This window comes from Pinus tabuliformis, chromosome 6 (genome assembly GCF_031772625.1).
Source record: "Pinus tabuliformis cultivar Carrire ecotype Pingquan chromosome 6, CPIR1, whole genome shotgun sequence".
Taxonomy (NCBI): Eukaryota; Viridiplantae; Streptophyta; class Pinopsida; order Pinales; family Pinaceae; genus Pinus; species Pinus tabuliformis.
This window is the reverse complement of record NC_142292.1, coordinates 589,697,768-589,769,856: the sequence shown is the minus strand read 5'-3', so window position 1 is coordinate 589,769,856 and position 72,089 is coordinate 589,697,768. Positions and strand designations below refer to the sequence as shown.

At 37.1% G+C, this 72,089-nt stretch overlaps 1 pseudogene; it reads left to right on the top strand.

Moving 5' to 3' along the window:
• The first annotated feature begins 26,775 nt into the window (after positions 1-26,775).
• Positions 26,776-27,455, top strand: LOC149259939 (protein neprosin-like; annotated as a pseudogene).
• The last annotated feature ends 44,634 nt before the right edge of the window (positions 27,456-72,089 follow it).

Genomic DNA, 72,089 nt, shown 5'->3' with positions numbered 1-72,089 from the left:
CTTAAATATCATGGTTGGTAAAAATTTATTGTCAGGTTTGAAATCCTACAATCTTGATCTTTGTGATAATTGTATATATGGTAGACAAAGAAGAGTTTCATTCCTTAGAGGTGGCCATGACAGAAAGAAAAATGTGTTAGAATTTGTACACTCAGATGTGTTTGGGCCTATTAACATCAAACCATTAGGAGGAGCATGATATTCTGTAACATTTATAGATGATGCATCCAGGAAGGTTTGGGTATATCCTATGAAAAGTAAAAGTGAAGTGTTTGGAACATTTCAAAAATTCCATGTTGCTATTGAGAGAGACACTAACAAATTGCTTAAGTGTTTAAAAACAGATAATGGTGGAGAATATTGCTCAAATTCATTTAAGGAATATTGTAACAGGTTTGGCATAAAGCATGAGAAGACTATGCCTAGTACTCCTCAAAAAAATGGTGTCGCAGAAAGGATGAATCACACCATTATGGAAAAGGTACAAAGTATGTTGTCCAATTCCAGTTTGGAGAAGAATTTTTGGGCTTAGGACCACTTGCTACCTCATAAATAGATCTCCAACTACAGCCTTGGATGGCGGTATCCCTAAAGAAGTTTGGACTGGTAAGAATTTGAATTATTCTCACTTGAAAATCTCTGGATGTGAAGCATTCATACATATTCCCAAAGAAAATAGAACTAAGCTAGATGATAATTCTATGAAATGCATTTTTTTGGGATATGAAGATGAATATTTTGGTTATTGTCTATGAGATCCATTCAAACATAAAATTATTAGAAGCAAGGATGTTATATTTAATGAGTCAGAAATGTTCAAGAGGATTGTAGGTGACTTGGAGGTCAAGAAGGTTATTGACAGGTTTGAAGAGCAGCAGGAAAGCATCCCACCAATGCAATAAAATGAACAGAAAATTCAGGAAATCAAGAACAACAAGTGGAAAATGATGAACAACATGAAGAAGGAATCTTGCAGGAACCTTTACAGGAGATTCAACTTGATAATGCACCACAACAGTTGGTTCACAGATCTTCTAGGCCTCATAAGCCTTCACAAAGGTATCCTCCTTCAAACTATATTTTATTGACTGATGAAGGTGAACCTAATTGTTTTCAAGAATCTTGTAATGTTGATCACAGTAAAGAATGGAAGAAAGCAATGGAAGAAGAAATGAACTCTTTGCAAGAAAATAAAACTTGGGAGTTGGTAAACCTCCCAGAAGGTAGAAATGCTTTACAAAATAAATGGGTGTACAGGATTAAGCATGAAGGTGACGAAAAGAAGGAGAGGTATAAAGCAAGGCTGGTGGTGAAAGGTTTTTCCCAAAAAGAAGGTCTTGACTTCACTAAAATTTTCTCACCTGTTGTTAAAATGTCTTCCATTAGAGTCATTCTTGGTCTAGTTGCTACTTTAGACCTAGAATGTGAACAGTTAGATGTAAAAATTGCATTCCTTCATGGTAAATTGGAGGAATAAATTTATATGGACCAACCAGAAGGCTTCATAGAAAAAGGCAAAGAAGGCCTTGTTTGTAGGTTGAAGAAGAGTCTCTATGGTTTGAAACATGCACCTTGACAATGGTACAAGAAATTTGATTCATTCATGTTGGAACATGGTTTTTAGAGGCTGGAAGCTGACCATTGTGTCTATGTCAAGAGATATGATCAAGGAAAGTATATCATATTATTGTTATAGGTGGATGACATGTTGATTGTTCGGCATGATAAGAATAAGATCAATAGGTTGAAGAAAGATTTGGGTAGAAAATTTGCAATGAAGGATTTGGTACCAGCACAATAGATATTGGGCATGCGGATTATGCGTAATAGGAAAAACAAAAGGTTGTGGCTGTCACAACAAAAATATATCAAGAAGGTGCTTGACAGGTTTAATATGAAGGATGCCAAGCCAGTTGGTACACCCCTTGCAGCCCACTTCAATATGAGTACTGAATTATGTCCTAGTGATGACAAGGAGAGAGAAGACATGAGCAAGATTCCTTATGCTTTAGAAGTTGGCAGTTTGATGTATGCCATGGTATGCACATGACCAGACATTGCATATTCAGTGGGAGTAGTGAGTAGGTTCCTTGCCAATCTAGGCAAAAAACATTGCCGAGCAGTAAAATGGATTTTGAGGTATCTCAAGGGTACTAGTCATTATCGTTTATGTTTGGTCATGATGAGATTGTGCTTGAAGGATTTACAGATGTGGATATGGATGGAGATATGGATACCAGAAAGTCCACTACAGGTTATTTGTATACATTTGTAGGTGCAGTAGTATCTTGGGTGTCAAGGCTACAAAGAATAGTAGCCTTCTCTACAACAGAAGCAGAGTACATAGCTGCGACAGAAGCTTGTAAAGAGATGTTGCGGATGCAGCGATTCCTAGGAGAGATAGGAATAAAGCAGGACAAGTATGTGTTATATTGTGATAGTCAGAGTGCCACTCACTTGGCGAAAAACCCAGAATTTCATTCAAAAACCAAGCACATTGACTTAAGGTACCATCGGATCCAGCATGTGTTGGAGGAAGAACAGTTATCCTTAGAAAAGATCCATATAGATAAGAACCCTGCTGATATGCCCACTAAGATTCTACCATGAAATAAACATGAGCTATGTAGAAGCATGGTAGGACTTGGTGTGACTTGATGACTCTTATTTGGCTTCAAGTGGGAGAATGTTAAGTGTGAAGCCAAATTCACACAGGATTCTAAATCCTTCTAGATCAGATCTTTCTAGATCTCTAGGATTCTAGATCTTTCTAAATCACCATTAGTTTCTAGATCATTCTAGATCTCCATCTAAATCACATACAGGATTCTAGATCCTTCTTCTCCCTCTATAAATTTGTAGTTTCTCTAGCCAAGGAAAGCAAGCCAAGGCCCAAGCCTGTTATGTAATGTAAAGTAATTTCTGTTCTCCAATGATTGTTTTATCTATTCCATTATTTTTGACTAAGTAATATTTTTGTTTCTCCATTTGTCTATCTCTGTGAATTATTCTTTGCTTCTGTTGTCTAAGTCTCTGAGTATAAATCTATCGTGTGTTATGTATGCTATGATCTAATAGGAGAAAACAAACATCAAAGCCTCGAACTTAGTGTCCTGGCCGAGCCCATGGACAAATATTTTTCTTTGCATCGGATCCTTGTCAGCAAGTTTTCAAATATTTTCTAGAAGTTGTGGGTCTTTCTTACCGTCCTCAGAGATGATGTCCATTAGTTTCTCCTTGCTGAAAGGCTCTAGTAGCTTCTTCAAGTATTCTTCATCTTCCTCGATTTTGGATTCGTTGCTACCATCGGCTTTAGAAAACCCTTGGTAACTCATAAATACCCTTAATAACATCCTCCTCACTGCCATCATGAATCAATATCTATTTCACTTTATTCATGCATAAACTAGATGCATCTCCAAATGATCTAATGAGATCTTTGATGTACCTCCATTCCCCCACTGATGCTTCCCCACCAAGTAGCAAATTGTCGACAAACATTAAATGCAAGATGAAAATGTTCCTGGATACACTAACCCCTTTGATAAATTTATTATCCTTTGCCACTCTCATTTTCTGCTAAAGTAATCGATAACTAAGAGGAAGAGCATAGGATATAGGGCACATCCCTATCTAATTCTTTTATGAGCATTGGAAAATTGAGTGGGTGGAACATTAATAATGAAAACAAAATTAATATATTTGGAGCTTCCCAGTATCCGTTTAATGTTGATAAGAGACATACAAGATTTTGTGAGGACCAGGAAGAGGAATTCCCAGTCTATGTAATCATAACATTTGCATAAATCTACCTCTAGAAGGCAAGATATTTGCTTCCATGATTCTATAGAGTGCATCATCTCCTGAGTAATACTAATTTCATCTTGGATTTGTCAACATTCTAAGAACCTAAACTATTCCTCTGTAATATGTTTCGACAACACCGACTTTAACCTGTTTGCAATCAATTTGGATATCATTTTGTAAACCTAATTGCATAGAGATATGGGGCAGTAGCTAGCAAAGGTTCTTGGTTCCCTCCTTTTGGTATTAATGCTATGAATGTAGAATTTATGTCCCTTGAAATGAACCCATGTATATTATATTCTTCCGCATCCACCAATAGATATGTAATCATCAATTCGATGAAGTGTAAAAAATCTCAACAACCCCCCCCCCCCACACCCATGTGACCCTAGTCTCTTCTCTTTTTCACATTCCTTCAAAATCTTCATCGGTTCCTCTCGCATGAACGACTTTTCTAAATTGTCATTATCCTCTGGTGAAAACATGATTGGAATATCTTCAATGTATGCCATTTGTGAATGGAAATATGCTTCATGTACCGAAAATCATGCTTTAAAATGATTGTATGCCACCTATTCTATAGTTCTCTGTGTCCTGAAAATATTTCGTGAATCATTTTTCATCCTATGAATGGTTATCCATTTCCTTGCATTGAAATGGGCATGGAAAAATATGGAATTTTTATCTCTAGCCTTAATCCATATTGCCCCACTTTTCATGTGAGTGTCTTCTTCCCATGAGCATAGAATATCTCTACTCTTTCCATCCAATTCAATAATCATGTGATAGTAATCCTTGGAGAAGAATAGAGAGTCCAAAGGATCATTAAAATAGCTTAATCATATGTCCATCTCCCTAAGACTAAAATTTCCACCCTCCTCCTTCCTCCAAATTATTGAAAAATGAAATTAACTCAGACAAATATATAAAGCACATAAAATAAACTAGACACAAAATGTTGGCGGAAAAGGCTTCAGCCTCATGGCTTCCTCAGGTACTCTCCCTCATTAAAAATAATTGAATGTAGTTTTACAAATAAATATATGAGAGACAATGTTCTCAAGATAGTGCGTGCTATCTTAGACACCTTTGGTTGAGATAATTTCTCACCAGACACACACCAATATAGGAGTTACCTAAACTAACTCCTATCTTAGAGGAACAACACAAGAGTTAGGCACAAATTCCTAACTTGGAATATTTTATTTATTTATTTATTTTTGGATTTATTATTGCATTATGAGAGAGGCTAACATTCCCCCCTTCAATGATAAATCCAAAATAAGAACTAGGAACCATCTTCCAAGTTCTCATGTTGATCCTCAAAAACATTTCCTGAAAAAAAACCGCCAAATCTACATGCTGAAGAAACTACACTATGAAGAGACTGAGTCAGCTGCATGACTGATTCATCTAGGAAGGATGCTTTACAACTCCATCATGTGCCAAGCTGCAAAAGGATCCAACTATTCTTTACTTGAAAACAACATCCGATGTCCACTGACACAATTTTATGAATGCCCACTGGCATATTTTCTCATGATGATCGCCCACTGGCTGAAGATGTCAAAAAACAACTCAATGTTTCTTTTGTTATGATGAAAGCTTCTCATTGCTACTTTGGCTATCTATCACCCATTAGAAAATTTGCTGATGGTCACTGCTGATGAAAAGTTCTCACTGGCTAATGAAGATGCCCACTAGCTGCTTTGCTGATGTTGTTGAGACTTTCAGTCTGACAACCACTTGTCAATTTCATTGACATTTCCCCCCTTTGTTAGCTAAAACAAGAGACAATCTTATCCAAAAAAATTTGAACTCCCCCCCTTTAGGTGTAGGATAGTTTCATTGTTGTACTCCCTCATTCAACTGCATGAGAGTACCATCATCGGTTCACTACTGGCTGTAGTATGTGTGATTGTAGTCGATTGTAGAACTGAGACAATCTTTTGACTATGGACAACCATTCCCAACAATTGATCCGTTCATAATGTATCTTCAATCTAGCTGATTTTTGTTTGGTGCAACATTTTTCTGAGGAATGATTGATCTTGCCACAATGGCGACAAGGATGGAGATCAAAACACTGATATTCCATATGACATGTTCTTTGACAATGAGAACATTTCAGTTGGACTTCAACTTTAGGTTGTGTGAAATTTTGTTTGTCTACAACTATCTCAAAACCAGTTGAGGTGAGTTGTGCCAGAAATCCTACACTGAAAAACTTAATTAGCTTGGAATGATCTAGGATATGTAAGTTGGTGTCATCAGTGACATATCCGAGGCCTCGTCGATTCTTGTTATTTTGAATTTCTTCCTAGGGCTTGATAATGGGTTTGGAAGAAATTTTAACTGGAGCAACTTCGACATTTGAAGCTGTTGGAATGAATGACTTATCATCTGAATGGTTCAAGGACTTGAAAGTATCACTCTTTTCTTGCAATTCATTCCTTTGAAGTTCCGACATGAGTTGAAGAAACTCAATGGTTTCATGTGTTTTTCATAGATGCCATGAAAGATGACCAAGAGTTTCTTTGCTGATGTTCACCATGTCTTCATCACTGGAGATGTCAAGCTTCCTTGCCGTAGATGTCATGTTTTAAACTGTTTCATTTGATTTTGTTACTTGCATGATAGCTCACTTGCTAGAGTTGTAGAACTCACTGAAACTCTAGAATTCACGCTCGCTTGTTGACGATTGTGTTTGCATGAATGCTCACTTGCCTTACTTGATGACTTCACGCTCACTTGAAGGAATAACCATGCTCGCTTGATGTCAATCTCAACTTGCTTGATTGGTGTTAGAGTTGAACTTGTTTGGTTGCTTTGATGGTTGCTGCAATGAACTTCACTCTAGCTTGCTTGAAGGCTTGAACTTTGTACTCTTTTGACGCAAATTGCTTGAATGAATACTCATGCTCGCTTACAGGGGATTTGAATTGGTTGCTTGTTTTCTTTAGAGTTAAAAGGTGTGCATTCACTTGATTCTGCTTAAAGGAAGGGTGTCGAACATTGTCGAAAATTCACCCAAAAAATGCTTAATGATTTAATGACTCACTGCAACGAATTCAATTTGACTCAATTCAAGACTTGGTTGTCGGCTTCAATCAAGAATGCACCCTTACAATTCAATGTAATTTGAGTTTGATTACAAGTTCAATAAGGTTAGTGTAGACTGTGCTCTAAAACGTTGAAGTTTACAGATTCATTAACTTGATTGTAGTGATGTAGACTTTGCTTTGAAATGCTGGAGTTTGCAGATTCATGAACTTGATTGTATTGACTGAATTTGTTTGTTGAGGTAGAATGCCGATGTTCAAAACTTTGATTATTTTTTGTAGTGATGCACATGCATGTGTTGAGCTTAATTATCCTTCCTTGTAGCTATTTCGTTACAGGTGTTGTGCTTGCTGGCATTGTATTTTATGTGTGCATGAAATGAGATCATTTATGTGTCAAAACTAGACACAAATCAAAGAGCAACAACATGAAGCATGCACCATCATCAACACACTCTTCGTGTACCTAAGATCCCCTTATTCAATTTCGGGCGGATCTAGGATACAATCACCAAAAAAATGATATGTTTTTATTAATGACTGGAGTGAATCATTTTTCAACTTTTGAAGTAATGAGAATGTCAAGCTCACAAATGCTTGAAGCAACTTGTATTCAAAAATTACCCGCACTGACTCAATCTCTCAAAATCTCTCTCAAAATAAAATATTACTTTGGACTACATGATTGATTTTTCTCTAAAAAAGAATTCACTTATCACTCCAAATGCAAAAATATTTATAACTCCAAAAATTACAAAATATACTCCTTATTTCTCCATTACAAATAAATAATTTTATCCACTCCTTATCTCTCCTAAAAATTACTCATTTAAAAAATATACTTTTATTATTCCACTCACTTATCACTCAAAATAAAAACACACCTTATCACTCCAATAATTTCTTTTAAACTCCCATTGAATAAAATTTTATGAAATTCTTTTAAAAAGGTGAACTAAAATGTGAATGGAGTCACTTTAAAAATGAGCATATCTCCTTTAAAAATTTCAAAGCAAACTTAAAAAAAAAATGTATTTTGAGAAGTCACGTAAAACAACATATGGTGAAGTCTAGCTTGCATCGTACCTTGCAGAAAGAGATCGAGCTACAGGCCACGCACAGTTTGCCCGCAAAATTTTTATCATTCACACAGCTTCATTGCTCCAGATTAGAATTTTTTAATTCTCCATAGCTTTACTCCACAAATACTCATTACAATACTACGATATCATCCTTGCACAAGTATGCTCATGCACAAGACTTCTCCAACCTATAATTTCCACGCACAAATCTCAATGTTGCTTCAACTTGTTCGTCATAGTTCCAAGCTACAATAATATTACTGCACAAAATTCCCACACAGGTGACTCCAGAGAGGTTGATATACGCTCAAAATCCTCCAGAATTACAAGGCCCCTAAAATGGCTTATATTGTCTGGCCGAATAAAATCCTTTTATCTTTTGTCAATTAGGTTCGCAATCCTCTGAGAGATCTAGGTTTTTGTTCTCCTTTATTCCTCCTGATAAAAAATCATGGGTGTTGAATGTGCATTTCAGCAGTTGCAATGCCAGCTACTATATCCACCATAACCTCTGTATGTTTTGCTTGACGATTGGGCATCCAAATTCTGAATGTGTTTTCTTTTAGACAATTGGCTTTAACCAAAGATAGAGATTAATTTTCCCATGGAATTGTTTCAAATTTTCTTAAAGGAGGAAATGGAAAACTTCAACAGGGAAAATATTCAATTGTGTGTGATTGGAGACCTTTCTAGATTATCAAATTCGTTATAGAAAGCAATTGCAGAAGCAGAACATGAGGAATTGGAGATGGGTTTCCAAGAAAATAGACACAAGGTGTAGAAATCTTTTAAAAATTCCCAAATCACAACAATACCCTCAAACCTTAACTTAACGAGGTCACACTTCTTCAAATATGCTTCCACTGCTACATGTGAAAGAATATTCAATGGCTAACCAAATTTTATTTAGTTTGTAATACATCGCATTCATTTCTACACAAAAATACTCCACCATACATATGCATCTCTTTGTCATTATACAGTACTCTCTCACGACCGAAACACTCAAGTGTACCACTAGATTCAGCTCTCCTCCTCAACAACAAGCCATCCTCAATGCCAAGCTCTTTCCATGCTCAATGATCAATGCTACGATAGCTTCACAGATCTTCATGCTGATAGGCTCACATAGGCCCTAAGAACCAAAAAAGCTCTGATACCACATATTGAAAAATGAAATTAACTCAGACAAATATATAAAGCACATAAAATAAACCAGACACGAAATATTGGTGGAAAAGGCTTCAACCTCATGGCTTCCTCAACAATTCTCTCTCTCATTAAAGATAATTGAATGTAGTGTTACAAATAAATAGATGAGAGGTAGTGTTATTAAGATAGTACGTGTAAACTAACTCCTATCTTAGAGGAACAACCTGAGAGTTAGGCACAAAATCCTAACTTGGAATATTTAATTTATTTATTTATTTTTGTATTTATTATTGTTTTATGAGAGAGGCTAACATCAATCCATTCCCAAGTGGCGATTTTCAACTCTCTTAGCTTTCAACTAATGGATGACATATGGTTGATAGGAGGAGGATGTAAAGGGCGAGACCAAATTTACTAGAGTAGGTCACTAAATTCCTCCATTTTCATTCATTTCATGTTGAATTTGAAGGGGTGTGATCTTTTATGTTCCTAACCTTCTCATGAAAGCATGATAGCTAGGTGACCAGAGATAAATGAAGGAATAATATGTGATTTGAGATTAGACATCTGGTTGGCCATGTTCTATTTAACCAGAAACCTATCCTATCTCTTAGATATACCCTCATCTCCAGTCCTCCCATTGTGCCATGTGGGACCAAGACGGTCTGGCATTATGTCCACCAGGGCATAATCCTCCATCATCCCTTCGAAATGAATAACCATACTGTTAATCCTAGATTTATGTCGCCATATATCTTCCCTCCATGTCATGAAATTTAGATCTCTTACGAGCATCAAGGAGCTTAATTGAAGGATGTCAGATTGAGAAACTTGGTCCCAAAGATTTTGCATCCCAAGTATGGAGCATATGTATTGGTGTTAGGGATCCTTTTGTAGTTTTAGGACATGTGCCTAGTTGTAATTATCCCTATGCACAATATCAATTACTACAACTCAATAACCACAAGATCTCAATCATAGGATCCCACATCACCCCCATTCCACCAGATAAACCATTGGCATGCGTAGCCACAACATGTCATGCAGGAGACACAGATAACATGGCCTCCCATGCCTTACTTTTGCATACCATAGTTTTTTGAAAAAGGATAATAGAGGTTTTATGAACCTGAACAATTCCTTTGAGGGAGCGCATTTTGGGGGTTGCTCCCAATCCTATGATATTGATAGAAATAATGATCATGGAGGAACCACCTGAATGGGTGACTCCCCTCTAAGGAACCAAACTCCATCACAGTCAAATATCGACACATTCCCTATGGTGTATTGAGAGTCTATATGAAACTAGTCAATGGAAGAACCCACCTGATTGGCACAACCCATATCAATCTTGTTGCAAACTAAAACATTTTTATATTTTGGATGTTTCTTATTTCTATGAGTGAAATTATTATAAGACTGACCTCCATCATCCATATGGGAATGAGAAAAGGATATTTTAATTGATAAAGGATCCAATAACGCTGAAGAGGATAGGAAAGCCTCTAGTTTCTTGTGAGTAGATAAGGGTCCTGGTGTCGAGATTGTATCTAGAGGCCTGAAAGGATTCAAAATATTAGCAATTGGCTTGACTGAGTTGAGAGATGCAACAACACTAGGAAGGGTAAAGGATGGGTTCTGAGATCCCATTGGTGGTCAGGCATGACAGGCCCTACGGACAATATTCAATGGCCATAATCAGAGGCTAGAATGGTGCACCTGTTCTGGGCATCAATGGACAAGAAGGGAAATCAAACACAAAATATAGTTGATTTGAGGGAGTAACGACCTCATGATTTTTGGGCGCATATAAGGTGTCTTTTAGAACCCATAAATGCCTCACATTAATTATCAACCTAGGTAAGTCTTTTTGTTTCAAGGGTGTACACAATATGTGCAAGTGATGGAAATCAATGAATCTATAGAGAGTAATGCTTTAAAACAACCAAATGATTTTAATACAAGAGTAAACAGATCAAACCATAAATATCAAGCTTGTAACATCAAGGAAATTAACCTATTCAATCATCAAAACTCAATCTTAATAAAAAACAAAACTCAATATTAATCAAAAAGTTCTAATTGAAATTACATTAACCATGTGCACTGTAGTGATAACAGAGCTCTTTCAGCTGAATCTAAACTTTTGCATAAAAGTAATACACCTAAAATAACAATTTGGATTTCAATTAACAAGAAATGATTCTTATCTAATAATTAAGTCAATCTGTGACATAAATAAATGAAGCCAATGAATAGAAATAAGAATTAATGGACTGAATACATAAACTCAACACTAGTGAAAGTAAGTCAATCGTAAACCTAAAAAAAAAAAAAAAAAAACTTGTGGTAAAAGAAAGGTAAAACTATAAAATAGGAAACAACAGTGAAATCCACTAGTGACTGGGCCCAAGCGCGCCAGTGATTACAGCTTGATTACTTCATAATATTACGGATGAACAACAACACGAATTATATATTATTCATAAAATCCAGATGTCGTTATAGTACGTTGTATCCTTCAAAATCTTGCTATGTATATTAAAATTACAACTAAAGTAAAAAGGGGAAAGTTAAGTCCCTCTATTCTATTTGTTTTTCCTCTCTTCTAGTCAAAGAGGAAAAGAGATAAATGTGATTCCTCAACATCAGAAGATCCTGAGGAATTCAGAACTAAATTCTATTATCAGACAATCTTCCATCCTGCGTTGATCCTCTTGATTCGATTCTCAATTTGATCACACAAGATGTGCTCTTTCTCCCTATTTAGCCTTTGTTGTTTAATAGTTTGAACAACAGTTGTTCCATTCGCTAATTTCTACATAAATAGAAACGAAAATTAGTTTTGACAGCCAAATCCCATCAAAAGTAGTTTCGTTCACTTTCTATCGAAATTCTATCAAAACCTTATTACATCATGGCACAGATGCATAAAAAGGAGGAAAAAGATAGTGTACTCAACAGTAAATTTATACCTGTTGCACGACCCAACAATGATCAATATCCAGGGGGCATACCGAAGAGGCTGGATGGTCATCCAATGAATTTTTACCAAGAAATCATTATAATCCTCCATAACAAAACCAGATTTTTTATTCCCTATATAATTTATCTTTCATTCTAGGGATGAATCGAGATATCGAATTACCTGGTTGGTTCGAACCAATGATGCCACTTGACCAATTGCCATATTTTCATATCCTCATGCATTATAGCGAACCATGACCTCCACGAGACCAAAAATCCTTATGATGGGAGAATATCTTGCTGCAGCTAGAAACAAGATGCTCAATATCATGCTAATGAAGACACCAATAGGGAACGCCCCAGTAGTTGATGTGCAACTTGAATGTATGACTACTCCATTATATCTCAAGTTTGATAGTCAACCCTTTGCCCATATCAACCTCAATCAAAACCCAAACCATGCGCTTGTCAAGCTACCCGAGGAATCCTTCATCCCAATAATAAAAATTCCCTATGCGGTTAGCTATGTCCATGATAGAAAACATGTTCCATAACTCGAGTGGGAGCCCCATAAATTTTTCCCACACAAAATTCCTCTTAGGAACCTCATTTAAGGGTCAAACCCCTCCTTCCCTTTTTGCAATGTGAAAATTTTCTCCCCTTAAACCATGGCACCTTCATAATGTTTTCTGCATCCTCATGGCTCAAGAAGTGAAAAACTATCCACCCATTGAATAAAATGCTCACCTTTGGCCTGTATTTCAGTGCTAGTATCCACCTTTCCTCCACCCATTTCTTGATTTGTTCCCCTGTCATTTGTATGTGTAACAACCTGCCTAACAAGGCCCTAAGACACAACCTCTCTACAATATCCCAATAAGAGTCTGCTCCCAACACTGAAGGCAGCTCACCTCATCTTGCATTTACCAGAAACTTAACGGGCTTATGTTTCCACCCCCTTATAGCAGTTTTTGTTGGGAAATTTCCTTTATGTGTTAGGAGAACATCCACTACAGCAACCGACATAGAATTTTTATTCTCGGTTAATCTATGCATCTGAGAAATTTTTTCAAATACCTCCCTCTTAGTTTGCAACATGATTTAAATAAGGCTTTTGGGCATTGGTGATGGGGATCATTGCATGCCTTCCAATTTTCCTTCATCCACGTGCTTCCCTATCGTCATCAAGTCACCAATCACCTGGTCTGAGAAATAGATCGGTAGACCATGTAGGATTAGCAACCGTGATGCGTATTACCCAATACCAATGAAAAAATTCACTCCATATCGTGGGATTCAAAAATCCAATCTTGATCCGACCAGTGCCAACGATCTCTTTAGCGGTAGGAAAGGTACCATGCAAGTAACCAAAGGCCAACAACTAGATAATTCATTCAGCATATCTCCCAATCCGTTGAAGGCGTTATCTCGAATTTATCAAAATTCGTATGGTAGATGGTTGTAGTAAGCCCCACCCTAGTACCCACCCAAGAATAAATGTGAAATTCTAAATAGGTCCATCGCTAGAGTCAAATATAATAACCTAAAGTACTATCACCTATGGCTTCAGTCCGCAAATCATAAAGTGTCAATCCTACAAACTCGCCGCATTATTATCGATGCATAAACACATCCAACCATTGATCTAATCCTGTATCAATGAAAATATAATTGCATCCTTCACTCCAGTGTGTAGCTACATGGCTTGATATGAACACAACAAACCAATAACAGAATAGGAAGAAAGATAAAGCATTTGATACTTCCGTCATCATATCAAGTATAAGCAACCGAACAATAAACTATCGTTGGGTATCAGGACATAAGTTTGATCCATCCTTATCAACCTTCCCTGAAACACATGAAATAAGACCCCTTATCCTAGGATATAAACCCTATTTAAGGGATAAATGATTAATCCAAGATATCCGTAATAGTCACACCATTAAGCATCCTTGAACTGTATGTCTGTTATGAAATATATCTAGGTAATCTTGCTTCTTCCCAACGCAAAATGTCCTTCTTATATTAGGTGGAGAATATATGGAAGAGAACGTTCAACAACATATGTTATAACTATATACAATGGTAATGGATTTAGGTAGAGATAAACAAACAAAAATCCGGATGAGATCATAGTCTAGAGAATGCTTCTCTCAAAGGCATAACCAACAACTTAGAGAAAAAGACAAAAGACCTACCATGGTATAAGTTTACATGTCACACCACCAGATATCCTGACATCATAACCGAAGATAGATCCTCCTATAGCAGAAAAAATGCTTGCAAAAATCACATAGATTGTTACTCAACCATGGTATTGTTGTGCTCTTTAGTGTCATGTACTATACTTGACATTACACTTTTCCTTGACCATACCTATACTGTGCTCATGTAACAAAAAGATATGAAAAATGTTTGAGAAATTTTTAGTCATAGGGATCACTCAAAGTTATGAAGAATAAGATTTAATAACAATAATAGCCTACAAAGGAAACCTTCTTACAATGACATTCCATAACATTTCACGGAGCAAGGCATATTTCAAGATTCCACACATCCAAATTCCATAGGGATTTTTCTTTTCATTTTTCCTTTTTCTATTTTTGTCTCTTCTTTAGTTTCATTTGTGTTTTATTGTTTTGAGCTTCAGAATTCCTTGGAATAATTTGAATACTTTTATAATTCAAAATGGTATAGTTATGCTTCTTCATTATATCATTATGTTTTTGAATGTCTGAACTAATTTGTTTGATATTGCTTGCTTGCAGTTTCTAAATATTTCAATTATGTAGTTAGTCGCTTATTGGGCTCACATCTTTCTCACATATTTATTGTCATTTAAGGTTAGGGCCTAGGAAGAAGGATTATGGAGGCTTTAAAAGTTTTCTTTGGATATATTTTACGGAATTGATGTGTTCTGTATAATAACAGTTTTCCACAACTCTAAGGTGGCATGGGCCTTATTTTCAATTGAAATCTTTGGATTTATTGTGAATTCCATCTTTGATTTTCCATCATAAATCGTCAAAGAATAATGGAAGGACTGATCTTTAATTTTACATCATAAATCATCAGAGAATAATGGAAGTACTGAGAAAATTCTTAAAAATAATGAAAATACTGGGAAAATTCCTAAAAACCGTGGAAGAACTTAATTTTTTTTTAAAATACAAACTCTTCCTTCTTCCTCACAACTCATTCTTCCCACTGATGTCATCTAATGTAACGGTATCATTTATTTTTTCATATCCAATTGTTTATGTCTCCATGAAGGTCAATTTCTTTCCCTAAAGATATTTTGTCATCATGTTTTTTTGTGTTCGGAACATGAAGCAATACTTTATACCTTACTAAAATAGCATGTGTCCCTCACTCACAGAGTCCTTAACTTCGTACAAATAGGTGATTCTTATATCATTTCATATGTTTGTGACTATGCACAACTCACCTCATCTGCATTATTCAGACCTTCATCTGCATCATTGGGACCTTGGTCAGATTTGTGGGGGAGTGGTCTACCAAGTCGATAGAATTCCCTTTGGGTTTTTCATAGTCTTATTGCTGGTGGGTCTACTCGAGCCAATCTCCTTCACTCACCATGGCTTATCAATCTTCGTCGCCCAAATGTTGTGTTTGCCTCACCACTCGTATGATATGATGTTTTCTACTAGCTTCCTATTCGGTTGAGGCCTCCACTCCCTGACTCCATTGTTGTCTCCCAATATCTCATCTGCCATCATCCATACCATGCCATGATACATGGAATTCAATTTGAAATTTGAAGTAGTGGCAAGATCTCATCATTTTTCATGGGTTCATTTATTTAAATTATTTTAACCCAAACCAATTTCAATGAAAAGATACGTTACCAGATCAACACTGAGGGGGTTTGTCAATGTTTACAAGGTTGTTTTGGTTCAACCTTGTAATGTAACAAGTTTGTACAAAAAAAATTATTGTACCGATGACTATAAACATGCATTTGACTAAAGAATTCTTGTGAGTGAGGCAAAGTGGGAGGAAAGTGAAGATGAGAAGGAGGAATTTCCTACCTCTTTCTTTCGTGGTCTAACCCAATTTATTCTTCTTGAGTTCTTAAGATGGAAAAATATTATGGTCCTATTGATGGTGTTGGACCCATCAACATTCAGGGGATTAACCCGGTATGAAGTCCCAACTAAAGCTCACAACGTTTTGTGTGGGAGTCCCATTGAGTATGATGGCCCGATTTCCATTGTCTTAACGATTTGCATAAACTCTTGCATGTCAGCATAAGAAAGTGGTTTGCTTTGTCTTCGGGAAGTGAGGTTCGTGTTCTTGGTAAGTGTAAGTGTACTTGTGTCAATGTTTCTTTCACTGTGAGGGGAAGAGGGTCAAGGTGAGTTTCAGGTTGAAATGGATTAGTCCCAACTCTGCTAGGAACAAAAAACATGAAAGGACATACACAACTTTCGGCAGAGCAGTCCACTCAGATGCGGTTGTCACAACATACAAGGTAAGATAACATGTATAGCACTCTCGGATCAGTCTAAACGAGTGCAATGGTTGTTACAACAAGGTTCATGTGAAAGGTTTATCTGATGTTTGAAAGAACAGGCGACACAGATGGGACAAGATTAACAACATATACAAGACATTTCCATTAATAGATGACGTATTACAACAAATGAATCAGTTCAAATGTAGAAGAGAGGTTAAAGCAACATGCATTACAAATGTTAGAGATCAATCTTACAACAAATACAATACATGTGTGAAAACATGCTTATAGCCTGTTAACAGGCTTCTAAATTAAGCAAAAGTTCCAAGACACATCGTTACACCATAAATCACTAATCCCGTCAGTGAGGCGTTGGAGCCACTACTTACTCCTCAAAGAAAATATTACAGACTCTCTTGGCTATGTGGGAGGATTTGAGGTAAAAAAATTCCTTTCTATGTAGAAATAAGGTTGCATTTATAGCAAAGGCATGATTGTTCAACTTCCATGACTTTTCGACTTACATGACTCTTTGTTCACAAGTGGGCCTCTTGGACTTCCACGTTACATCACATTGATTGACAACATAGCCCATAGTGGAGATGTGGGTGACATGACTCATGACATGAATCAACATGACTTGACATGAGAGTGTTGGTACATTGTTGCTGCTGGAGTGCATGTTGAGTTATAGTGCTTCTAGGTGATGGATGCATTCATGATGTATCACAGCTTCACCTCTGCAAGGTGAAGTGCATGGAGTCCTAGATGGTCCTTAGTTCGCTTGATGAATATTTAGCATGTTTTTCCTTTCTTGCATTTTTGAAGGTTTGACAGGCTCATCTGTTCTCGAAGGTGCATGTTCGTCGCATTTGTCTGCTTCACATGCTTCATTTGTTCATCCATTCATGAACTTGTCCTTTTGCATGTGCTCCCTTCATTCATCCGGTTCGTCATCTTGCCATGTTTGTTCGTGTACCTATACCTGTAGTCACTCATGATGAGACAACATGAAATCCAAAAACATCCTAGTCTACTATGACACATGATCATTTCGGGTACTTGTGACTAGGAGAGGCAACAAAGTTGTGAAGCGGGGTGATGGCTTCGAGCACTACTGATGAAAACTACTGAAGAGTCACTAAGGGATGGAGAGGGAATCTGAGACCATAGTGACTACCTGCGAGGTTTGGCTAGAATGGAAGGAAAAATATAGCAAATTTTGGGAGGGACAGTCCAGGCTGCAGGAAGGCAAGGCAGTCTATGCATTTATTAGAACAAACAGTCAACGGGGTCTAGATAGCCAGATTTGCATAATTTTCTAGAGGAGCGGGTTGGGCTTTATGATGGGTAACTTGGTAGGGATTGCTTAGTTTTCTTAGGGAAATTCCTGGGAGACTGGCAGCCAGAATTGCACAATTCTCGGAGGGAACTTGAAATTTGATGTTGGGGTCACTGGCAGCTAGAACTGCACAATTCCTAGAGGGAACTTCCAGTTGGATGTTGCGGTCACTGGTAGCCAGAATTGTGAAATTCCCAGAGGGAAATTCTAGTTGGCTGCTCAGTCACTGGCACCAGAAACTACTCAAGTCCTAGAGGGAATTGGCAGTTTCTATCTAGGAGCTGCTAGTAGGGAAATGCACCAAGGCTAGGAGGTCTGCCTACTGATCATCTTTGTGCAATTTCTTAGCTGAGCTGATTGATGGGTAGTGAAGGTCTGCTCATGAATATTGTGTAATTCCTGATATGAGCAACAAGTCAACTGTCCAGATGACTGATTGGGAAAACTGTGCATTTTTCTGAAGAAGATAGGGATGGTCATGTGGTGTCTTTCCAGCCTGTCTGTGCAATTTCCTTAGTTAGTTGATTGACTAATTTTAGTGGCCCTTGTGAAAATTTTGAAAGGAGTCAGTCTGAGGTAATTGCTAGGTCTGACTATCCGGGTGGCTAGCATGAGAGTTGATTACATTCCTTGGGGTAGCACAACTTGAATAGGCTAGCTTGGTGCTTCTACGCTGTTATGGTTGACAGTCAATCAAGTTGACAAGGGGGTGATGGTCTAGTTGTCAAAGTGGAATTTGGTCATCATAACTTCATCGAAATGACTAAGTGTGTGAGCAATTGAAAGATGCATAGGTGATCATACGAACAAACAATCACTTGACTTGACGATGAAATGATCCAAACCGTCTAGACACACATGTTCAACATGACTAACCGATGGTGTAAGTGGCAAGCATGACACTCGTGATTGACTGTTCATGATCAAGATGATGCTTGCGCGACAGTGAATGTGACTCCATGTGTGAGTGTTACATATGCTTTCATAGTGAACACAAAAAGCACATACAAAGCGAAGACTTTGTGCATAACCGGAAAATTGTCGTAACCATGACTTAGACATTAGCATGCAGAGACTTGAATGCAATGAGAAAGCAAGGTGGATGTAAATACTCACACGAGCTCATCGAGTGAACCTGAGTGTGTGCAGTCATCAAGTGAAACTCTTCAAGGGAGGCTCCAAAATTGGTGCAGGTCAAAATTTTGTAAGCTGGTTATAATCGCTACAAAAGTTGGTGATACACTAGTAGAACTCTAGCTTCTCTGTTTTGGTCCATTGTTAGGACAAGGCCTTGGTCTTTTAGGGAGTATTGAATCACTATGAAAGTTAGTTCCTTTTCCTCATATACCCCATGGACATACATGGTTCACCCTTTTCCAACTCAATCAAACACAGTCAAAAGTTCAGCTTAGATCTCAGTGTTTCGAACCAGGAAGGGTAGTTTAGCTCTCAAGTTGAAGATTTTTAGAGTATAAATTTTCATCTCTGGTGTTGCTCTGCTGCCAGCAAGACTGGACAATACACTAACAGAGTCACGCAGGAACACACACATTACTCCACTACCAGCGAGCCTGGTCAGTACCTTGTTGGAGTTTCATGCTTCACCTCTCTACGCGGGAAGACTTTCTCTTCTTTCGCCTTTGTATTTTTCAAGAGAAATGTGCATAGGCACTTATTTAGTTTTGGGGCGGAAGAGGTATCCCAACTTATTGGGAGTAGAAGAGGTCTTTCCTTCATCGAAGCATGTAAGACCTCTGACATAGGTTTGATCATTTAGATTCTCACCATATCCATTTCTACTAGTTGGATGAGCTTAAACACACAGAGTAGAAGGCTGAGTATAGGCATGGGGTTTCCTAGTGTGGACACAGGTTCACGGTTGGATCAAAACTTCCCTTGCAGACATTTCATATTTTCTGTCAAGACTTCATCTGCTGAAGGTTACAACCAAGCACAGAGAAGGTGGACAGAACATCGTCCAAGTGCTGCAATGTCTTAAGTCTCTTCAAATTTCAGCCACATACTCTATTCAAAAGCTAAAATGTAATAGTTGGTAGCACTTATTTCCGGAAAAAAAATAGTAATATACCAAACAAACAAAACAAACATAAACAAAAATAGTAAGAAAAGCAAGCAAAGCAAAAAGAAGCAGAAGTAAAAGTGAAAGAAAAGCGAGTAAGCAAACACACAAGCAAGCAAACAAAAAAACATGCAAAGAAAGAAAGCAAACAAGCATGCAAGCAAGAAAACTAAAAGAAAACACTAATCCTACTCCTACGCTAATGGTGCATGGGCCTGATCAAGTAAATTTATATTTCCAATGCAGGCATTGGTGCATTGGTTAACCCATGTTGGTGAAGGATTGGTCCATGAGCAACCCAGTTGTGCGAACCAGCAAATGTGAAATATACAACAATGAAAACAAACACACTCCAAACTTACAAGCATCCATAGAACAAAAAAGAGAGAAAGCGCATGTCATGCACTCTGTGGACTTGCCATGGTGTTGTGCTACAGCGCATGTAGATGTTGAGTGTATGCATTCCCTTAACTGTGATATGAAAGCAAACATGAGAAAGGTAGACCACTTGTGTTGCACAAATGTGCTTGCTGTGTAAGATTCCTCCGATGCATGAGCAATGGGGTCATGTAGTTCATGTGGAGGAAGTAAAATCTGAGTGTTAGATTGATCTTGAGTACATACAAATGAGTGATGTGGAGCCTTGAGTGCTTAAACAATTTCCTTATCAGATGTGAAACCAACCTTAGGATAGCGAGTGCCTAACATAACCATCAGCTTGAGCTGAAGTGCCTCGATAGTCTATGGGGTTTTGACTTCATTGAAAGATGGATCTTCGTAGACCAGTGGCTTAGACAGATTAACAACAAGTGACTCAACATCGTGATTAGATGATGAGGTGAAGAGATCATGACAACCAAGATTAGAAAATTCAGGATGTTGGTTGGCATCCTCATGGTTTGATGAGTCACACAGAGGGGTAGATGAGAAGGAAGGATGTTCACCCTCTATGTTTCTGGAAAGATCAGATTGAGGATCAAGTAGAGTTTCAATGAATGATTGGTCCTCTTCATTGTTGTATGATGGGCTAGCATTTGGAAAGTCCTGCGAGTAATCAAAAATGGGTGAATATGTGGATGAATACACACATGTGAAATCATGCATGGTAGGTTCACCAAATATGTTTGGAAAGAACGGAGGGGGGTTAGATGGAAGGGAATCATCCATCACGGAGTGTTGATGCTCAAGCTCCCACTCATAATCTTCATGAATGATAACACATGTTGGTTGTGCAACACCAACTCTGTCAATGGTTTGTTGCTTGTCCACAACAAGTGAAGAGTCTGGAATGGATGAACACAAGACAACAACATCTGGAGGAACACCTGGTGTGAATATGGAGGTCGTAGAACATAATGCATATGAGATATGAAGGAATCACAACAAAATCTGTGCGAAAATTAAGTGAAGTGATGTTGGGAGGATATGAAGTGAGTGAGCATGATCCTCAACATAACTTGGCAGGGGTGGAGCTATTGGATGAAGGGATGGTGGACAGTCAGTTGAGATAGTGACCGCATCAACATGAGATTGCGTAGCTCCATCAATGAAGAATGTTGAGTGAGGCTTGATCTCAAGCTTCTTCTTGAGAGGAGAAGATTTCTTAAGGCAATACTTGAAGCAGTCCCAAATATAGGAAAATTTCATCTGGCTCCTCAAAGCTTGAAACTGCAAGACATGGAAGCGCTGCAAAAAATCAATAAACGATTCATGTAGAGCCTTCCATTGTTGTAACAGTTTCTAGTCAAGATAGTCTAGATCAAAATGATAGAAATTGTCTTCAACAAGATCACAAAAGTGTTCAAACGAGTGCATGTTGTTTGCCGATAGGTTGAGCAGCCAACAAAATGGGGATTCGAAAAGTGTGTATGCAAGCAACAAACCAGCCTGATCATCAGAAAACTCATCTTCCTTATGAAGCATGGAAAGAAAGTTGTGTAAGTACTTAGTCCAGGCCACTTTGGCTTCACCATCATACGTCTAAGTGGACAAGAGATTGAACAACTCCCCAGTGATGGAGACATCTTCTCCATTCAGAAAACATCACTGAGGGAGAAGAGTGCAAGATTCCATGAAATATATATAAAGGTTCAAAACTGGATGAGAGGACATAGCTTGTCGACATTCCCTCCTTCTACCGCTAGAAATGTTGACGGCGCTGGACCTGCCTATGTTCAGGGAGTCACCCCGGTATGAACTCCCAACTAGAGCTCACATTGTTTGGTGTGGGAGTACCATCCGATATGATGACCCGATGACCATTGTATTAAGGATTTTCCTCAACTCTTGCTTGTCAGCATAAGAGAGTGGTCTTCTTTGTCTTTAGGAAGTGAGGTTCACGTGCCTGGTGAGTGTAAGGGTACTTGTGTAAATGGTTCTTTCACTGTGAGGGTAAGAGGGTGAATGTGAGTTCCAGGTTGAAAGGGATCAATGCCAACCTAGCTAGGAACACACAACACAAAAGGACATACACATCTTCCGATGGAGTAGTCCACTCGGATGCGGGGTGACAACATAAAAGGTAATATAAAATGTACAAAACTCATGAATTAGTTCGAACGAGTGCAACGATTGTTACAACAAGTTTCATGTGAAAGGTCTGTATGATGCCCGACAAAACAGTCGACATGGATGGGACATCATTAACAACATATACAACACATTTCCATTAATAGATGATGCGTTACAACAAATGAATCAGCTTAGATGTATAACACAGGTTAAAGCAGCATGCATTACAAGTGTTAAAGATCAGTCTTACAACAAATGAAATACATGTGTGAAAATGTGTTCGCCTGTTAACAGGCTTCTGAATTAAGAGAAAGTTCCAAGATACATCGTTACACCATAGATCACTAACCCTGTCAGGGGGTGTTGTAGTCACTACTTACTCCTCAAAGAAAATATTATAGACTCTCTTGGCTATGTGGGAGGAGTTGAAGTGAAAAAGTCCTTTCTATGTACAAATGAGGGAGTATTTATAGCCAAGGTGAAACTGACCCTTGTGGCTATTCAACTACCCTCATGATTGTTCGACTTCCATGACTTTTCAATCTACATGACACTTTGTTCACAAGTGGGTCTCTTGGACTTCCACGTTACATCACATTGATTGAGAACATAGCCCATAGTGAAGATGTGGGTGACATGACTCAAGACATGACTTGACATGACTTGACATGACAGTGTTGGTACATTGTTGCTACTGAAGTGCATGTCGAGCTACAGTGTTGCTAGGTGATGGATGTCTTCATGATGTATCACAGCTTCACCTCCGCATGGCAAAGTTCATGGAATCCTTGATGGTCCTTAGTTCGCTTGATGAAGCTCTAAGATGTTGTTCCTTTCTTGCATGTTGGAAGGTTTGGCAGGCTCATCTGTTTGCGAAGGTGAATGTTTGTCACATTCAGCTGCTTCGCATGCTTCATTCATTCATCCATTGGTGAAGTTGTCCTTCTACATATTCTCCCTTCATTCATCCCATTCGTCGTCTTGCCATGTTTGTTGGTGTACATGTACTTGTAGTAACTCATGACAAGATGACATGAAATCCCAAAACATCCTAGTCTACTACGAGACATGATCGTTTCGAATGAAGTTGACAAGGAGAGGTAGCAAGGTTGTGAAGGGGGATGATCGCTCCATGCACTACTAATGAAAACTACGTAAGAGTCATTGAGTGATGGAGAGGGAAATTTGTGTCGACAGTGATTGTCTGCAAGGTTTGGCTCGACTGGGAGGCAAAATTGTGCAAATTTTGGGAGGGACAGTCCGAGCTGCAGGAAGGCAAGGCAGGCATTCTCTATGCATTTTTTGGAACGAACAATCAGCGGGGTTTGGACAACCATATTTGTGTGATTTTTTAGAGTAGCAAGTTGGGTTGCATGATGGGTCACTTGGGAGGGATTGCGCAGTTTTCTTGGGGAACTGCCCAGGTGACTAGTAACTAGAACTATGAAATTCCTAGAGGGAAATGGCAATCTACTGCTGGGGTTGTTGGTAGCCAGAAATTCGAAATTACCAAAGGGAATTGGAAGCCTACTACTAGGAGCTACTGGCAGGGAAATGTACCAAGGCTAGGAGGTTCGCTTGCTGATCATCTCTGCGCAATTTCTGGGCTAAGCTAACTGATGAGCAGTGGAAGGCCTACTCATGAATACTGCACAATTTCTGAGATGAACAATTAGTTGACTGTCCAAATGACTTACTGGGAAAAATGCGGAATTTTTTAGAAGGAGAAGGGATGACCACTGGGTGTCTGTCCAGCTTATCTGCACAATTTTCTCAGTGAGTTGAGTGAGTGAGGTCAGTGGCCCCTGTGAAAATTTTGAAGGGAGTCAGTCTGGGGCCTATCTGCACAATTTTCTCAATCAGTTGAGCGAGTGAGGTCAGTGGCCCCTACGCAAATTTTGAAGGGAGTCATTCTGGGGTTACCATCGGGTCCTACTATGCGGGCGGCCAACATGATATTTGATTGCATTGCTTGCGGGCAACGCAACATGAATAAGCTAGGTTGGTTCTTTTTCGTTATTCTGGTTGACATTTGATCGAGCTGACGGCGGGGTGATGGTCTAGGTGTCAGAGTGGAGTTTGGTCGTCAGAACTTTCACAAAATGACTAAGTGTGTGAACAATCAAAAGATGCATAGGTGATCATACGAACACACACTCACATGACTTGATGATGAAATGACCCAAACCATCTAGAAACGCATGTTCAACATGACTGACCGACGGTGTAAGTGACAAGCACGACACTCATGATTGACGTTCATGATTGAGATGACGCTTACGTGATAGTGAATGTGACTCTGTGTGTGAGTGCGACAGATGCTTTCATAATGAACACAAGAAACACATATGAAGCGAAGACTTTGAGCATAAATAGAACATGGTCACAAGCATGACTTAGACATCATCTTGCAGAGACTTGAATGCAATGAACAAGCAAGGCGGATGTAAAGACTCACATGAGCTCGTGGAGTGAACCCGATTGTGTGCAGTCATCAATTGAAACTTTTCGAAGGAGGCTCTGAAATTGGTGTAGGCTGAAATTTTGGAGGGCGGTTGTAGCTGCTACAACAGGTACTAAGGGTATCGAGCGAGGGTGTTTATGAAGGAAAATGGTTGCAATTAGGGGTTTGATGGTCTTTCATGAATGTTTGGTTATATTTCAATGATCAAAATTTTCCATCAACATAAATTTCCACTGTGATATTAAAGGTATGCCAACAACTCACTTCCTAAACCAAAAATCTTGACACCTATGGGCTTGATTTTATAAGTAAAATGTTCATATTTTCTCACTAACTTTTAATTTTCATCTTAACTTGAAATCGAACAGTAAAAGGTACAACTAATTTTTCTCAATGGATGGTGATAATCGTTCTGGATCTATTTATCCGTTAAAGAGTACATTTCCCTTAGATTATTAAATATAATTAGTTCTTAATAAATTTTAAGTTTCACTTAAAATATATATACGAACACTTAAAAAATTTCAATACGCGAACATTTGTCTTAAAACAAATAAAACTAGTAGATTAAATGCCCACTATAACCCGCTGATAATAAGAATACTCAAAAATATTTTTACATATATCACAGTCAAATTTCTAATAGGGAAGACACCAAACAATGAAATAAAAATTTGATGCTTAATTTCATAAAGCTTGTGATAATAGTTCAACAACATCCCAATAGAATGTATATGTGATTACACATAAATAATTCTTGTGAACAGTGGAGTAGTATCCCAATAGTATGTATAAATATGGAACCTGCGTATAAAATGAACAAATAAGCAAATTTAGTTCAGAATGTGAACTCAAAATGTAATTCCAATTACGAACTTATCAAACCTACAGTCATTCTACTAAATACTATTGCATACCCCAGTGATAGACTCCAAGGAACTTACAGACACCCTTAGAATATGTGGATAACTAGATTTTAGAGATGGTAATAATAAAAATGGGACATGAATAACATGTCCATTATTGTCATAAAATAAAGTAAAACATTACAAAGATCCTTGTTTGGAACAAGGAGAAGAGAAGTGGCCTTTTACATATACATTTATGTACTTCACTTCAAAATTATTGGCAGATAAATGGATATTTATAATAATAATAATAATAATCCTTGTAAGAGGAGTTAAATCATCATCTTGATTAGGTAAATTAGAACATGGAGACTTTTCCCATTTTCATTCATGTCTGTGTGTGTAATTCTTATTTTTCTTATTGATTTGTCTTAGTTTACTCTAGTCCACACATTAAGTCCAACACATATAAAAATGAACACAACATAATTGCAGAGATGCGTCTTGGATCTGACATTGATGTTGTTATTTTGGTGCATAACACTTGCTGAAGTAAAATGAAAAAGAAATTCAAACTGAAAATTTTTCAAGTAGAGACAAAAGCAAGCAGGTAGTTGGAATGATGCACAAAGAATTTTTATACATCTATTATAAAGAGTTTTTATAAATAGTAATTTTCATATACAATACTCCTTTTTTAGCGACAATGTTAAAACAAACTAGAGAGGAGTTGCCACAAAGTACGAGAGAGTTTCCACCATTGGGTAGCCACAACGTAGTTTCAACAAAAAATAGCTACAGTTGTGTTGCGACAACTCTATGAACAATAGCATAGCACGGCTATGTAATGTAATAAGGTTGTCAGAGGACCCACTATGTTGTCGTTCAGAGAGTTTCCGTAACTATAACTCTCTAGAGAGATGTATACCACTGAGAGAGATGTTGATAACAATTGCTCTGACAAAATATTTACATTAATGGTCCAACTGTTGCTTCTTGTACAGAGTGATTCTTATCAAGCTACTTGATGTTACAACTTTCTCTCCTTAGGATTCATATAATTAAGCAATGATATTGCAATGGGTGCCACCATATATCTTGTGTCAAACTATGGGGGATCCCAATATGATATAAGAATCCTTGTTTGGAAGGTATGATAACAAAACTAAGTGGGTATGAAAACAAAAATAAGTTGGAATCTTATTTATTGTCATGAAATTCTTCTTTGATCATATTCTTGACAGTTTATTGACATACAAAGTCTTTTTTCAACTGGTACGATTCAAAAGAAGGGAACTAGTGGATGCAATTGGGAAATCACAATGTTTTAGGATACTGGCCAACACCTTTATTTTCCTACTTAGCAGACAATTCCAACATGATTGAATGGGGTGGTGAAGTTGTTAACTCTGAGCCATATGGGGAACACACCTCCACTCAGATGTGTAGTGGTCATTTCCCAAAAGAAGGATTCAAAAAAGCTAGTTATTTTTGTAATATCTAGATAGTTCATGGATCAAATAGTCTGAGAGCTCCAAAAGGATTAAGTACCTGCATTAAGGTATCCAAATTATATGATGTTCAGAAAGGCTACAACAATTCTTGGGGTAATTGCTTCTACTATGGAGGTCCTGGGAAAAATGAAGATTTCTCTTGAGAACATGTCTGCAAGGGTAGGGTAGTGTGTTTGTACCATTGTAAGTTTTTCTAAAATTTCCTCTCTTCTTGCAAGCTTGCAAGACAATATTTCTTCCTCCCATGAAGTACCATATATTCTATTCCTCAGAGATTGTAAATGGTTTGCCTCTGTGACAATAGTATTTCTTTCTTCCCCTTATCTCTTCTTGCGTGATATTGTGGGTAAGTTCAACAAAAACTTAAAGTTTCCCTTTCCAACTGTATGAATGATTTTCTATTGTTTTATATAATCAGTGGTCTTCATAATCCCATTCTCTGATTAGTTCAATATTTTCAGACTAATATTGTAGAGATTTGTTAACATAAATTCAATTATTTGTATGGCTATTTATGTATGAGAATCTCAAATATATTTTTCATCCAAAGATTATATTTTCAAGGTTTTTCATTCTCTTCACTGATGAGGCATTCCACATGCCTTCCAAAATGCATTTCACTGTTCACAAAAGGTTGCTGAAAGATTGGGCTGAATTTATTTTAAACAGATCATCATACTTTAAAAGGTTACAAATTTTTCTATTGAGAACTGAAGGGCTATATTAACAGATTTCCTTTTTCTTTTCCTTTTTTATGATCCCTAAAAAGTATTGAGACTACCATTTTGGAGGAGTCTCCATGTTGCAGTTTTTTAACTTCTTTTTGTTCTTATTATTCAAGTTTTATTTTTTTAACACCTATAAAATTTACAGTAAAATACAAGGTATTATGTTCTTCCAAACCAGGAAATAATATTAAGGCCGAGTATTTTATAAATGCTTGAACCAGGATAACTGTCTTGGAACTTCCAGAAACTTCTAATAGTAATAGCAATATAACCATGGGATTTATATTCTTTTGCATGAAAATTATTTGCCTCTTTTAAATTTTAACCAAGGAAGTCAGCCTCTCCATAGACATTTAATCAAATCCAACACTTTTTTACTCGTATATGTATGACAATATGTATTTGACTTTTGGATTTACATTTTGTTGTATCACAAAAAGATTGGTTATTTTTAACCAAGGAACTCAGCCTTTCCATACACTTTCTAATAAGATCCAGTCCTTTTTTACTGGTATATGGCAATTTGTATTTGAATGTGAGTGTTACGGGCCTAATTTTTCTTCGAAGCATGCAACTTTAGCGACTTGGGAGCACTACCATACCAGTGTGAAATACAAAATTTGAACCCTCTTCCCACCAGTCCACAACTCAGCCTACAGCTGAGCAATACAGTTTTGATATAATAATAATTCTTCCTTCATAGAGGATTCCTCCTTCACATCCTCCCTTTCCACCCACTTCGCTTCACTCACAAGCATTCTTCAGTCCAATGTATGTTTTATGGTCATTGATACAACAAAATTTTCAACACAACCTTGTTACATTACAAGATCGAACCAAATCATCCATGTAACCATTGACAAACCCCCTCAATGTTGATCTGGTATCTTATATTTGCATTGACTTCCATCGAAATTTCATGGAAGTTGGTCTTCTAGTAACAAGAACTCTCACCATAAAATTGGTTTGGGTTAAAAGAATTTAAAGAAATGAGCCCATGATGAATGATAAGATCCCGCTACTATTTTAAATTTCAAATTTGAAATTCAATTTGATGGATCATGGCATGCTATGGATGATGGCGGATGAGACAATGGGAAAGAACAACGGATTTGGGAGCAGAGACCTCAATTGAACAGATATCCAGTAGCATACATCCTATCGTGTTAGCGGTGAGGCAAACAGAGTGTTTTGGAGACGGAGATGGATAGCCCACGATGAGTGACGAAGATTTGTTAGAGTTGTCTCGCCAGCGACAAGATGACACAAGACCCAAAGGGAGTTTTGTCAACTCGTTAGATTAAGGGAAACTAAATCAGTTTCTTGGTCAAAAATGGTAGATACGAATATCTTAAGATCAGAATCAAGATTCTGTAGTTGCAAATAAATCATGTTTCCCAAATTATCATTATGACCTTTACATCAATCATTATTTTTTATATAAAATGGTGCCTAAAAAATACTAATTATAATTTAATTCATTTTTTTATTTTTATGTAATTTTAATTAATTCAAAATGTTTATATGATATTACAACATCTCTTCCATACCAAAAATAATAATATTTCTCAATCTAAAAATTTATTTAACTTTTAAATTGATATAAACATTTTATTAACGATAAATATTAAAAATAATTTATTATTTTATTGTTTTTGATATATATATATATACATCAAGTGTTTAGGAAAAAAAAAAATACAACCAAACGCATCGAAGATGAAGCACCTTTATTCCATAACATCCAAAAACAACAAATGAAAATTATGGAGTCCGTGTATTCCCTTGATTGAAAAAATACATGTTTCACATTGGAAATTATATATTCAAATACAAATAAGATAACATATATACAACTAAATAAATATGGGAGTGAAAAAATCTCATCATAAATTGAATTAAAAAAAATGAATGATGCCATTATGCTCTCCGGATAGGAAACATAAACCTGCATGTTTCCTTCGCCAATCTACATAAGAGATGAAATCATGAACGTTGTGAGTCATTATTTACATATCCACCTCTAATGTGTAAATAGTATAAATAGTAACAAGCAAGGTATATACTGTACAAAGTAAAATAATCTATACCTGGTCGCACACTCCCTTGAGTTTCCGTTGCTATGAAAATGGCATTGTATATCTCTGTCTCAATTCCCTCCTTTCCGCAATCACTAAAATTCTTTATCAGTTCATTGGCTATCTCATTATCAATGCAATGAACAATTACATTTGCCAATAGGCATACTAAATTTCTGACCGGTTCAACTGAATTAACGTCTATGTCTTTCAGTGTTTTCTAAGAATTAATTTTCGAGGGCACTCTCACCCAATCCTTGGAGTCATGTTGAATCTCCACGTGAATATTTATGGCTTTTTCTTTCTCCTCCATCTTTTGAAACTTATTCCATATCTTTTCTGGATGGACTTTTAATCTTGAGTTCCAATATATATATATATATATATATATATTTTTGACTATTTGCTCCAAATGTCTTTAAGAATATACAATGTTTTATCTATTACTAAACTCATTAATTTGGCTTCTTTATCTAAACACTCAATAATGTCCATAACATCGAATGCTTGAGAGCAATCTTCTATGGCATCACACTACAACAAAACCCCGTGATTAGCATTCCTTTTTTCTTCTTTTTTTGCGTATAAAGCTCATTTTGGTGTTATTTGTCTCCATTTATCAAATATGGTGCAAAACTTGGAACACATTTTGCATTGCTTTTAGCACCAAGTTTTACATAAATTTTAGCACCAGGTATTGCAATAGGTTTTGCACCATGTTTTATGCCTAGTTTTGTGCTATCCTTTGCACCGGGTTTTATTGTAGGTTCTGCGTCAAGTTTGGCACCTAATTTTGTTTCACCTACTTTTGCATCCTCTATTGCATCCATCTTTTTCACCTACACTTGCATCAACTTTTGCATCCTCTTTTTCATCCTTTTTTAAATCACTTTTTGCATCCATTTTTGCATTGCCTTTGTGCCAAGGTTTATGTCGAGGTTTGTGTCTAGTTTTGCATATAATTTTGCATCCACTTTTCCATGTTATTTTTCATCCATATTTACGTCCTCTTTTTCATCTATCATTGTGCCCAATATTGCATCTAGATTTGTTGTGTGACAATTTTCACCTAGTTTGGCACCTCCCTTTGCACCCACTTTTGCTTCTAATTTTGCATCGATGTTTGCATCCTCATTTTCGTCTAGGTTTTCATAAACTTTTAAATCTATTTTTGCATCCTTTTTTACATCTCTGTTTGCATCATAGTTTGATTCTTTTTTTGCATCTATCATTACATCTACTTTTATATAAAATTTTGTTGTGCCACAATTTGCGCCGTGTTTTACACTTATTGTTGTACACACATTTGCTTCCAATTTTGCATCCATGTTCACATCCTCTTTTGCATCAAATATTGCATCTCTTTTTGGATCCACTTTTGTGTCACGTTTATGCATTGATTTTTTCAGCTCATTTTATATATACTTTTTCATTGACTTCCATTGAATCCATCTTTTGCATCCATATTTGTTTTACCTATTGCACCCATGTCTTCATCCACTTTTACATCTCTTTTCGCATCTAGTTTTGTATATTTTTGTTGTCTGTTGTTACATCCACTTTTGTTGCACCATAATTTGTGTCATATCTTGCTCTTAACATTGCAACACACATTTTCTTCCACTTTTGCATCCATATTTGCACCCTCTTTTGTGTTCATGTTTGCATTGAATATTGTGTATGTTTTTGAATCCCCTATTGCATCTACTTTTATGTCAGTTTTTGCATCTCATTTTGCATCTACTTTTTCATCCACTTTTGCATATAATTTTGTGTCTACTATTACACCCATGTTTACATCCCTTTTTGCATCTTATTTTGCATCCAAGTTTTTCCATTTTTTTGCATCCAAGTTTGTTTCCTTTTCTGTGTCAATTGTTGCATCCACATTTGTTTCACCACAATTTGTGCAAAGTTTTATGCCTACTATTGCACCCATGTTTGATTCCACTTTTGCATTCGTATTTGCATCCAAGTTTGCATTGACTATTGCAGCTGATTTTGCATCCACTTGTGTGTTAGGTTTTGCATATTGTTTTGCATTGAATCATGTTGCATCCACTTTTCATCCGATTTTACTTCTATTGTTTTGCCCATTTTTTTTCACTTTTACATCCCTTTTCCAACACTCTTCATATTTTCTACATTGATGATATTTCTTATGGCATTGACAATTATGAACAATAGACGACAATGTCAATAATCATGACAATGATGAAAATGAAGATGATGGTGATAACATGAATTCTTTTTATGATGATAATGACAATGATTGTAAATATGATGGTGGTAACAATGACAATGATTATGATGATGTTGATGCTTAGAATTACCTTGGCCAATCTTCCCAATTTTTAAATGCTTTCATTGTCATAATAATAAGCATTATCTTTGGTGTTGTCATCCAAGTCATCATTGTCATTATCATCATTCTCATCTAGGTCATCATCAACAACAATAATCGCATGCATGATGATGATGTCCATGATGATGATGAAAACAATGATGATAGAAATTACATTAATGATGATGAGGGGGATGATAAAAATGATAATGATGATGATAGTGGTGGTGATGACCATCATGATCGATCATCTCTCAAAAATGAAGTTGTTATTTCTCTTGCATATATAATGTGTGTCTTAAACAATCCATTTCTAGCACTCATCACATTTTTTGGGTTGATGATATCTCTTATGACACCTATAATTATGAACAATTGACAACAATGTCCATAATCATGATGATGATGATGATGATGATGGCATGAATGATGATTATAATGATAATTTAATGATGGCAATAACGATGAAAATGATGGTGGTGATGATGATGATATTGAAGATGATGACAATGATTATGATAAGGCCAATGACCTTACAGTCTTATGGATTCATGAACTTACTAGTTTCAATACTATCTTCTGGATACATATTACTATCATATTTTTTACATTTCCTGTCTCTCTTGAGATATATTACTATAATGGTTGTGTCAACACTAGAAATATATCTTGTTGTAGTGGTGGTTCTAATGTTATAACCACAAAAGTTTTGTTAAATTTTTGTTTAAAAAAGTTGATTTATGCAATTATTTTTACAATCTATGTAAAAAAGTAAATAACATACAATTATTTTGACTACAGTGCCATTGAATTTCATGAATTCACCAATTTCAAGATCATTTTCTACATCCATATTATTATTAAACTTTTTTAATTCTATCCCTCTTGGGATATCTTCTTGTAATGGTGATGTTAGTATTAGGACTAAAAAAATTGCTAAATTTTGTTAAAAATATTTGATAATTTTATTTTGTTTTTTATTTTTATTTTTTAATTTGGGAATATATATATATATATATATATAATATATATATATATATATATATATATATATATATATGCATTAATAATTTTGGCATTAACTATTTTTTGGTCAAATCATATGTATTAACCATGTTATTTTTGTTACAAGTCTAATTGTTGGGACAAAATTGAGCTTTCAAAGAAGTTGTAAAAAGCATAAAATGGAAGAATAGTGATGATAACTATTTGTATTGTCGAATTGTTAAGGATATTATGTGTGAAAATATTCAACATTTTCAGAAAAAATGTATTAGAAGTGAGTGTATAATTGTACATAATGTTTGGATGATACAAAAAAATAAAGTTGGTTTCATCAATGTGCTTAGAATATACTTTGGATAAGAAACCCTAGGTTTTGGAAGTATGCAAATAATTAATTTGGTTTACCTTCGATAACCAATGAATTTTTTTTTCTTTTTCCTCATCAAACCAAGGAATATATGGCAATAATCCTCATTAGAAAACAACTTCTTGTTGAAGATCTATAATTGGTTGCAAAAGTTCAACAACTCACTATAAAAGTTTTTAGTAACTATTAGGGAAACAATGTTATTATAGGTTTTAGTAGACATAGATTATTCTTGGTATTTGATTCACTTTGATGATGGCCTCTTCTAACCAATATATGAGATTGTGAATTTGTTGATATTTTTTAGATTACCAAGTAGGGGTAGTTGTTTATAGGAATTTTGTGAGTCCTGAATTATTGAAAAATGGTTTTTTCACTATTAATCATGTTTAAGTCAAATTGGGTTGCAAAGCTTAAGGATAAATAAATAAAAATTGTCAGTAGTTTGGAATTTTTATAGCAAATAAATTATTCTCAACCATGTTCTTTGTGCTACAAGTCTAATTCTCAAGATATAATTAATATTTTTTGATCATTTAAAAAGAGCATATAAGTAGAATAATATCAAGCATGAAAACTCTTTGTATTGTCCATTAACTATTTAGTGTATCATGTGTGGAAATCTTTAACATTTTAAAAAACAATGAAAATTAGAGGTGAACTTGTAAATATACAGAATGCTTGGATGATACATCCAAGACTGAGTTGCCTTCATCAATGTGTTCAAGATCTACCTTGGAATATAAACCATATTCTTTGGAAGTGTGCAAAAAATTAATTTGATTTGTCATTAAAGATAGTCTATGTATGGTAACCTTTTATGACCAATCATTTTTTTCCTCGTCATCATCATGAACATATATATATATATATATATATATATATATATATATATATATAGCTTGAGTGGTCTTAATAGTTAAGAGAATGCATTTCCTCCTAAGAGATCATCGCTTAAAAACCATAGGGGGGTAGAGTATGTATTCCTTTATAGACTTAGCAGTCAAATAGTTGTACAGAGGTGGGTCCCTTGTCCCACAAACAAGGGGTTCTCATAGACCAATTTTTTGTCTGGCTTAGCTGTGACCTTAAAATTGGAAACCAAGGAAGATATGATGACAATCCTCATCAGAAAAAAACATATGATAGTGGTGGTGATGGTGAATATGATGACACTGACAATGAAAATGAGGATTATGATTAGATAGTGATAATGATGATAACAATACAATGATATGGACACTATGTCATCAGGAATTCCCTATATGGGGAAAATACTACTTGCATGTGAGAAAGTTATTATTGTTTACAAAAATGAATAAACTCATTAGACAATTTGAACTCACCTTCGTTACCCATCCAATGATCCCCAATAATTCAATTTTTTATTGTAGTGTAGTTTAATATATTTGTGTTAATTAATTCCTTAATTGAACTTAACAAATTATATTTTTGTATATGCACAATATCTAACAATTTATACACACAAATTATTTTAGTTTTGTCTCAGTCATAACTTCATATCACTTCTAACCATTTTCAACTAATAAATGTTACTAACCATGGTAACTCTTATCGAACTAATTGAGCTTGTTATTTCCAACCAACAAATCATACTAACTAATGTACATTTTAATGAGATTAATTGCATCATGTAATGAGTATATCTATAAGAATATTCAAAACACCAATTTAGATTATGAGTTCTAAACATGGTAATTAAATGACTATTACAACCAAATAACAATGAATCATTTCAAAACGAAACATAATAATTGTCCTTATTTAAATATGAATTACATATCCTATGAATTATCTAGAAGTCTCATTTATGTTTTCATACGCATCTATTTCTTCCAATGCTTCCTTGTCAATGTTTATATGTTCTTGCAGACAATTAATATTACTCTTCGTAAACCATTATTCTAAATTCATATTGTGATCATCCTCATCTTCACCTTCATCATATTATGTATCAATAAAATTTGTTTCTAGAGTAAAAGAATCAATGTTACTAGATCTATTAATTTGATCTTCATTTTGTATATCATCAATATTGTCTTAGTCTATAAGATCATTTTGGAAATTGTTGGTTGTCATGGTGAATTACATCATCTAGTTTATCATTTTGTGAAGATACACCTCTAGCCCTGCTTCTCCATAATACTAAAGGAATGTTGTCATCATCATCTAGTTCATATTCTTCTTGTTGAACATCTTCATTTTGAATATCATCATTGATGCCATTTTTTTTATATGTTCCCCAATTCTTGAACTATATTTGGTTGTCATAATTACTTTTGTCTATATTGATTGAGGAATCTTTGAATATATGCCTTAATCTTGGATCATAATGAATGACAAATATCGATTTTGGATCCAAAATACTTCATAGAAAAAAATCTACATGTGAAGAAGATAAATATATTAGATATCTAGTGGTATCAAATTTTATTATCAATGACTATGTATATATACACAATAAGAAATGAACTGAAAAATTACATATGACCATTATTTCTTATATTTCTTATATTGTTTCAGTGAAAAGATACCTTCTTACAATGAATTGGTAGAACATAAGGCTCCTTATCCTGTGTTAGGTATTTTGATGAATCTATAGAAAACAATCCATTATGGATATCATGTGTTCATGTCATGTTAAATGCTTCATACCATTTACATTTAAAAATACAACATTTGAAAGAGACATAATCTAACTCAATAATTTCTTGTTTTTTTTCCAACATATTGAAGATTCATGTCAATAACATTTTTATCTTTTGAAGTTTCTCAACTTGATTTCTTGAAATCAACCATGAACTCACAATTGAAGGATCATATTTTTGCATCTACTCTTTCTACATGATAATGATGAATGTTGTATTCAAGCAACATTTAGTAATAATTCAAACTTTACCTTTTTTTTACATCCTCTTTACATGTTGATCTCATCTTCTGTTATGTCTGCATCTATTCCTTCCTCATCTATTCAATTTTGAATTTGTTCAGAAACCCATTTTATTGTGAAATATTTTCCCCATTGACTAAAACTATTAGTGGGAAGTGAGGTATTCCTTGGGTTGGATACCTTAAGTTGTTTCCTTGCTTCTAGAACTTATTTCCTTTCTATATCATACATACCAATCCATTTATTCATGAATTCTCTTTGGTAGGGGACAAACTTGTTGAGCAAAACACTTTCATCACACCTATTAAAAAGCAACGTGTATAATTCAAACTTTAGATATTTTTCTTTCAATTCGAGAAGCCCAAAATTATATAGTAAATGATTGTAAAATAACTACAATAATGAATATTTTACATAACAATTACTTCTTGAACACCATTGGTTTGAGGCTTTTCTCCATCTATAATATCAGATGCATGCTCTTGATCCCAAAATTGTGCACCATCTTCAAAATATTTACTAGGGAATTCACATAGGAAGAAAAATGCTCCATTTAGTACATAAAATTCAGCCATGCAACACTCTAGATGTGCCTTCTTTCAAATATATATTTTTAGGGTTTTCATGTATCTCTCAAAGAAAAACATCCATCTCTTTGAAACAATACCTACCATTTCAATGCAATCAACTAGATGTACATGTAAATGGACCTATAGGTCCATGAAGCTTGTATGGAGCTCCTTTTAGAATACACATACAATTTATGTTGTTTCTTTCTTCCATCTTGGCACTTCAAACTCATGGATCTCTGTAGAGGTCCCCCAACAAATTAGATATTGTCATTAAGTTAGTTTGAATTTTTAGTGACATTTAGAATGAGATATAATATAACATTGTATCATATAAAGGAACATTTCATACCACATCGAACCTTGTAAATATCAACCGACCACATAAATCGTGAAGGCTAACAATCGATATATGGAAATCCTCAATTCAGTTGTAAGGCATGAATCCCTTCCTATTAGTAGTGGCATGATATGCTATCAAAACAAATTATTATATTTCATTAGTATTAATTTATCATAATATATAAAAATAATTTTTAGTAAGTAAATGATAAGGATAGTAATTAATTTATGTTAATTCCTTCATAAAATTGTGATAATCATGTGTTTTAAATCCTGTGATATGTCCCTCTATTGTAAAATCTTTATTCATTGATGATCCATATCCAATGTGTGTTCTTATTGAACAAATCACATTTTTTAGTTGATCTAACTCTTTCTTTTTTAGTACCCATGGAGCTTCTGCATATGATTCATTTTCCTTACTTGGCTGCAAATGTATTCTATCAAATTTGGTAAGTGAAAGAGAAATATCCCTCCTTGATAATAAGGTGTCTTTACCTTTGCTAGATATTTGTCGAAAAATAGAATCAGGGACATTTTTGAAAATATGCATAGGATCTAATAAATGAGATATTAATATATCCTTCAATTAAGGGAGATCATAAAATATGGATTTCCCTTTCATTCCTTTTGGCATTTCAACCATAACTTGTTCTAGCTCCTCAATTGAATGATCATGACGAAAAAAATGGTTCAAAGCTTTTGATACAACATCTCCATACATTTAAGCCAATCAGCTGGACCCATAACCTTGGGAGGAGTTTTGTTTTCAATTTTTCCATCAAATTGATTCTTTAGGTGATTTCTGAACTTATGGTAAGGTGGCGAAAAAACCCTGTTGTTTGCATAAATAACTTTGTGTAGATATTTAGAATATCACCCATCAAATTTTTCTACACATCTTGGACATGCAAAAATCCCTTTCGTTTGTAGCCCCATAATTTAATAACTAGTTTACTTAAGAAAACACTAATATTCTAGTACTTATATACAACTTGAATTTAAAATAAATTATGATGTTATACGAATATGCAAATTATTCTATCTCTTACGAACAAACACCGAATCCTGGGAAATCATGAATTGTCCAACATTCTATCCCATAAAACATGAATGACTATTTGATGTAGGATGTTATATGTCATACATTCTTGTGCCTTTCCATAGCAATTTCATCTCATCACTCAAAGGTGCAATGTAAACATCCATTGTTTTCACTTAATGTTTTCTTGGAACAATGAGAGTTAGCATAAGTTGTTACTTTCTAACACTCATCCATGGGGGAATATTGTATACTATCAGTCCAACTAGACAAACACTATAATTTGAGCTTAGGAAAAAGAAAGGCCACAGTCCATCAATTGTTGGCATTATGATTCAGGTTTGGCGCTATGGCACAGATGTTGTACTTGATGGCAACTCACTCAAGTGGCAAATCTCTATTCAGGCTCTCAAAATGATAGAAAATAAGGGGTTCGCAGGTACACCATTCAAAAGGTGCAGGCCCGTAGGCACGCCATTCACAAAGTGCGGTCATGTCCGCAGGTTATCCGAACAGTAGGTGCGGATCCCCAGTTCACTCACTTCAATGCAGAGAAGCGCGCACACGTGGGAATTTTTATGTTTGGTCCATGGTATTTAGTCCGAAGTACATGATCCTATGGTTTTGGTCCGTGGTATAGGATCTAAATTATTGAACCCCGGTTTTTGGATCCCTTGTATTGGTTTTCGATGGTTTTATTCCATGGTTTGAGTAAGGGATTGCCTATAAAAAGGAAAGGAGATCATTTGGCTAGTCACTTGTGAAATTTGAATATCTTAAGATCTGAAATTTTGGGTGATCGGTTTGAAAAGCTAGATCTAAATCAAGGTGAAATCTATAAATTGTAAGGCAGATCTATTGATAGGACGTGATCAGATTTGTGGATTTGACTATCTGTGGCACATTGGAGGATTGTTAATTTGGCTCTATTTGGGGGTCTGCAGTGCAGGAGAAGGCGCAGGTGCGGGGGTCCGTAGCGCAGCAAAAGGCGTAGGTGTGTATGTACGCAGAGCAGCAGAAGGTGCAGGTGCGGAGGTCCGTAACGCAGCAGAAGGCGCAGGTGCGGTGGTCTGCAGCGCAGCAGAAGGCGTTGGTGCAAAGGTACACAGAGCGGCAGAAGGCACAGGTGTGGAGGTGCACTGTCGGGTAGAAGTGCAGGTGCAGAGCTGCGCAGTCCAGACATAGAAGAACTGCAGATATTCGCAGGTTTCTATTGGTGAAGTTGCGGACTTTTATTAAAATATTTGTTGGCTGACTTTTATCTATTGCTGCAAAGTTATGGGTTTAGATTACTTTTCTGGTTACTGCATTCTGAGAAGTTATTGGTTGATTCATTGGGTGATTGTAAAAGAAGATTGTTTGATTCACATGTACTTGATGATTATTTGATGTTCATGGATCCAGTTTGAAAATTTATGAAAAGTGGTCCTTGGAAGAAAAGAAGTAGGTCAGCACCTACGTACTAGTAGTTCAACTAGTACAAGAGCTAAGGGGGTTGTAGCTCCCTTCTAGGAGAGACTGGAAAATGAGAGAGGGTTGTAGCTCTCAGCAGGTTGCAGCCTACGTACTGGTAAAGGACTACACCGGTACAAAATCATTGTAAAAGAAGTTTCTAATTCAAAGAAGATAGAGACATATTGCAGCAGGTGGTTTTCACCCACATTGGGTTTCCACCTTATATCTGGTGTTCTTTGTTGTGACTATGTGTTTTTCTTATTTTTACTCATTGTTATATGGTACTAACATACAAATTAATGATTAATATCTGAAGAATAAATTAAAGTATAAATCTGGAAGATATATTGAAAAGAATTTGATAATACTGATTCCACCCCCCCCTCAGTATTATTGCCAACAATTGGTATCGGAGCAGGTCCTTCTGAAGAAGCTTGATCGCATGAAGGAAGATCCATCATCATGAACAACTACGAGAGACAGGCATCTATCAAGGCACTAATTTTTGACAGGACAAACTTCGTATATTGTTATTGCCTATCTTCAATCTCTTGGTACAGAAGTCAGGGACATCATAGATACAGGGTACACTTTTCCATCAACAACTCTTATAGATCCGACTGAGAAGAAGAAATATGAAACAAATGAAAAGGCTGTCCATACTCTATTAGGATGTCTATCTCAATCAGAATTCATGAAGTTTATGCAGTATAAATCCGCAAAAGAAATATGGGACAAGATTGTTCTGAGCTATGAAGGATATGAACAGGTAAAACGAGCAAACATTCAAACCCTCAGAATTCAGTATGAAAATCTCAGAATGCACAATGATGAAAGTGTGGCTAACTATTTCCTTCGTATAGATGATATTGTTAATTGTATGAAAAAATTGGGTTAAGAAATAAAAGAGGTTGTTGTGGTTGAAAAGGTTCTAATATCTTTGTCCCCTAGGTTTGAATCTAAAGTTTCCGCAATAGAAGAGAAAGAGAATCTACAAAACCTTACCATGTCACAGCTGCACAGAATTCTGGCTGCTTATGAAATGAGGAAAGGAGGACCATTAGACAGGAGAGAAGTTGCTTTCAAGGCTTCAGGGAAAGGAGATTACTATGAGTCAGGATACGTGTCAAAAGAAGAAGAAGAATCAAATTTTGTCAAAAACCTTCAACGGGGTGCTGGACAATTCCAAGGTAAGTTACCTTTCAAATGCTTTACTTGTGGACGAGTTAGTCACTATGCTGGCAAATGTCCTCATAAGGATAAGATTGATAAGGGGAAGGAACCTGTTAGATGGAAAAAGAAACAAAATGCAAATAAGAAAAGCTATTACACTCATGAAGATAGTGATGGACTTTCAATAGTGACAAATATGAATGAGGTAATAATTATAAACTTTTAATGGCTTTTGAAGATGATGATTACATGGATGCTATAGATGAAGAAGGTCTTTATGAAGAGATTTCTAAACTCAAAATTTGTTTAGAAGAGAAAAATGTGATTATTGATTCTCTGCAATGTCAACTGGCTGAAAGGAAAAAACATCATGAAAAATTGGAATGTGAAATTGTTGGTCTTAGAAAAGAGATTGAGAAAACAAAAGCTCTTAAACTTAAATTTGTTAAAGGATCTGAAACTTTGGATGAGATTATCAAGGTGCAATGTTCTCCACTAATCACGATAGGTCTGGGATATAATGGAGAAGCATCTCAAGCATCCACGTCCAAAAGCTATCTTGATGCAGCAAGAAGGAGCGAGCAAAGGCCTAACAGAAATCATCAGGGACAGTTTACCTCAAGAATGAACAAAGACTATCAAGAAAATCAGGGGCAATCTACCTTAAGGACAAATAGGAGCCACAACTAGCCACAGGTAAAAGCTTCCCAATTTGCCTCAAGAATGGATGTCAGTAGAAACTACAATCAGTTGGTTGATAGATTTGATAATCGCAAGAGTTTCTTCAATGGCCAATGTTTCTCTTGCCATAACTTTGGTCACAAACCAGCTCAATGTGTTGCCTATAAGACAATCATGACTAGAGAAGCTCAAAAACAAAGAAGTATGACTAGAATCACGAAAAGGACCTATAACAACTTTTGCACCCTTGAAAGTGAAATTGAATGTTCTATTTGTAATAACTTCGGCCATGAAGATTCTGAATGCAGGAGCAGGTTTCAGAAGACAACTCAGAAGGAACAAACCTCAAATGCCAGAACATGGAAAATGAAGGAACCGCAACCAGAAAGATGTGGGATAGCTTTATATGCAGAAGGACAAGAAAATCAATGGTACATCGACAGTGGATGTTCGAAGCATATGATAGGTGATAAAGAAAAACTTCAATCATATAGTGCTTTAGAAAAGGGAAAGAAAGTTTCTTTTGGAAATGATACCCCTGCAGTCATAAAAGCAAAAGGCATTTTTCAGTTGAAAGAAAAAGTCAAAGCTGGAAATGTTTTGTATGTTGATGGCTTGAAGCATAATCTACTGAGTGTCAGTCAGATGTGTGATCAAGGAACTGAGGTAATATTTCGATCAAATGGATGTAGTGTTTGTGATCTTGATATAGGAAAAATAATGATCAAAGGCATAAGGACTCCAAATAATTTATACATATTTGAAGAAGGACAAAAACAATGCTATTTGAGCAAAAATGATTAACATTGGTTATGCCACCAGAGGTTGTGGCATCTAGGATTTTCACAGATAAGGAAAGCATGCAAGTACCAGACAGTTCGTGGTCTTCCAGAAATCAGAATTCCAGACAACACAATATGAAAATCATGTCAGTTTGGTAAGCAAACCAGAACTAACTTCCCTGAGTAGGAAGGATCAGCTAGCAGGCCACTTGAACTTGTCTATACTGATGTATGTGGCCCATCTAGGAAAAGGTCACCTCGAGGAGAAGAATATTTCATATTATTCATTGATGACTTTTCCAGGATGTTTTGGATAGGACTTATGAAGCACAAAGATGAAGCCTTTAAAAAGTTTAAATCATTCAAAGCCTTGGTGGAGAATGAATCAGATCACAAAATCAAATGCCTCAGGTCTGATAGAGGTGGGGAGTTTACCTTGAATGAATTTTTCGACTTCTGTGAAGAACATGGAATAAGAAGGGAATTCTCTACAGCTAGGACTCCTCAGCAAAATGGAGTAGTGGAAAGGATGAACAGAACAGTTCAACAAATGGCTCGTGCTATGCTTGATGAGTCTGGAACTCCCGCAACCTTCTAGGGTGAAGCTGCATTTGCTGCAGTTGTTATTCTCAACAAAACAAATGTTCGGGTGAACAACACTCAAACTCCTCATGAGCTCTGGTATGGTGAGTCTCCTTCGGTAAAACATTTCAAAATTTTTGGAATCAAATGCTATATTAAGAATAATGATGAACATCTTGGAAAATTTGAACCTAGAGCAGATGAAGGCATTCTCCTTGGTTATTCTCCCCACAGAAAAGCATACAAGTGTTACAATAAAAGACTTGGAAGAATTATTGACAGCATTGATGTAGTGGTTGATGAAGAAGGAAACATTCCTAGGGAAGTAAATTATGAAAATATCAAAGAGGATGAAGTCCATCCTTCAAATCAGACTGATGATGAAAAAGAACCTCAAGGGGCACCAGAGGAATAGATAAGGATAGAAGAGATGACTCCATCCAGGTACGTTCAGAAGAATCATCCAGAATCTCAAATTTTTGGGTAGAAAGAGGCAGGTATACAAACAAGAAGAACAATTGCATAAGACTCAAGATATTTGGCATTTCTCTCCTCCACTAAACCACAAAATGTAAAAGAGGCATGCAAAGATGAATGTTGGGTCAAGGCAATGGATGAAGAACTTGAGCAGATCTAAAAGAATAACACTTGGGAGTTGGTTCCTAGACCAAAAGATAAGAATGTTATAGGGACAAAATGGATCTTTAAAAACAAGTTGAATGAAAATGGGAAAGTGATTAGAAGCAAGGCCAAACTTGTTTGTAAAGGGTATGCTCAACAAGAAGGAATAGACTTTGAAGAAAATTTTTCTCCCGTTGCTAGACCTGAGGCCATCCGAATGTTCCTTGCTCTCTCAAGCTTTCAGAAGTTCAAAGTATTTCAAATGGACGTGAAATCAACCTTTCTGAATGGAGACTTAGAAGAAGAAGTGTTCATTGAGCAACCAGATGGTTTCGTTCTTGGGAGTGATCCAAATCTTGTATGCAGACTAAAAAAGGATCTCTATGGTCTTAAACAAGCTCCAAGGGCTTGGTATGACCATTTGGACAAATATCTTCATCAACAAGGTTTTTCAAAAGGATCAGCAGATAGCAATCTTTATATAAAAATTGAAAATGACAAATTGCTAATACTTGTTGTGTATGTAGATGATATTATCTTTGGCAGCAATGAAGAAGCTATGAGTCAAAGCTTTGCCTTGGTGATGCAGAAAGAATTTGAAATGTCTTTGCTTGAAGAACTGACATATTTTCTTGGATTGCAAATCCAACAAAATGAAGGTGGTATATTTTTGTCTCAAACCAAGTACCTCAAGCAGATTTTGAAGAAGTATGGCATGGAAGATTAAAAACTAGTATGTACACCTATGGTTACAAGATGTAGCCTCAGTGCAAATGATGAATCTGCAGTAGTGCATCAACCAACCTATAGATCCATGATTGGAAGTCTGCTTTATTTGACAGGTACCCGACTAGACATCATGCATGTAGTAGGAATAGTTGGAAGATTTCAAGCAAATCCCAAGGAAACTCATCTTCAGGAAGTTAAGAGAATCTTCAAGTACCTTCAAGGAACACAAAACTATGGCTGATGGTATCCTAGAGATACAGATCTCACACTTCATGCTTATACAGATGTAGATTGGGACGGAAGCATGGATGACAGGAAGAGCACAAGTGGTGGTGCATTCTTTATGGGTTCCAGATTAGTATCTTGGTTCAGGAAGAAACAGAGTTTGATTGCTTTATCTACAGCTGAAGCGGAATATGTGGCTGCTGCATCTTGTTGCAATCAACTCCTTTGGATGATGCAGACCTTGTAGGATTTTCAAATCACTTGTCCACCACCTATCTCCATCTTATGTGATAATACAAGTGCAATCAGCATTTCAAAGAACCCAGTCATGCATTCAAAGACCAAGCACATACCGATCAAGTATCACTTTCTCCGGGAACAAGTGTTGGAACAAAAGGTCAAATTGGAGTATGTTCCTTCTAAGGAACAAGTTGTTGATATTCTCACCAAACCACTACCCAAGGAAACTTTTGAATACCTCAGGCAAAAGATAGGGGTAGTTGATGCATCATCTTGTTGTTGAATCTTATCCGTTTCAGAGATTGTTGGTTGTACGCGAGTTCCATATGGGGTATACGCGTACATTCGCTGGTTTATGGATTGGTCAAACACCATCTGGCACAGGTTTATGGGGGGCATATATTCTTCTAATAATACATTGTTGGCATTATTGTAGAAGATCTTGGAGGAGAAAGTTCAGAAGGATGCTGATTTGAATATTGCTGCTAATGTTTTGTCTCTATGTCTTATATCTCTGGTGTCAAGGTCATGTAACGACGTATTTTGGTTTCCCCACTATGGGTGGGATGAATATGTAATGTACTTGGTTGACATATGTAAATTTCTGATGTATCCCCACTTGGTTGGGTGGATGATCCCCACTTGGTTGGGTGATGGATGTATGTATTGAGTCTCTTGGTGATAGGAAGGTCTTTTATGATGTATAAGTCATGGTTCTTCTTGAAGAACATCTTTTTGCAGATCTTACCTACAGTCAGGGGGAGCATGGTCAGCACAACAGGACAGAGATTTTAGCAGGTACTCAGGGGGAGCACAACCCCTTTCCCTTGATGACAAAGGGGGAGAATGACTTGAGGATCTTGGGGTTGCCATCAAGTCCAAAGAGGGAGATTGTTGGCATTATGATTCAGGTTTGGCGCTATGGCATAGGTGTTGTACTTGATGGAAACTCACTCAAGTGGCAAATCTTTGTTCAGGCTCTCAAAATGATAGAAAATAAGGGGTTCGCAGGTGCACTGTTCAAAAGCTGTGGGCCCGCAGGCACGCCACTCACAAAGTGCGGTCATGTCCACAAGTTATCTGAACAGTAGGTGTAGACCCCCAGTTCACTCACTTCAATGGAGAGAAGCGCGCACACGTGGGAATTTTTATGTTTGGTCCATGGTATTTAGTCTGACGTACATGATCCTATGGTTTTGGTCCGTGGTATAGGATCTAAATTATTGAACCCGGGTTTTTGGATCCCTTGTATTGGTTTTCGGTGGTTTTGTTCCATGGTTTGAGTAAGGGCTTGCCTATAAAAGGGAAAGGAGATCATTTGGCTAGTCACTTGTGAAATTTGAATATCTTAAGATCTGAAATTTTGGGTGATCGGTTTGAAAAGCTATATCTAAATCAAGGTGAAATCTATAAATTGTAAGGCGGATCTATTGATAGGACGTGATCTCTCTGGCGCATGATCAGATTTGTCGATCTGACTGTCTGTGGCAAATTGGAGGATTGTTAATTTGACTCTATTCAGGGGTCCGCAGTGTAGCAGAAGGCGCAGGTGCGGGGGTCTGCAGCGCAGCAGAAGGCGCACGTGCGGAGGTACGTAGAGTAGCAGAAGGCGCACGTGTGGAGGTCCGCAGCACAGCAGAAGGCACAGGTGCGGGTGCGGGGGTCTGCAACGCAGCAGAAGGCGTTGGTGCGGAGGTACGCAGAGTGGCAGAAGGCGCAGGTGCGGAGGTCCGCTGTCGGGTAGACGGTGCAGGTGCAGAGCTGCGCAGTCCAGACACAGAAGAACTGCGGATATTCACAGGTTTCTATTGGTGAAGTTGCGGACTTTTCTTAAAATATTTGTTGGCTGCCTTTTATCTATTGCTGCAGAGTTTTGGGTTTAGATTACTTTTCTGGTTACTGCATTCTGAGAGGTTATTGGTTGATTCATTGGGTGATTGTAAAAGGAGATTGCTTGATTCACATGTACTTGATGATTATTTGATGTTCATGGATCCAGTTTGAAAATTTATGAAACGTGGTCCTTGGAAGAAAAGAAGTAGGTCAGCACCTACGTACTACTAGTTCAGCTAGTATAAGAGCTAAGGGGGTTGTAGCTCCCTTCCAGGAGAGACTGGAAAACAAGAGAGGGTTGTAGCTCTCAGCAGGTTGCAGCTTGCATATTGGTAAAGGACTGCACCAGTACAAAATCATTGTAAAAGAAGTTTCTAATTGAAAGAAGATAGAGACATATTGCAGCAGGTAGTCTTCACCCACAATTGGTTTCCACCTTATATCTGGTGTTCTTTGGTGTGACTATCTGTTTTTCTTGTTCTTGCTCATTATTATATGGTACTGACATACAAATTAATGATCAATATCTGAAAAATAAATTTGGGAGATATATTGAAAAGAATTTGATAATACTGATTCACCCCCCCCCCCCAGTATTATTTCCAACATCAATTGCAAGTCCTAACCTAATATTGCGATGTTCATCTCTAAATTTTCTGGGCCATTTTTCCTCTATATGTTTCATTTCTTTGGAGTCCACTGGAGTTCACATGAATCCATATTTACTCTGGCTATTTGCATGCCAATCCATAAATTGTGCAAGAGATTTACAACGAAACATCTATTATAGTCTAGCAATAATTGGCATGTGTCAAAAACCTTATTTGGAACTGTAGAACCTTGTACATATGTACAATATATTTTCTCTTTGCATACATGGAATCCTTCATTGTCTTTATATTCATATCTATATAAGATGAAACCATTTTTACATGCATGAATTTTCTTATATTCAATCCCCAACTTGACCAACAATTGATGCATTTCTCTACAAGTTGATGGAAATACATTTTTTTTTGGGAATATTTTATCCTTTAGAGCCCTTTAAGGTTTTTTCAAACCCACATGTTAGAAATTTCATTTATAACGTTGTTTATATACCATAATGTAAAATCCACCTAAAATAAAATTAAATGAAGTTAGTGCGTATATTCTAATTCAGGAGACAAAATGGCAGTGCAAAACTAGAAAAATAATTCAAATAACTTCAGTAAGGTAGTGAAGCTCTTGTCTGGCCAAAAAAATAATGACTTGATTTCCAATAGTATTAATGTGCATGAAATAATGGATGTTCTACTTGCACATGATTCGAACTCCACTATCTTTTCTGCTTGCTTAATTGATTCATTGATGTTGATATCATCATAATTATGTCAATGGTAATTTCCCTCTATATCAACATCATCATTATTATGCATAAGATCATCACTCGCATCATTGTTTCCACCCCCAAAGAAACCTATGAGCATTTCATTCAATCCTTCTTCATGCATTACATTTCCATCAACATATTTACTCTGAACAGTGGATGGTGTGTCATCAATGTATTCTAGTTTCATCAATTCCTCAAATTTTTCACATGGTAGTGCTCTCTTCAATGCTTCTCCTAGCATGGTTTAAAGGATGAATTGGATCATCTCATAGAATTTTTAATGGTCTAGTTGGATCTTGATCATTAGTAGGTGGATCATCAACATAATTTAACTATAATTAAATGTAGCCATTATATAATGTTAGATATCAATTAATGTATAAAACATGGATCCATTTCAAAGATATACACAATAAATTACTCAAAAAATAATATTAAATATGCATACATACAATAAATTAAAATATTAATTTTGAACACACAATTTTAAAAACAAGCCACATCAATTTCATATTCTTAGATTTTCTTCCTTAGGAACATCCAAACACAACAATTGTCTCAAAGTATTTATCCATGCATGTAGTATAATCATGACCAACCTCTTTTTCATTGTGTTTATTTTCTATTATATCTTCAAACTCCATTTTCATATCATATTCCACCCATTTCTTTTTGTGTGATTTAATTGTACGACATAGGCCACTTCCATATGCAGGTATTTGTTTTGCTCTATCAAAATGATTAAACTCCTGATTTGTTTTGATTGCGTTTTCAACCTAAAATAATTGATACATGCATCATTTTTTCCAAGGGTAGAGATTAGACTATATAATGTACTTATATTGTACATTAATTTATAGCTGAACTTATTTATAACACCCATAAAGTATAACAATGGTGTCAAAGTATTCATTCCATCTATTGTCATCATGACTAACCTCCTTTTCATTGCCACCAATTTCTATTGTATTTGCAGACTCAATTGTCATCTTTTATTCCACCCACTTTCTCATGCGATGTGTTTTAACAGTATGGGGTCCACCCTTGTGTACATATCTTGGTTGTTTTATAGCAAAAGGGTTCAACTTTTTATTTGTTGCAAACACATTTTCCACCTAAAATAATCAATGAAACGCATTATTTTTTTTCAAGTTTGAGTAATAAACTATATAAATTACTAGGTTTAGGAAAACAAGGATGGCAAACTAAATTTCATTTTATTAATATTACATAAATTAATGTAATATTTAAGTACTTGATTCCCTAAATCATGTTGTCTATCTTCATTGGACATAAATTCATTTGTTTCCATAGCCTCTCCTAGCACCTACAATACACAACAATGATAGCGAGCTTTTATTAAAGTCATATATGGAATTGTTATTGTCTTATTTCTTATTCCATTATTTTAATTATTCTAATTTTCATGTTAGTTATTTTCATTTTTAGTTATGGAATTCTTCACCATTATTGTGACACTCTTATGATAAGGATTGAACCTCAGTTGAAGACTTGACTTTTCATCCATATTTATACTTCTAATTATTATGGTCATATCTATTTAACTTTGGATACTAGTTTTGAATGTGTATATCAAGTTGTTTATCTAGCTTGAACGTACATTAGGAACATATTGGTACTGTACTCTCATGAAATTGTTTCGAATCCTATGGGGATTGCAATATTTACTGAACATTAGATGTTGCACATATTATAATATCATGTCATACATGTGAACCATATTTAATATATGTTAGATGATATAAATTACAACTTTGAATTAATATTAACACACAAATGATGTTTTTTTCTTATTGCAGAAAAGAACATTATGGCATTTCCCACCTAAGTCAATAATGACTAAAATAATTATTACCTAGATCAATAAATCCTAAAACTATGCCAAAGTGATCTAGTCCTCCCAAAGGGACAGGTGTAAAGTATAAATGGTACAACTATGAGCACTACTGTGGAAGCAACACATGTTCAAACCTTTATAGGGGTTGAGGCTCTATGCACACTTTGCATGAGGGAAGGTGTTCAATATCTTATAATTGGTTTCCCTTCATCACCAAAGTCGATTAGGTCATAAGTGGATGGCAAAGCAACCCTCATTTGTTCCTTTGAGTTTTTGGGAAATCTCAAGTTCAACTAGTGCTAGTAGATGGTTTCAAAGATGTTTGCTAGGGTTTTTCAGCAAGGTCATTAGATCCCAATGGAACATAGGTAATTCAAATTTGTTGAAAAGTAAACCCCCACATAGCACCGAATAGGTCATTGATGACTACCTAGAGAACTTAGACCAAATTAATCATGGAAGTAAAAACTACAATTGAAAAAAACCAACAACATACACTTGGTAATTCACACTAGAATTAATCCTCTCACAATCAAGAGTTGATGAATAATATGTTAATTCTTTGATGAAGTGCATGAAAGATAATAAGCATGTTTATCCATATACAACATAATGAACTCTATTAATGTGTAGTTGTTAATTGGATATGATGAATATTATTCCTTTATTTATGAGTGATTATTGTAATTTCAAGAAATAAACATACATGGCCAATGAACACGTTATTTGTTTTGGGTTGGTCCTAACTATGCTCAGACATATGACCCTCACTACCATTTTCAATATTCTCACCATAGATAATTTTCTCTCTGAAAACCCCTATTTCCAATACCAATAAAGGTGGAAAGATTGGATTGGGAGGATAACCAGAAAAAGACACGGTGGGAATGAAAAAGGGGCAACAATACTAGGTCATCAATAGATTGAAGGTATTAGTGGCAAGAGAGAAGGAAAGTACATAGGCCGGGAAGGCAACATAACAAATTTTCATGTCTTAGAAAGATGGAGCACAAAGGTGATTTGACCCATTCTAACTTAGCCTCACCAACATTGACATTGTCCGCGTTGCTTATACACATTATGTGAACAACTGATGGAATCCCCTAAACTATTCATGCATAGAGTGATTCTTCGATATTGTTAATGAATGGATTATTATAAGCCTTAGTTTTCTATTGCTAGGTTAGCATTAATTTTTCCTAGGGAAGAGGAATTACATACATTCTATTAGCTAGCCACTTCTAGCAAAAGAAATTTGTGATTATCTAAGACAATTATCGTATCCCTTAAAATTGGAAAAGAACTTAGAACCTTTTGTCTCCCATTAGACATAGTTTCTAGTTGTTCCTCTAGGCTTCTTAACTAAACTAAGGGTTGAGGATCATACTCTAGAACCCCTCAACCTCTAGCGGTTGAAGGCCCCGAGTGGATGCCTCCTCTATTTTCTCTTGCTAAATAATTAGTTTTGGTGTCCTCTGGATTCCAAACATAGGGTGGAGGTACTAAATCTGAAATTTTCTGGGTGGAGAAATTCTTTGGAAACCTTGAAAGATGGAGAAAATATATGGAATCATTGAATCAAAAGAGGGTCGAGAAGTTTTTATCTCTAGAATCCCTTCAATGGTTGATGGGTGAAGAAATATTTCCTTTAGAATCCCGGTATAGGCATACATATACAGGTAGGGTGGGGGTCGAAATGACCTCTATAATTGCTAGTTAGGTCCTAATCTAGGGGGTGATAGCTGCTCTGCTCGCATATTGTCAATGGTTGGAAGGAGAACAAGGGAAATTATGCCAATTCCAATTTGGATTACTTAGAGTTAGAACCTACAAAAACATCTAATTATGGTGGTATTGCACGTAAGTCCTATATGCTCTAAAGGATTCCAAAAATGTACATTTATGCACTAGTAACTAGTTGTACATTTGCCTGATGGATAACAAACAATCATGGTATGGAATGCTAGGGTAAAGACCTAGCAATAGCTCCATTGACCTAGAGCTCCCCTACATGTAATTTTATAACATGTATTTTCTTTAGTGACTTGAGTTGTATGTACATAGTAAAAAGAAAAGAGAATCATATTGAATTAGTTACTTTGATTTTATAGCAATAAAGAACTCATGAAAGTATGCAATTCCTACTATAAATTTATCCACCAATATTGTGTAACTAAAACTGCTACTAAAAACTATGTGCAATTATTGTGGTTACAAATTTCTTCTTATAATGTATTATTATGATTGTCTACATCCTAGAACATGATGTTCCACTTTAACATTCTAAAAAAATAATATGAGTTGTTTTATTACCAAATACTACTACAACTTATGGATTGAACATAATATGTTGTATTACATAACCATGGTTTAGGCACAAAGATAAATGTGCTAGTGCATCTTAACCCTAGGAAAGACAAGAGTTTACTCATAGATGGGTATGATGTCACTAATGTTGTTACTGAAGTGTTGTAATTACCTTTGAAATATCTCAATACAGGGCCTCATGTGACATGAATTAAAATGTGCAACCTTGTTCCATTATTAGGCAAGATGAATTGATACAATGGCATGTACCATTGTTATGAAACTTTGTTGACCCAATTATATAAGTTGGAACCCATTATAACCATTTTTATAACATGTACTAGTAATCCTATAATAGACTTAATCAATGAAGAGTTGAATGTTGTATCATTTTACTACACCAGTTACTTAGACTAACAATTTTTGATAAGGTATTTAGAAGGTGACAAAGAATCGTGGATCTATTAATGCCTTTTCTTTCACGTTTATTTCATGGTGAGAACCTCATGATTGGATAACATTTCCTTGGTATGTTTAGAAATGAATTTTTGAGTCTATTTTATACTCTTTTAGTGACAGCCCTAAGTTTTCAATGTCCTTACAACTCAAATTTTTTTCTTAGTTGCTTTTGCACTGAGGAGATAAGTTTGAGAACTAGTTGTTGAAACTATCCTAGCTAGTTTGGACTGACTGGTTGAAACCTCGTTCAATTACAACTGATTTTCTCTTCTTTCCTAATCATGACATCCCTTGTAATTGCGTCTTGGGAATGGATAAACGTGAAATATGTCTCCAAAACATGAAATTTGGACTTTGTTTCAGTTAAAAGGAAAGAAAACTAGTCTAGCATTATAAGCTCAAACAAGACCTTTGAGGATGTGACACATACATGCTATAAAATTTTGGAATATATTAGTTATTTAATAGTCATTACAACATCCATTAAATCCTGTGAAGTTTAAGTTTGGTTACGTTGATGTTGTATATAAAATTCATAAGAACGAGACCTAATGGTGACTAGAAGAGTGTACAAACAGATCTTGATGCTTAATTACCCACAATGTGTTACTATAAGATATTTTGATGTAAAGATGCAATGAGGTATAATATATACATTATTCTTTGCACCTATTAGATAATAAGGCAATGATTGATTATGTTTAGTAATAAATCTATGATCCACGTATCCATGGATATGCATACTATTGATGTTTAATTATTGTTATGCAAGATGACATTAATTCTGTTGTGGTCATAAAACTAATTGAAACCCTATATGACCTCCTTTATATTAAAGCATGACTATGGAACGTTAACAAAGTAGTTCCTATTGCAGACTGTGGAAATATCTACTAATTTTCTTACAAACCAAAGTTGTAGATAGTCTCCCAATTCGTAGGCTCTATGACTTGTTTCTTGACTATTTGTATGAAGTAATGCAACTTATAGTACTTTCATTAAGGCCTTAATTTCTTGGGGAATCCTAGTCTTATGAAGTTTCAACTTGTATTTCCTGGAAATGTCAATACTTTCCATTCAGTTTGTTTGGATTTATTCTTCAAGAATGAAGTCCTCTACACAGGAATACAGTTTTGGAATAGCAACGTAGTGTGCAATACAACCTTCCCATGTCAACATGGTCAGTCGATATTCAATATGAGACAAGGATGCACCATTGTTGCATTACATTAGCTTGCTAATATCAGTTTCCATAAGCCTAGGCTCTTAGAATGCTACAAGCTTAAATTTTTTTCTGAGGACGTGATACAAATTTTTGGTTATGTTACAAATGGCATGTTGCTTTCCTTTAGAGTTCTTACAACATTATTTTTTTCGAAATAGTTTGGAATGCTTAGAGCTCCACTGACACTGTAATATTTCTCTAGGACATTAAGTGTATATGAGTGTGCTTATTACTTCTTTTGGAGTTTGAGTAATTAATGAATTTGATGTATAATGAATTATATATGCCATGTTTGATGATAACTTGATTATATTATTTTGTATACCATCAACAGAGAACACTTCTTCCTACTTGGCTTCCATGAGAAGCTCACAAGCAATATTTGCTCCTTTTGTCAATCAATTGACCAATCTATCTAACAATGCATTGACCAATTTAAGTAGAAGTTTATTAACCTTGAACTCAAAGATCCAAATGTAATGTTGAAGATAAAGTATATCGACAAGATCTTGTCCCCTAGACAATGGAAAATTGACCTTTTATAAGTCAATGTGTCAAGAAGTAATTTTCAATATTGTTAATTCATCTTGGATGTACAAGAACCCCAAGGGTTAGCTCAATCGGTTAAGTCGGGGCCTCGCCATACGGGAGGCCACAGGGTCAATTCCAAAAAGCTCTTGGGGTCAGGTCAAGTAAATATGGTCGAGGGGTGTTGATCCCCTTCAAGTGGGGTCCACCCTGTAGGAATATACAGGGTAAGTTCCACAGAAAGAATACCAAAAGGACACCGCTCACAACCAGATCTCAAATCAATACACCAGTATTTTTGACGTGGTTAAAACCCTCAGAGTGCAAGGAGGGAAACAGTCCACGGCCTGTCCCAACGTGGGTACTACAGGCAATTTATTAATCAAAGAATGAAAATTTACATAAGCTTCTCTCATGCACGGATTACCCGAACAATGACCCTCCATGCGCTTTAAATAGAACTCATGGACCAATCGGGTGTCAAGCCACGGATCAAGTGTCGGTAATACCGAGGTGAGAGTGAACCGTCGGATCACTACATATCGTGACCGTCGGATTGTAAGTTACAAAATGTACAACGGTAAAGAAACACACTTTACCTAACTCTAACCTAACTCTATACTAGACCAAGTTGAACTTAACTATATCCTATGTGTCGGAATATCCTAACATCCCCCCTTAAGAACAACTTGGGATAGGATTGAAGGATTTACAAATATGACACAATAGGAGAAGGAAGGAGGCACTAGAGCCTATCCCCCCTTAGTGACAACTTCCTGAACTCCAAGCATATATCGAAGTTTAGTGAACTTCGCCTCTGTGAGAGCCTTGGTGAAGATGTCTGCAACCTGATCATCTGTTGGACAATATTGCACTTTAAGAACATGGTCATGAATGAGCTTTCTGATGAAGTGCATGTGTAGTTCAATGTGTTTGCTGCATTGATGCTGGACTGGATCTTTGCATAGTTGAATGGCACTTTGATTATCACACCAAAGTGTGGTTGGATGCTGCTGCTCAAAGCCAAACTCTGATAGGATCTGACGAAGCCACAAGGCTTCCTTACTAGCTTCCACGGCACCACGATACTCTGCTTCTGCTGACGAAAGAGAAATGGCAGCCTGTTTCTTACAAGCCCATGTAATAGGTCCTGAACCAAGAGTGAAGACATAACCGGCAGTAGACTTCCGATCATCATGGTCACCAGCCCAATCAAAATCAGTGAAACCAACTAACAGAGGAGCTGCTTTGGCACTGTAATGAATCCCAAACTGTACTGTACCTCGAACATAACGAAGTATTCTTTTAGCTGCTTTCCAATGACTTTCACGGGGGTTTTGCATAAAACGAGCAACAAGGCCAACAACAAAGGAAAGATCAGGACAAGTATGGGTTAAATACAAGAGTTTTCCGACAAGTTGACGGTACAGGGTAGCATCAACTTCAGGAGAAGTACAAGAGACTGAAATTTTGACTCCAGACTGAAAGGGAGAAGGGGCTGGCTTACAGTCTTCCATGTGAAAATGACGAAGAATATCACAAGCATACTTGGACTGGGAAAGGAAAATACCCTCCTGGGATTGCAAGACTTGAAGACCGAGAAAATAGTGTAAGTGTCCTAAGTCTGTCATTTCAAATTTCTTTTTAAGGCTGGACTTCACATGGTTTATAAGGTTGGGATCACTACCAGTAAGAATAAGATCATCAACATAAAGAACAAGGATGATAAGAGAGTTGCCCACTTTCTTGGTGTAGACAGTATTGTCAGAATGACACCTAGAAAAGCCAGATTCTAAAAGAAAGCTATCCATTTTGGCATACCAAGCCCGAGGAGCTTGCTTGAGGCCATAAAGGGATTTCTTAAGTCGACAAACAAGGCTAGAGTCTGTTTGTATGAAGCCAATGGGTTGTTCCATATAGATTTCTTCCTGCAAGTCCCCATGCAAGAAGGCAGATTTAACATCCATCTGATGGACTTCCCATTTTTAAGAGGCAGCAAGGGAAAGAACAAGGCGGATAGAGTTCATTTTGGCAACAGGGGAGAAGGTTTCATTGTAGTCAATGCCTTCAACCTGTGAAAAGCCCTTAGCAACGAGACGAGCTTTATGTTTATCAACTTTCCCATCTGGTCCATACTTGGTTCTGTAAACCCATTTACATCTAACAAGTTTGCGTCCCTTTGGTAGAGGAACAAGATCCCATGTATCATTTGTCAGCAATGAATGATGTTCTTCATTCATAGCTGCTTCCCAATGTGGATGGCCTAAAGCTTCTGCAAAAGTGTCAGGATCATGATTTACTGGAGCTTGAGCCAGTAAAGAAGAGGCTCTTTCAAACTGAGAACGTGTACGTCGCTGATCTGTAGGATCACCGGCAAGATCACCTGCTGCATCCCGAGTAGCACGGACCCATCTTGGAAGTTGAGGATCCTGAGAAGGTGGGGGAGGATTATCATCCTCGCTTTCATCATCTGAAGAAGAAATGTTTTCAAAAGTAGAAGAGATAGAAAGAGGTGGCACATCCGCCAGACTAGGCTCGCAGGCCGATTTATTTTCATCAAATTTTACATCTCTTCTAATGATAACATTTTTGGACTTAAATGGAATAAGTCTATAACCTTTTACATCTTCAGAATATCCAACAAAAGTACATTTCTCACTCTTAGGTTCTAAAGCTTTATGCTTTTCATCTGGAATATGGGCCCATGCTTCACTTCCAAACACACGAAAGTGACTTACATCTGGTTTAATGGAACTCCAAGCTTCTTATGGAGTGATATTCTCTAGAACCTTAGTAGGAGTGCGATTGATTATATAATTTGCACAATTAATTGCTTCGGCCCAAAAACTAAGACTGAGTCCTTTAGATTGCAGCATACAATTAGCCATTTCCTTTAAGGTGCGATTTTTCCTTTCAGCTACACCATTTTGTTGTGGAGTGTATGGAACAGTATGTTGCATTTGAATTCCATTTTCGGTGCAAAAGTTGATGAATGTGTTTTTAACATATTCTCCACCATTATCAGTTCTTAGCTTAAGAATTTGATGTCCAGATTGTTTTTCAACAAAGGCTTTGAAGGCCAAAAAAGTGTTAAATACTTCGCTCTTGAGTTTTAAGAAGTATACCCAAGTGCGTCTGGAGAAATCATCAATGAAAGTTAAGAAGTACTTGCAGCCAGAGAATGAAGCAACAGGAAGAGGACCACATAAATCACTGTGCACAAGCTGTAAAGGGGCTGAGGCGTGCCAAGAGGCACGTTTGTCAAAACTGTCTCGATGATGTTTTCCGAGTACACATCCGGAACAAACACCATCTCTGCAAGATACCATAGGAAGACCTGTCACCATATTTTCTTTACATAGATGCTGAAGGGAGCGATAGTTTAAGTGACCAAATCGCTCATGCCAAAGTTTGCTCACTTCATCATTATGAGCAATAAATACTGAGGGAAGATTGGATGACCCAAAGTTGTGAAACTTATACAACCTTTTGGAATCATCAACAAGACCAGTAGCTAGAATCTATTTAGGATCTTTTAGATCCTTGATTACAACATCATGAGGTGAAAATTCAACAATTTTACCTTCACTGAATGAGTTATCTGATAGACAGATAGAAGGTTGCAGGATAAGGTTGGAACACATAATACATCATTAAACTGACCATTGTCTAGATGAACAGTTCCAGTCTCTACAACATTAAGAGATCTATCATCACCAATATATATATTTTTGTTGTTACAATCATTTAGAGAAGAAAACATGGCTTGGTTTTTGGCCATGTGACAAGAGGCTCCAGAATCAATGAGCCACTCATGAGAATGAGAAGAAGAAGAAGATACATTTAATGCATAACCAGACTGAGATGATTGATAATGACATGCAGAAAGTGCCATCTCAGAAGTTGAAGTTGAAGTAGGCTCCACATGGATGTTATGTTTCTTCATTGCGGCTTCCAAGGCTTCCATCTTCTTAAAGCATTTAGATTCTAAGTGGCCATCTCGATTACAAAAGTTACAATGTCTATCAGACTTCTTCCATTTGTTTTTATTGGTCTTATCATTTTGCTGAAATGATCTTTCATTTTGAGGCTGAGATGGTTTAGGACCACTCTTTTGAGGATATGACTTCTTAGGATTCTTTGAATTTGGTTGCTGCTGGGCGGCTAACGCTTTCGTGGAATAGTTTCTAAGATTAAGAAGACCAAGGTGTAAGAGTTTTTCTTGTTCTCTTATTAAGGAATCACAAAAGGAGTCAAAGGAAGGGGCCTTGTATTCTTGTCCTTGACAAATGAAAGCTTCCCTTGTAGAATGGAAAGTGGAAACAAATACAGAGTAGGCTGGTCCCAACTTAGTAAGGATGGAATAAATAAGGTTACCATCTTCTTTCTTAACTTTAACACCTTCCAAGAGATATCTAAGGGTCTTGAATTTGGACAAGAAATCTTCAATGCAAGAAAAATTATTAGGATCCAAAGTAAGCAGCTCATTTTCAAGTTGATGGGCTCTAATTTCATTTTTAATTCCAAAAACTTTAGCAAGTTTTTCTAATGCTTCATGAGGAGTCTCAAGTTCTGCAATGTGGAATCTAAGATCAGGAGAAACAGACATCCCTATCAAACCATGTGCTTGATCTTGTCTATTTTCCCATTTTGCCGCCTTGTCTTCATCTTTTGGTTTTTTCTCTTGGTCTGTGGCTATTCTGTAGAGACCTTTACTTCTAAGTAAATCTCCCATGTAGGCTACCCATTGGAAGTAGTTAGTGCTGTCAAGAATGACTTGGCATGGACTTTCCATTTAAAAAAAAAAAAAAACTGAAGCTGAAGATGCTGAAAGTAAGTGTTCCAATGGATAGATCTCGAAAAAATAGGCGGTTTTAAAAAAAACGGCTCTGAAAAAGGCTTCCGGATGAAGAAGTTATGGCTTTTTGAAAAAAAATTGTTGACGTTGCCGGCAAAGTGCGCGAATGTGCGGGAATGAAAAAATCCGCCCCCAAAAAATGGAGACTTGAACCCAAGACCTCTACTCTCTTAAAATAGCTTTGAACCAATTGATCTATACAAAAAATTTGAGAGAGAGAGAGAGAGAGAGAGAGAGAGAGGGGGGGGGGGGGCCTTGGTTTGCGTGCTTGCCTTGAGAAAGCTCTTTTTCCCTACAAAACACAAAACACAAAACCCAACACGAATATGCAAAGAAAAACGAACCTTACGGCTCGAAGTTAGCTTTAGCCAAAAAACTAGAAAAATTTAAAAAAAATCTCAAAGTTAGCTTTAGCCGAAAAACTAAATATTTTTCTCAATGTTTCTGATTTTCCGAGATCACACTAAGGTGCAGGGAAAAGAGCATACGCATGAGAAAAATCCTTCCTTTCTGTTTCTGATTTGCCCAGATCGCACAAAGTCGCAGGGCAAAGAGCATACGTAGAAATGAAAGGTATAGATCCGGTTAAAAAAAGGCTAAATAAACTGAGACCGAAATAAGCAGAGAGAAAATAACAGTAAACTGCAAAAAAAAACACTGTATACCTCCCGATTTGAAAAATGACGCAGCTAGGGCTACCGGAAACCTTTTCGCGTGAAACGAAAGGGGTTCCTCACTGGAACAGATGCTCCGAACGCAACAGAGGAGTCCTCTCGGCCCGAAAGCAGTCAGAAACAACAGATCTAGGAAACGACAGCCGCATGCAGTTCTACCGGCTTCAGATTTGGATCACCAACAGACGCGGCCCTCAAATAGCTCTGATACCATGTAGGAATATACAGGGTAAGTTCCACAGAAAGAATACCAAAAGGACACCGCTCACAACCAGATCTCAAATCAATACACCAGTATTTTTGACGTGGTTAAAACCCTCAGAGTGCAAGGAGGGAAACAGTCCACGGCCTGTCCCAACGTGGGTACTACAGGCAATTTATTAATCAAAGAATGAAAATTTACATAAGCTTCTCTCATGCACGGATTACCCGAACAATGACCCTCCATGCGCTTTAAATAGAACTCATGGACCAATCGGGTGTCAAGCCACGGATCAAGTGTCGGTAATACCGAGGTGAGAGTGAACCGTCGGATCACTACATATCGTGACCGTCGGATTGTAAGTTACAAAATGTACAACGGTAAAGAAACACACTTTACCTAACTCTAACCTAACTCTATACTAGACCAAGTTGAACTTAACTATATCCTATGTGTCGGAATATCCTAACACACCCTAGATATTATTCATGTGGATGTAGCGGATACCCAGTGACTATGGGTATCCATGAACCACAAGTGAAAAAAATCTTGGATGTACAAGTCAGGCCTTAAATTGGATTGTTGCATGTATGACCTCCTCTGGAATTCACCAAATTTTCATTGAAGATTAATTGTGTTCTAATGGATTACAGATTTTTGGTTGGCATGTATAGATAAATACAAATAAGGGTTAGAATTCAGTTATGATTCTGGTCTATCCATTGGATTAGTTTGATTACATATAAGAAAAACATTGTTTGCAAGAAATGAACCTTGTGTGCACTCGTTGTGTTTTCTATCATGTCCCATGTGTAACACCTTGGTATTCCAAACTATTGCTAGAGTTGTGAGAGATTACATATTACAAAGTGCCAACAAAAGTTAGGGTTTATTAATACCACCTTAGGGTTAGTGTTTCCTATGACATGCCTCTCCATGGATTTTTTCTTATCAGACAATGGTTGAGTTAAATATGCTTGGTTGTCCATTAAGGAAGATTGAAGGTTAAGGGGAATAACTTCACCTAGTTGTCAGTATGTTATTAACTAATTTATATCTTGAGATGCGCACACACACACACAGAGATATATATATATATATATATATATAGATATATATATATATGTATGTATGTATGTATGTATGTATGTATGTATGTATGTATGTATGTATATATGTATGTATGTATGTATGTATGTACGTATGTATGTATGTGTATGTGTATGTGTGTGTCTGTGTGTGTGTGTGTGTGTGTGTTTGTGTGTGTGAAAATCATGCTGACAAGCCCTTCACTGATGAAACAACACGATTCTCACTAGACTCCTATTGTGGCCACAACTACCACCCTATTAAAACATGCTCTGGTAGAAAATTTTGAATGGCCCCCTATAAGTCTGATCTATCATCTCTCTAAATGATCCTTTTCATCCCAGTGATTTTAACTCTCTGAGGAGCCGAATCTTCCATTCACAAATGGTGAAATCCCCTTAACAAATCCCTCACATATAACCTTGTTAAGCCCTTCATTCATATGCTCATTGAGGTTTGTCTAGCTTCCAAAACCCTTCATCACATCATTGTCCTGTTATATTCCATTTACAAAGGAAACCCTTTACAAAATAAGTTTATCCTCCCTCTTTCGCTTATCACATTCAATCTGGCCACATAATGCATGCCATAAGGCGCTAGACCCAACGACATTATGAACCACAATATATAGATATATATATATATATATATATATATTTCAGGTCCAAAAGCTCGTCACATATCGCAATCAGCCTAAGTCTAAGGTTTATGTATATATGGCGCACCCCTGGCCTCTTGACCCGCCGGCACTATGAACCCATTGTATACATTATTGGGTTTGGCCCCAAATCGCATCTCATCTATCGTCGAAGCTCGGGCCATATACATAATACGCGCAACAGTATGGTGGACCTACCGAGCTATCAAATACGATATATATATTTTCGGGTCTGAAGCCCTATTGCATATCATGATCAGCGAAGCCCCACGCTTGTCCATATTGCAATATGTGATAGGCCAGACATGTCGATATTTATAGACTCCAAGATATAACATTTGAGGTTCGGCTTGAGTGATCGGGGTGGGATTTCCTGTGTTTTCATGTGTTTTCCAAATTTTTTGAAATTACAAAGGGATCATGCTTTCAGCGTAAAAGGCGGGTCGTTGGAGTCCCGATAGTGTAATTGCGCATCGGGGAAGTGGAAGGCATGGGTATTGCGACCATACTGGGGGTCAGACACCCAATTGTGATTTAAAAGAAGCCCTCAAAAAACCATGCCAAGCCTACGGGTTGAGTGGGAAATTGTATGTTGACAGTGTATTAGGCATAAATCCTTTTCACACTTGTTCTGTAGTTTACAAAATTATTGTAGGTAGCTTTTATGTTTAATTGAACATTTATGTTTTATTGTTCACAGTAATCAAGCTAATGATAGCTATCCTTGCAGGTGAGAAGTAAAGGATGCAGGAGGGGAGTCGAAGAGCCATGTATGCAGAAGCACTACCTTTGAGGATCTGGCTGCAAGTGTTTTGGGTCAGAACCCCATGCATTGCATGTACCTTCCGTAAGCAGAGCTCTCTTGGTATTCATTATGGGAAGGCAACGTAGAGTCACCTTTGTTACCAACTTATGTTCTCTTCCTCGGGAAAGGAATTGATTTAGCCGTTATGCTTTCTACATGCCAATGGTCATGCTGATGATGCTATCTCTATGTACTCGATTTGCATATCCAAAATAGTGGGGAGATGAAGAGGTAGGTTAGACGTAGATTCAGGGGCGTTTGTATAACTATTACCTCCAAAGAGGAGAAAGGGCTTTTGATTTTGAGAAGAACAATTTTTCTTTATTGTGAATAAGGAGGACTGTTTTGGGGGAAGAAGGAGCCTTCAGTTTCAGACTTATTTGATGGTTCTTTTATATGTGTTGGATCAAAGTCTTGTTGCTGGCATGAATGTAAATGTGATTTGTATTTATGCATATTGATGACTTACATTTCACTATTAGTGTGATGCAGGAAAGTGTTCCCTTTGCAGACATAGCCAACCCCTCTAGCCCTAGAGTGGGTCTAGTCACAAACAAGGAAAAATCAATAATAGCTTTCCTTAAATAGTTCAAGTTGGAGGCATACCTCAACCCGTGGTCGATGGAGTTCCGTTTCACTGCTCCAGCTTCCGCTTCTTTCTCCTAATGAGTAATCAACCTAAAACAATGCAAAGGAAATACAACAAAGCACGTAACCGAAACAACAATGATCTATTTACCCACAAATTCAAGAAGTCATGAGCTATCTAGTACATTACATATAGGACATAGGAAAACATCATTGATTGCATTAATTATGAAATAGAGTAAGCTTACAACCAAGGTCTTCACGTCACAAACCTTCTTAGGAGGGTTCAGCCAGCATGTTCCTCAAGCATTCACTCTTGAAGATGGATCTCCCAATACACAAGTCTCTCTCACTCACAAGTTTTACACAAGATCAAAGGCACTTCACAACCTTCCTCAAGCTGTCAACAATCCCACACTTGTCACACTCACACTAGCTATCTAGCAAACTTACAGTACTATCAGCAACACTCCAAAGACTAAGAATTCCAAACTAGCAGCTCATAGCAATGGTGAGAACTTAAATAGGAGAAGGAGTCTCCATGAACGCTGGGAGGATGAGCTTATCTCCAAGGTTAGCACAAATGATGGAACAACCATGCCAGAGAAAGGAGGGCGACAAAAACAAGGCCAACAACCGGCTCTGGAGTCATTTGGAAGGCCGACTATTGGAACAAATTCACCGAAACTGGATTATCGCAGGAACATAACTGGTCTGCCGCACTAACATCGCTATTACATAATGGAGCTAGTCAGATCATCGCGGGAAACTACAAGAGACAGTGGTGTTGGCGCATAAAATTCGACCATCGTGGGAATCACGTGTACTTCCATGATGGCAGTGCTTCTGGACTGTTTTGGAGCGCCCATTAGTGCGTTTATTTGGAAAACGGACGCGATGATGTAGAAGCCTTTAGAAAAGTGGGTCATTTGGAAACATCAGAGAGAATTTGTCTAACATGAGCATGTAGAACTTGGACACATGACATAATAGGAAGATTGGGGTGAAGACAGTGACAAATTACTGTGCAACAGATGCCCCCTAAAGTATGAAGACCGAGAGAGTGGGAGGGGTGATATGCTTTACAAAACTAACTAGCTGGAACACCATCCGGAAGGACCTACACGCAAGTAGAACTGATATCTCTGATAATGAGTTACATGTAGTCTAGGCATGGGCACAGTAATCCAAAAGACATACAAAATAGGTCTGTGGTATGGACGCAGCCATCCAACTATGAGACCATGATGATGATAAAGGTATGGTTGCAGCCATCCATGAAGACTCAGGTATGGTCGCAGCCATCCATCAATGAGTCGTGTAATCATAAAACAATCCACGCATCTCAAACATGGGTAATCTGAGTTCTGGGTCTTGAACCCATCTGATCATAGTACAAATCCTAACATGCGATAGACATGCAAAGGTCGAGCATGATAGAACATCGCTTGATTACCGGTTAATGACGAAAACCGTTAAAAAGCGCGAGAGAAACAACCAATAATGCCAATGGCTCTCAAGGTACTGTCCAGCACAATCCACGAAGTGTGGAAAAGGAGCTGAAGTCAAACACTCGTGGAATCACCCAATCAATAACCAATGATGAAAGTCGACCATCAGGTGTGAAGAACTTGCCATTGAGGCATGCAAGCTCTAAGGTACCAAAGGGGATCTCTAGATCGATCTCCTGGATAATGAGCTAAATTCGATAGGAGACGACTCGTCGCAGAAGGGCCATAATGTTTCCCCCATCAACGACACGAGATAAGGAACAAGAGGTAGATGGCGAAATAGAGTATCAGAGGAGAAGACGAGGGTGTAAACTACAGAAGGATTATACTCTTGAACATGTCGGCGACACGACTCTGGAGGGGGGGTAGCAACATTCATGCATCAAAGGATCAGAGGCTCGATGGAAACAGCATGAATTAGATGGAATGAGGTTAGAATGATGACCCAAACCCATGAAAGGCCAAATGACGATGTATTGATGTCCTGATCCGACAAGAAGCAAAGTGTTGATGTTCAAGAGTGAATAGCTTCCATAGACAATCAATGATAAACATGTTGTTGAGTCCAACCTAGTAATAGTTTAACGAGCCCTAGGAAGGAGAAGCTCGAGTCTCGTCATAGTGACGAGTCCAATGTCGTCAAGATTTAATGAGTCTGACATAGGTAAAACTCAGAGTCTTTTTCATGTTTAGAGAGTTTGGAAAAGACACAGAAAAGAAAACACCAGGGGGGTCCTTTTTCATAGAGTTGTGTCTCTCGAACCCAAAAAAGTATAAAACAGTACTCGAAAGAACCACCCGACTATTACAATCGAGGAGTACTTTTCGTAATTAGTGACTTTGACCCGAAAAAAGTATAAAATTGGTCAGAAGTACGTTGTTTCGTAACTAGTAACGAGCCTAAAACGACGAAAACCCGATAATATTTTTATGTTTAAACGGTCGAAAAAAGAGCTTAAAGACGACCGCCTCTTATTTCTTTTAATGAGTCAAGAGGGAAAACTCGGCAATATTTTCGTCTTTAAACGGTCGGAAAAGAGTGGAAAGTAGACCTCCATTTTTATTTTCTTTAACGTGTCAAAAAGGGAAAAATACTCAGCAATCTTTTCATCTTTTACGATTCAGAAAAGAGCTTAAAGGAGACTTGTCCTAGAGGAATGAGTGGTGTAAAGGGTTGCAACTGGTTATAGCAATGGTGGAACTATTAAAAACATGTAATGGTCAAGAGGCTGGCTAATAAAACCACTCATCGCTGTGGTTCCTAAGGAAAGGAAAAAAAACCAAGTGAGAGCATATGATCGGCCAAAGAGATGGTAGCAATGGAATGAAACAACCAAGGCTCATCTAGCAGAATTTAGTAGATAAAAGGCAATCACAAGATGTAAATAAAGTATGGGTTCATTTTTACACAATCTTGAACCATGGACAACTCTGCTTGGATTTGATTTCATGTTTACACAAGCTTGAAATGAAAAACTATGCTTGTTATGAGTTCGCATGCCGCCAGCATAATGACGCAAATCGAGGTACATGCCCCCCAAGCTTCATTGCATTCAATGAGGTGGATGGAATGAAGGTTCACGTGCAAGATCTTGGAAAGGCTTGACTTGGATTTTACGAGACCTTAATCAAAGACTCGATTTGGAGAGGGAGATTGTTTCATTTTTTAATGAGGTTGACACGGTAAAAGAACTATCCTCATAACCCTTGTTTCATTTTTTAACGAGGTTGACACAAGATCAAAACTATCCTCGGGACTCCTTGTTTCATTTTTTAAGGAGGTTGACACAGGAACAAACTATCCTCGTGACACCCCGTTTCATTTTGTAACGAGGTTGACACCATATCAAAACTATCCTCGGGAACCTTGTTTTTTTTCTAACGAGGTTGACACAAGATCAGAACTATCATCGAGCACCTTGTTTTGTTTTTTAACGAGGTCGACACAAGATCAGAACTATCCTTGTCACTCCTTGTTTCATTTTTTAACGAGGTTGATGCAGGAACAAACTATCCTCGTACCCTGTTCACAGACCAAACAAGAACATGGCTCCCAAGAGGTCTTCGCGGGATGGAAGAAATGCACCCTGGGAGGAATACATGTCATGATGCACCAATGACAGATCAGGTTCCAATGCCCCGAGTACATGATGTATGAGACCATATGCATGATCAGCAGTAGTTGCGGAGATGGAATGGGTAGCCACATAATTGACCTGTGGCAAGGAAGGTACTGCTTGCGAGCAGGAACCGAGAGGGGATGACAGTTGCGCAGGAGGCACCGGGGGATGAAAGAACGATAATTGATCTATAGTCACCATTATTCCCTCGTGTGGAAAACAAGCCACATGGAAAAGTGAATAGAGGAGGGCCCCCATGGCATAAATATAGTCATGGCCAAGGAGAAGACTAAAATTTGCACCTTGGACAACCATGATGTCTATGTAGATGGTTTTTCCCCCCAAAGTAACAGGAAACTTTGGGAGGATCCCAAGAGGTTGACAGGGTTCTCCGTCGAATGCCAATAGATTCTGTGTGACCGGCACAAGTTGTGGGGAACCCAAAGCTTGCCAAGTAGTGGAAGGCTTAAGACTAATAGATGCACCTTCATCCAGGACAGTGCCAAGTACTGCCTTATCATAGGCGTGCACTATAATCTCAAAAGGCACATAGGATGGAAGGGAGAAAGTATTCAAATGACTCCAATCGAAGGTGACGACCAAACTACTTGGTGGGGGAATCGTATGATTGCTCCCTGCCCCCAGGAACCAAAAAAGGACTCTTGGGATCAGCTGAGATAGGAGAGTCATTTTTGGACGCTGGAGAATCTGAGGAGATGAGAAGAACATGAGCATAGCGTTCTGCCAAAAAAGAGTGATCAACAAGCGGTGGACCTGAGTTGACACTCTCTCCAGCCAATGGTTGGTCGAGGACAGGCGTAGGATATCCGGGCTTGGAAGAAGGAGGACGGACAAGAGAAGAATCTGAGTCAATCTCTTTGTCAATGGAGGGAGGGTCTGGAGAGAGCTGCTGATAAACAATGGGGAGTTGGGGTGAAGAAGCTGTAAGACTTTCCAAAACGGAGGAAGCTTTATCCATGAGCAGACAAAGCTGAAGGGGATGGATGCCTTCACATAGTCTACAGGGGAATCAAATCTTCCCGTCCTTCTTACTATTTCCAGTTGCTAGGATAGCATCGCCTTGAGCTTCAGAGGATGATGAGGGACGAGATAGATTGTGAGACCATACTTCTAGGATCCTTGGAATTCTAGGACAATCACGAAAAAGATGGTCACCCTTGCATAATTTACAAGGAAACTTAACCTTTCGCGGAGTAGTAGAAGGTGGTTTGATCTGGGATGGACTTGGAGCGGTAACTGCACAGGTGGCCTCGGATTTATCCGACTTCTTCTTCTTCTTATTCTTAGGCTCTTGCTTACTTAATGTGAAACTTTCACCAGTCAAAGGAGGAGAGTAGGAGGAGGAAACAAGGGAAGAAGGTGCAGGCTCCACCTTGGAATCAACATGTCTCAGTTCGGATGAAGGAGACAGTGGAACAAGAGTCATGACACTCGGGACCACCGAGGTTGACAAAAACCATACGGGAAAACTGATGGTTAACCCAGGCAAAGACAAGTTGCCATATATGGAGCACCGGCATTTCCAGAGGAAGGAAACAGACCAAGATTTCCATCTAAGGGAAAACCTTGGGCGGTAGGCTCGGGGAAGGTTGCCATCGAGAACAAGAAAGAACCCTACTCAAGCTAACACAAACAAGATCTAACTGGGTAAATGTGAATCGTGGCCGAATAAATTTTAAGGCACAGGAACGAAACTTGACGTTTTCATCTTTAAAGAGTCGAGAAAAGGATAAAAGATGACTCTAGTCGCCTTTGAATATTTAATGAGCCTGAAGTGACAAGTTCTTAGATGGACCTTTTCTTTTAGGGAGTCCAAAAAGGAACGAAAGTGACTACTCTGGAGAACTAGGAAAAAAGGTTTACCAAACAAATCCTTAAAACTGCATATACACCTTGGCAGTCATATGAAAACCAAGGACTTTCTGTACAGCAGTCAATCTTCTCGAATGCTGTGTTCGGTTCGTTACGGCTTGTAAGGTGGTAGACACGGCTTCCTATGGATAAAGGATGATAAGCTAGTGGGGTCTCCCCATATACTCGACTGTAGGTGGGAGCACAATTCCGTACTAGACCACTATTGAGTCACAAAAGAAGGAATCACCCAACCTTGAGTGGAAACACCAGTGACTAGTTTTAATGATGCTGGAGCACGTCTCTAGCCTAGACCTCTAAATGTGTGCGTTATGTTCCAATGCGTTGTTAGATTTATTTAGTTCATTTTAAAGTTGATCTTGGATTATGTTTCAATTTTCAGGCCTTACCATATCTATATAACAAAACCTAGGATGCAGCTAGAATGAATGAAATATCCTTTTTTTTTTTTCGATGAACACCTACCTATGGGGAGGGTAGAGAGATCATTCCCAAACTAGGAAAACCAAGGCAACAAAACAGTCACTCAATGCAAACAGACATCAAACGCTAAAGTGCACGGATACTACTAATGAGACATTTAATCATTCGCTTTTCAATATGCAACATGAAATTCAAATTCACTTTCAGTTTCGCATGCTAAATGAAAATGAAATCTTTTTAATTTTGATGCCTCTAATCTAAAAGAAACCAATAAGAGACAAACAAATGTGGAAAAATGGTTGATCCAAACAACTGTAATCTATGTCAGGGTAGTGAAGAGAAATCGAATCAATGTCGAGATTAGTCTAATAACAATCACTAAACACTCAACCAAAAGTAAGCAAAGGGGAAGGCTCAATCAAACCAACAGCAAGCAGCAAACGAATCTTTGCAAACAGGAAACCAAGTGAAATTGATCCAAAAGACTTGAAACAATGAAACTAGGTCACAAAGCAAGAAAAACAATATTCGTTTAACAAAGCTCACAAGAGAGTGCCTCAACCTCTAAACAGTGAAAAAAAAGTCATCGAATAAGTGAGAATAGCCAAGGACTAGCAAGACTGACGGATTCAGGAGGCAGAATTAAAAAAAAATCAATTCTACAGCAATCAGTGTGGGCGATACACTGGCAGTAAAGCACTGATAAAGAACAATACGCAGAAACAAAGGGATGCCAGCGCAGAAGTACACAACTTTCCCGTGTTGGTTCGATTTATAGAACCATTGCGACTGTTAAGCGTAATTACACGATGAACAGGATACTACAAAAGTAGTGACGCGATGACAGTATGATTGTTAAATTAAAAGCCACGATGACATTCAAAACAATAACAGGCGAACCAAAAACTCCCAAACTAAAGACAATCAATCTTGAATCAAATAAGGGCATTTCCCAGATCAAGACAGGAAATCCAGAAAACAGGTAACCAATCCACAAAACTCCAAAAGAGAGAAAAACAAAAACAAGACAAGAGTAAACAAGAAAAGAACAAAGACCAGCTCCCCAGCGGAGTCGCCAATTTGTGATGTAGGAAAGTGTTCCCTCTGCGAACAGAGGCAACCCCTCTAGCCCTAGAGTGCGTCTATTCACAAACAAGGACAAATCAACAATAGCTTTCCTTAAATAGTTCAAGTTGGAGGCCTACCTTAAATTGATGGAGTTCCATTGCGCTGCTCCAGCTTCCGCTTCCTTCTCCTAATGAGTAATCAACTTGAAACAACGCAAAGGAAATACAACAAAGCACGTAACCGGAACAACAATGATCTATTTACCCACAAAGTCAAGAATTCATGAGCTATCTATTACATTACATACAAGACATAGGAAAACATCATTGATTTCATTAATTATGAAATAGAGTAAGCTTACAACCAAAGTCTTCATGTCGCAAGCCTTCTCAGGAGGGTCCATCCAGCATGTTCCTCAAGCATTCACTCTTGAAGATAGATCTCCCAATACAAAAGTCTCTCTCACTCACAAGTTTTACACAAGATCAAAGGCACTTCACAACCTTCCTCAAGCTATCAACAATCCCACACTTGTCACACTCACACCAGCTATCTAGCAAACTTACAGTACTATCAACAACACTCCAAAGACTAAGAATTCCAAACTAGCAGCTCATAGCAATGGTGAGAGCTTTAATAGGAGAAGGAGTCTCCATGAATGGTTGGAAGATGAGCTTATCTCCAAGGAAGGTAGCACAAATGATAGAACAACCATGCCAAGGAAAGGAGGGCGACCAAAACAAGGCCAACAACCAGGTCTGGAGTCATCTGGAAGGCCGACTGTTGGAACAAGTTCGCCCAAACTAGATCATCGTAGGAACATAACTAGTCTGCCGCGCTGACATCGATATTACATAATGGATCTAGTCAGATCATCGCAGGAAACTACAAGCAACAATGGTGTTGGCACATGAAATTTGACCATCGCAGGAATCATGTGCACTTTTGCGATGGCAACGCTTCTGGACTATTTTGGAGTGCCCCTCAGCACGTTTATTTGGAAAACAGACGCGATGATGCAGAAACCTTCGGAAAAGTGGGTCATTTGGCAACATCAGAGATCATTTTTCTAATATGAGCATGTATAACTTGGACATATGACATAGTAGGAAGACTGGAGTGAAGACAGTGACAAATTACTGTGTAACAATTAGTCTTGTTAAATTGAATGTGATTCAGTTTCATGGTTAACTTGTGAATGGTCTTTGATTTGAAAGTAAGTTAAACATCAGTTGAAAGTTTAATTCCATAAAATAATGTGGATTCCTATATGAGTGATTAGATTGCAATTTAGCTTTAAGACAGTCTTGTTCAGTTGTGAATTCAGTGATTGATTCATTTGGAGTTGAATTTATACATGATGTTTAATCTTCTTTATCATGCTCTTGCAGAACACATATATGATGTTTAAACCTATGTATTATGCTTCTAC